The sequence below is a fragment of the Betta splendens genome, chromosome 24 (assembly GCF_900634795.4).
Source record: "Betta splendens chromosome 24, fBetSpl5.4, whole genome shotgun sequence".
Lineage (NCBI taxonomy): Eukaryota > Metazoa > Chordata > Actinopteri > Anabantiformes > Osphronemidae > Betta > Betta splendens.
In genome coordinates, this window is record NC_040901.2 from 2529542 (window position 1) to 2586314 (window position 56773).

Here is a 56773-nt window from a genome sequence, read left to right on the forward strand (position 1 = left end):
CAACCGCTCAACAGCGCCCCTACTGACTCTGCTGGTTAAATCATCCGAGCCGTGATCAAACCTTACGGATCATTGACAACGATCTACCGCACCTATTCACCGTTGCCAGCAGGTAGATGGGCACCTACCGGCCCATACGTATGGGCTGATAACCACTGATAATGACCATTGAATGGCGTGATAACGTCCGAAGCCGCTCCCCTGAGACTATATCCATCACAATACGACATGCTGCAGGATAAACGGCCAGACAGGACAATAACCAAAGAGCAGGGCCTCACATGTCTATGTGTATGTGGTTCAGTCTACTGTCACTAACCTGGACTTTATTGCAGTGCACACATGTCACCACTAGGCTTTGTATAGATTCAGACCCACACGACAGCGTTTCAGCCCCCATCACTTCCTGGCCGTCCGTTAAGTCTGTGGTGTTGTTTGACCTGATAGACTCTGCCAAGCTGCCACTCTCTTTATTACTATTTCTGGATTTGGTGCATCTGAGGATATTGGATTGTGGAGTGTGAACTTTATTGTGGCTCTGTGGATTTGCACATGATGTGTTTAGGGGATGGTGAACGTGATAAGAATTTTCTGTCAGATTGTGGACGACCTCTGACTGTTTAAAGGGATTATAACGTGCTTAGTGGACTTCACTGCTCTGTTCAAGGCTTTCCTCGCACCCTGTTCAGACACTCTACAGCATGTTCTCCTTTATGCTTGAATATATCTGTCCTCGGGCTCCTTTGGTTTGGTGTGTGGCTCTGATCTCTAATCACTGGCCTCCTCTGGGATGTGTAATACTTCCCAACACAGCACCATCCTGCCTCTGACTCACCTGCTTGATTGCACTATATCTGGCTGGAATCTTGTCTTGCTATTACAGGAAGTGCAGAAGCTGCTGAAGCCCAGCAGTGGCCAGCTACGATGATGCCTCAATTCCCAGAAACGAAATGAAAGCAATATTATATTAAATGAAACACAAATTGAAACATTTCAATACGTATGTTGACATACTGTAGTCATTTTCCCACAGCTGACGCTTGATGTCAAACATGAAGTTTACAGGTGCAAAACATCCCAGTTTATCATGTCTGATGTTTGGTAAAAACTCCCTAGATTCTAGATGAAGGACTCCATACAACATAAATGTTAGGGTCTAATCACACACTTACTGTACATACAGAGTATTCAAATCATACATTAAATGTCTGCCCTCAGGTCAAGCTCAGGTTGAACATTCACTCTCCTCCTTTAACTCTTAAAGGACAAGTTGCAGCAGGTTTGTGTCACTCTGCTTTCATCTGCTTTGAAATTAGACTCCTATACTTTGGAGGCTGAAGCTGGATTTATTTCAACCGCCTGTGACGTACAGCTGCTCCTCCAGCTGCAGGTTGATGCTTTCAAATGTCCCTGGCTTTTGGTATTTGTGGACTGACTGACAGACGAGAGCTGCTGTGGAGCAGAGTGTGCTTCATGCTTTACCATGTGGCTGATGTATTTCGGGCTCAGAATGTGGGATGGTGATGCTGCTGTGTGTAGGATGGTGATGGAATTCAACTCAGTTTTATTTATGAGGCGCCAGTTCACAACAAATTATAATTAAACCACTTCACAGGGTTTGAGACCTTACACAACCAGAACCCAACACATTAAACAAGCTTTTTATTGTAAAGACTTTAATAAATATATTATGTGATTCCTAACATTCATTAGTCTCACTATAATGTTTCACATGGTCCAACTCAGAAATGTCATCTACAAACATGTTGCTACTAGCAACAATGGCACAATCTTAGTTCAGCAGTGGAACCAGAAGTTCCCTGAGTTCAGAGTGAGGTCAGCTGCAGGGATGGAAGCAGCTGTGGCTCCTGGATCAGGTCGTTCAGCCCCCTTTGGTTGTAATGTTCACGTGTTTGTGGGCTTTTTTCTCCTCAGTTTCATGTTGCTAAATGTGAGGTGCCTGCCAGCTTTATTCAACTAAAGCTCCCATTCCTGAAATGTTGTCATGGCATCCAGATGTGGAGAGCAGCCAGGTCTTTGAAGGCCGCTGCCCTGCAGAACAGGGAGGCATCAGAGAGACAGGAGGGGCACTTTTAAAGCATCTGGATGCTGTGCTCTCATGGTTCTGTGGCTTGTTATTACTCGAAACCATGAAGAACTGATGGCAACAGCACAAATAAACGTTTCCTCTGACTGTGGCTGATGAGGGATTGGACGTGCACAGGGACCAGCTGTTGCCAGCATCACTCACTAATGCACAGGACGAGGCTGCTGCGGGTTTGGTCTGTCTGGACCATTTCTGTTAGGATTTTAAAGGGTTTTGCCATTTTTTGAGGTAATACACTGAGCCCGGGAAGTCCTCTCCTTCTACTGTACATTGTTTATTGTAACATGAAAGTGGTACAGATTAGCTTTGTTTTACTTCAGTCCCAGACAAATCTCTTGTTTTCTTCTTTTCACTCCATTCAGAGTCTCCTATTTGTCTGGTAGTTGATCCATCATTCAGCAGACACTGATGGAAATGCCTTATACATAATGTATGTAAGTAAATGAAACATCTGCCTGTCATCTCGTCTGCATCGTCTCCAACACCAACACAGGCGGGTCAGAATTTAAAGTTAGACGAGCAGCCGAGGGAACCGGAGCGCCCAGCCGCCTTGTCACCGTTCTCTGCTTCCACTGGGCTCCATCCCCTCAGTCCAGGCCTCTATGAGGGCAAGTACAGTAGAGCCAAAGCGTTTTAGGAGGTTCAACCTGTCACATGGCCACGTTTCTTTACGTCCATGTTCATTTGGACTTTTATTTAAGACAATCTTTTCCTATTCAAATGTGTGTGTCACCAGCAGGACGCTGCCTCCGGTTGCTCAACGATGGCAGACGGCCAGGAGAAGTTGACATGAGGCAGAGGGTGGACCCAGATGGCTGGGCTTAGCAATATGGTCGCGAGGCTGGGACTGAAGTAGCAGGAAGCACCGCAAAGACACTGGCTGCTAAAAACTATGAACACTCAGCAATTCACCTGCTTGATGTGTCTAGATTATAATGATTATAACGAGACAAAGAACATGTTTTCTATAATAATAATGTATGGGCAGATAAATTAAGTTGCTTCATCATTTGCAGCTAATGGTTTAATCTTTAATTGGACGGAGGACATCAGCGTCAGCTGTTTGGGAGCAGTGAAGCATGTTCTATCTGTGCCTCTGATCAAGCAGACGACTACAGTTCACAGCTGCAGACTTTACTAAGTGCACTAACGTCATAAATCCACCACACACATGTAACATGTTACAAATAGCTGTCCTGTGTCTTTGACTGAATTAACTCCTACATCAAGACTGTGATGTGGACGGTGATGTTGATCGTCGTCTACAACGTGATATGTAACGTGAAACGCGGTGTTTGCGTTGCGAGCGGGTCACGTGTCCGCGCATTTCTGGTCCATCTGCCGTCAGCGCAGGGCGCAGTCAGGCTGCAGGTATTTGCAGCCGGATCAGACCGCAGACAACAGAGCGGAGCCGCGGAGGAGTAAATGTTTTACTGTATCCGCGCCGTCAGGAGCGACTGCGCTTCCTCTGCACTGGCGCAGTGTGGCTGGATATTATTATAGACACGCCTGACGGCGGAGACGCTCCGGCTCCGTTAAACTTTATTCTTCGCCTCTCCTCCTCTCAAACTTAAAATAGCCACCGTGTGGAGCTGATCGATGCCAGCAGCGAGCAGAGCGGGTTCGTCGCCAGTAAGTGCTCAGAGCGGGCTGTGCGCCGCGGAGCGGTGCGCGCCTCTGCCGGCTTTTACGCGCAAAGGCGAAAGAGTGATCGGGCGACACCGGGAAGCCAGGACGGGGAATGGGAATTACAAACGGAGCTGGGATTAAGGGACGTAGAATTGTAAACGACAATGCTTTGATGATCGACTGCTACTCGTAGACGGTCAAGCCCATAAAGAAGGTAAGAAGTCGCCCTGATGCGTTGCTTCCTATAATAAACTGTACCATATACAACAACACGAATCAGTGTTTTAGTGCCGTCCAAGTGTTAGTGTTGTTTTATTTCTGACTGCGACGCTTCTCCTTTCTCCGAGTTTGCTCCGCCTTTTTCCACAGTGCCCTATTTAGCTCAGACTGACTCAGGGATCCGTGCAGCGGAGCATCAATCTGCTTCCCCCACCCAGCGCTGATGTCTTAATGTTCCGTTGGACAAGAGGTTCTCCTGTGTAGACAAACAGCTCACAGCCTCAACTCCTCCTCAGCTCCCAGCGCAACTTCTTACTGCCAGGGAAATAAAACACCGCAACGGCCGTGTCATCTTCTCAGCATCCATGGCTGCGGTGATGAATGCAGGGCAGTGAAAGCCGACAGACAGCAGCTTCTCCTTTAACTTCATTATTGAACACTGTCCATGTTCAGTGCAGTTGTTTAGCTTCCGTCTCGCAGACTAGACCTCATGAATGTGTCTTTCTGGCCTTAGAGACACTTTGCAGTTCACAGACTTGACTTTTGCTGCGGTTCTTGATCACGTTGATGGGTGGGAGCTGAATCGCTCAGGGCCTGGTCCGTGGACAGATACCGATGGGCTGCAGCCTCCCTGCAGCGGATTGGCTGTGAATTCAGGTGAAGCAGCACAGGGAAGTGGGAATCTCCAGCCCTAATCCCTCTGTCTACTAAGAGATGACCTTTGCCGCATAAGGATTTAGCCAAACCCTAATTGACTTAACATTAACCCTTGCAATTCTCACAGTGTTTTGTGGCTGAGCTGCACGAGTGAGCAGCACCGCGTGCTGATTGTTTAGGGGTGGGGGGGTGTTAATCCGCCTCGTTGTCCATCACTGTGTGCCGGGTGTCACATAGAAACTGCTAATCCCCCAGTAATCATAGTTTTACTTCACTGGTGCACAAAATGGAACCTGAGCAGGAATCCAGAGCTGTGAAGCCTGTCGTGTCACGAGGGCCTGACTCTCTTTTGTTGTTCGTGAAGCAGCATTGCATGAAGCCAGGAGGAGACACCGCTTTGGTGCTGTTTCATATCATGTTCCCTCTCATCATTGAGTATCTGCTAAATACTGGTCTCACGCTTGACTGTGTCATCTGTAATTCTGTTTGGATGACAAAATTAGTGCCTCTCCTGAGTCTAGGGTTTGTGAGCTTGGTCTTTGGGCTCTCAAATAATACCTTCACTAAGCAGCCGCTGGGCCTCTCAGCAGATCTGCTGGCTATAAATAATGGCACATATGTCACCGTGCTTCTGGCTGACGTACACTAAGCTGCACCCAGCTCCATAGGTACCGAGCTGCTTGGACGCAGACTGTGGCAGAGCTCATGCTCCGTGTCCGCCCTAAAAGCATTTCTCATGTTGTTTCTACCGCTCCATCATCTGTGCTCATCAGGGCTCCAGTTCCCACCTCCTCCCCCACGCGGCTCTTCACAGAACAGGAAGAGCAGCCGTAGAAACAACCTGTTTGTTTAACAGTGTTTTATGTTGTGTGAGAAGTCCAATCACTGTGAGCAGCAGGAGACGGGAGCAGGGGATGGTACGATACAAGTCTGAGTCATCAGCTTATACCAACAGCAGCAGGGGTTTAAACGACCATGTGCCCGCATGAATCAGGCGTTTTATGCCTGACCCCTGAGCAGTTATCTCCCCGTGTAGACTCAGGAGAAAACATGACAAGCTTTGTCATCTAAACAGTAATAGAAGTGGTTCTTGACCTTAGAGCTCAGATGGCCTATGCTCTTAAATGCTCCTCAACGCCTCGTAGCGTGGATGGCTACGCATTTAGCCAGCAAGCTAATTTCAATCCAGTTTACTTTAGCCTCTCAGTACACATGAAGCTCAAAAACACAAGCAATCTAACAAAGCACTTAAGGTTGTTGTTTTTTGCAGCATATTTGTTTTTTGCAGCTTATTTGTGCTCATTTCAGTGTCGACAAATGTCCATGTTGACATGAGGAAAACAGGAACCATCATTTAAGATTTGCTTAATGTCACAAATAATCTTTGATGACCTACAGTGAATATTAACTGATTAGCATGTTTAGAAAAGCCAGTGGTTGATGGCCTGGCCAGACGTCAGCCTCTTCTTCTGCACATTAGCGATCAGGCTCCTAAGCCTCATTTAAGGGAGAAGACCTAAAAAAGGTTTGGACAACAATTTTATAAGCACGGTGCAAATTTAGCCTATGGAGCATGGATGTAGTGGAACCAGGTCAAGCATGTTTAAAGTGTGATGTGTTGTCAAGGAAACAACCTTTAAGAATAAAAAGCTGCTTTCAAAACAAAAACACTTAAACTGAAATCTCCTGGACTTCATGTAGAAACGTCCCGTCCGCCCGCCCACAGACAGCTTGATTGTCTGACCACGTGGTGCGTTAGCGGTGTGTGAGTCACTCAGGGGATCTTTGCACATGACCAGGAGTGCGTTTGGAACCCTACCCACCGATCAAACTAGGAGGGATTTTCCTGGCGTTCCCGTTGTCATGTTTCTGTCTGCTGCCTGCAGTAAAGACCTGCGCCTCAGCCAGCGTTGCTATGGCTGGGGCAGTGGCCCTTCCCTGCAGTTCACTCAGCTTGACCCGCTGTGGTTACACCTGCCAGGCGTAGCCAGGGTGGACTGTCATCTGTCGCTACAGACGGCTGCACTGTCCTCTCATTTGCCATCGATTCCACCGCTCCCTGATCATCCCTAAAGCTGGGATTATGTAGTCCTGCCTGCCAGTTCCTCACCCTCAATTTTCTCCAAGGAAAGCTGTATAAGTGGATATGTATGAGGGGCCAGTGTTCATAGCCCCGAGTGATCTGCCTTCGACAAAATATGAGTGTGTGTGTGTGTGTGTGTGTGTGTGTGTGTGTGTGTGTGTGTGTGTGTGTGTGTGTGTGTGTGTGTGTGTCCTTGGCACAGAGATAGGAACCAGCAGCAGGCCGGGCCTTGTGAACATTCTCCCAGGTCGTGGAAGTGGTCTGTCCATATGCCCTCCACCTGCCTGAACTGATACACGACCATGTGGCTCAGATGAGCATTTCATGCTCCAGTGTTCGCTGAGGATGACTCAGCACTCCTGCAACCTAAACACAAGCACCGAGCCTGGTCAGCGTGTTCCTAAATGTGAGGCTGCGTGCGTTCTCCTTTGAAACAGAGAAGCCTGCAGTCAAATAAATGTGTCAGTGAGCAGTTAATTAGAGGTAGTGTCCATTGAACAACCACTGGAGTGTCAGAGGGGTGATGTTAAGATGATTGTGTGCAGGTGTGACCACAAACATGATGAGGGTCCCAACAGGACATGTCAGGAATTAGACAGGTGAGAGTTTGGGCACCGGCCTCTTTGTGGCCATGATGGTGTTCGTTGTGCGACGACTAGCACTGAAGGTTACAGAGCACAGAGACGTATTTATCACATACACATATTCATGAAAGGATCGCAGGAAATGAGGCTCGGGCATGTTGTTGAGCACAGCTCCCCGGGGAGCGTCTAGCTGCAGAGCTGGGACCGGGTCGGGCCATACGAGAAGGGATCAGAAGCCATGAATAAATGAGAAGGGCTTTGGCTGTGGGCCGGCGCTGCTAACGGACACTTAGCATCCTGGGAGCATCATCTACTAGAGTCCCAGCATAATCGATGTCCCACCTGGACATGGCTGCAACAGAAAACATGCACTCCTGATAAACATTTGTTTTTAACCTGGATTTGCTCTTTAGGTAGTTTTTCCTGCTTTTCACACTGCATCCTATACTGTAGTGCGAAAACAAGAGCCTCTTGTTCACCAACAGCTGTATCTGAACTTATGGAAATGTTAGGATACAGCTTTGTTGAGCGGTCCCTTCCTTCCAAACAGTCAGAGATGATCCTTTTAACCCTCAAAGAGCTTCCTCGTCTCCTCGCGCCTTATGTGAAGCTGCTGTAGCATTAGCTGCTGGCAGATGTCTCTGACTCACAGTAGTAAGCCACTCATCGGGCCGAAAGCGAACGTGAGGAGGATGTGGGAGCATCAGAGCGGGGGTGGGGGAGGTACTCAAGTCAAGGCCCACATGCATTTTTTCTCTAAGCACTAAACTACATAATCCCTCATGATTAAATCACATCAGCCCGACCTGGCCAATGTACCATGAAAACTAACTAATAATAGTTTTCATTTTCTTTTGTACCATCAACATCCACAGTAGGTACAGTATGTACAGGATATGTAAACACTACTACCACCACTACTACTACTACTAGTCATTAACAGCACTCAACAAAAGCTGTGATTGATGCATCAAACTCTGACAGTCCGAATGAATTCAGAAGGACGTGCTGTTGGTTTCCTTTCTGCCTCGGCTTCCATCACTGTAGCTTCCAGCCAGCCCAACGTATCTGTAACATAAGGATCCTCTCCAATCAGATTATCCAACCTGACAACTAACGGCCCTTTGTTTCCTGAAACGAGGTCACTTAACTGCAGCGGAGAGGAAAGCTTTTGAGATGTCACCGTCTAATCAGAGTCTGCTTTCCCCCCGAACCGCCGCCGTGGCCCTAAATAGACGCTGCGCGGCTCTGTGAACGTTCAGCCTAAGCAGCTTAGTCCTCGGCTGCAATCGCTTTCCTTAAATGTCCAATATCTGCTAAATAACCTGCAGCGCTTGTCTCTGCGGGGCACCGAGCGGCCGGGGGGCTGAGGAGATACGAGGAATGTTGCAGAGAACCTGAACCAGCACACTCAAACCGGGCGGCCATAGCATCAACTACAGTATAGTCATCCTAAGTCATTATTATAATAGACATGTACATTTTTTTATTTTTTTATAATATAGTTTCTATACTACAGTAATTGAACTTAATGTGGGGCGGCACAGTGGTGCACTGGTACAGCGAGAAGGTCCGGGTCCGATTTGGGCCAGAACCAAACACAATACCAGCAGTGCAAAGTAATTGCTGGATATTTAAAGAGCAACATCTGTGAAGATCTACAGTTCCTCAATGTAAAGTCGCCCAGACTGTGGATGAGGCATCATGTACAGTATCATCTGTGGGTCTGAGCGGCTTTGGCTTTTACCTCTCAGCTGCAGCTCCAGCCCTCAGCGCCTCTTTGTTCAGCTGCCGAGCTGCCCTTGAGCCAATCGGCCTCCAGCAGCACTTCCTGCTGTCCAGCGTGGAGGACGCCCTTACTCTGTGGATACTGCATTACCATAATGGAGGACAGGTAGCTGTTTGGGCTGTTTGCTTGGGCTCCTCTCAGGCTCTGTTGTTGTCGCTGCTCCCTAATGAGCGGAGTCCCACCGCTGCCCGTGGAGCCGCTCAGCTCCGTCTGCGGGGGTTCCTGCGATTTCACAGCGTTCCTTTGAGGATCGGCGTCCACCGCGCCTTCAGCTTCGCCCCAGTTATTTGTCACTGATTCATGCTCATCACGACCGGAACGTGTCTGGCCTCCTCTGTTGGGCATAATTAATGGCTCCCCCTCCAGAGACTCATGCTCCACCTACTGTAGGCACTCAGAGGAGCAGGTAACTGGTTTTCCTCCTGCTTACAGGCCCATTCCAATCCTTTTATTTTCTTTCTTCTAGAATATTTCATGGCCATTTTTAACTGACAGATTTAGTACCATATACATTATACTTACTAACAAGGCCTCCATGGGTCGATGGAGTCCAGTATTGGTAGGACTCTCGTTTGAAATATGATGTATGATGAGAAGCGATGACTGTGACATGATGTCATTACCAGCATTTATTGGTGGTCTGCGTTAGACCCACGTACAGTTGCTGCTCATCGTGTACTCAAGTGGAAAAGGAGGATCTGCATCACACCCCAGCAGCAGGGACATCTTTCTGTGATTCGAACGCACCGAGCGTTGAGCCACAGCTTGATCAGTCGCTTCACGTTGTGTAATTGATCCGTTCAGCACGTGGCTGCTGATGGGAGACAAGGTTTCCTGGGGCAGGAAACCAGGTTTATCGGGGGCTGATGGTGGGAGGTGGGAGGTCCGGGGGCGCTGCTGCTCAGGGCCCGGCATTCTGCTGCTGCTACAGCACAGCTGATCTGGGCTCATTTACTGTAAATGCTGTAAGAGGACGACTGTTGAGTTTTTACACAGCCAGTGGTACAGTAACACGAGCCTTTAATTAGTCTACTTGAATCCACGGCCAGTATTAAGACATGTTTTATTGCTTCATTCCCTCTGTTTCTAGGTTAATGCAAACTGTTGCCATGGTAATTTCAGCATAAAGCACTTTGCGTAGCAGCTACTCTGACACCAGGCCTCACTCACTCATCACTCTGCTCCTCGCGTTCTGCCTCTCTCTCTTAGTAACAGACTCATTTCTACTATGAAGCCGTTGTTTCAATCGGTGTAATCACTAATTCCAACTGGAGTCGAAGGTTGAAGGTTGGAGGTGATGGAAGTTTACAAAGACAGAAGCACAGATCCCAGGATGAGCAGTGTGTGTCAATAAGGCTCAGCATCTCTGCCTCGGAGCTTCCAGCTGCTGTAAATCTGCTGCCTGTACAGTGGAACAGTAACTGGATGCGTGTGCACTGAAAACTGCTCCCGCTGTGTTCACCCCATCAGTCCTCAGCCGCTGCCATCCCTGACGCTCCTGTGGGAAATGGATCATGGTGGGCTGTTTTTATGTGCTCTCGTGTCGTTTGTCTTGGTTTGTTTTTGGACAGAGCGTCTCCCTCAGCGATCAGTTCTGAAGTGAGCCTCACTTCCACTAACTCTGATTGTAGTCTTGCTAAATCTTGAATCAGATCGGAACTGGAAGACGAACAGACCAAAACGTTATCCTCACAGCGTTGAGCCTGTGGAACCTTCAAACTTTAGACCTTCAGGGGATGTTCTCTCATATCATAGTTAAACATGTAGGTCAGGTTTTCATCCTCCTCTGTTGCTGTTACTGGACATGTTTTCAGCTGTGATGCAGGTCATAGTTCTGCGGGATTAACGCCCCACGGTTCCCTGTGTGTGGGAACCTGTTTAAGATGTTTTTGCTGACATATCACTGAAGATGGTTCCAGGGATTAGTCCCTTTCTACCTCATGCGGTACCTTTGGTTGGCTGCCGGCCGCGTGGATTGGCCCAGATCGTTTTTACTGGTAAGAAGAAGGATCAGAGGGGGCAGCGTTACAGCGTATGATGTGCTGGTGTCTGATGCATCCTAATTCAGTGCTCCCACACGCAGCAGCTCTGAGGCAACCGAGGTCAGTCGAGCCCTAAAGATTGATTCTAAACATCATCTTGTGCATTCTTACGCCACACACACCCATCAGCTTTAACTTGTGTGTCTGTGAGGGAGAAGCCAAAATGCGCATCCATCCAGGTGTTAAAAATGTGACATGAAGTGTTGACAGCGGCGCGTCTCCTTTTATTCGCTCAGCCGCGTCTTGCAGAAAGACACGCGGCTCACAGGGCTCCACGGCTAATAGGACGTGACATGAACGGCTCCTGTTGGTTTTTCATGACGTGCTTCTAATTCGTGTTTTGACCGTCATTTTTATTTGTTATGACAACACTGTGATCCAGATTCCTGTCTGCGGTCTGGGAACATGGTGGGGTTACCACCAGAGGACGAGGATGCTGAAAAGGAAAAGGAAATAAAGCTTTCCTTTCCACTAACATCTGTTAGTTCAGTCAGGGCTTATATCAGCCAATAGACAGTTTGACAGAACCTTGATCATACGAACACAACCTTGGTACTGAACACACAGGCAGCAGTGGTTATAGAAGCTGAACCATGGTCCATTAGATCCTGGCACAGAGCGGAGTCTCTCATTGTTCCTGCTGGAGTCATGTAGCTCCGTGTAAAGTGATGTCTGAGGGACTCTGATTACTGATGCAGGTCAGTGCATTAAATATACAGCAGCCCTCCAGCTTCCTGCAGCGCCACTTCTTCTCTTCTACTTCCTGTCTAGTGTCACATGAACGTTTAGTAATGTGCATGTGTGTTTGCCTGCAGTCAGGTTGACTAGAGGGTCTTTTAGCACTTAGTGTCAATGTGACACCTTACTAATCTGTAGGTGGCGATCAGCTGACTCAGACCATGCGTACACTGAGGTGGGCATCAGCACGACCTCTTCCTGTTCGGTGGTTTTGTCCTGCCTCTTTCTCAGACAGCAGTTGATGATGGATCTGAAAAATAGGATTAGTCTCCATTAATTTCAGATCGCGTCTGCTGTCATAATCATGATTTAGCTCCACATCATTCCTCTGGGTCAAGATTTAATTAATATTTTACACTTTTCCAATTTTCCAAAGTGTGATTATAAGTGATCTGCATTCAGGACATTCTGTTGGGAAGTTCATTTTGTTAGAATAAATAAAGCTTCATTCAAGATAATTAAATGGATACAAACAGATAATCTGTTTCAAATTCACTAATATTCACTGTGTGGGGCCGATCGCCAGCTGCAGGTACTTTTACACCGTAGCAGAGCACAGACACAGTAGCGACGTCTTCGAGTGCTGGACTGTGTCAGAGTGAAGGATGCTGCCTGACACGTTGCTGAGCTCAAGCTTTCAGCGCGAGGTTCACTTTCACTTTCTGATCTCGCTCTGTCTGTTGAAGATCAATCTAAACATCCAGAACGGTTTCACAAACAGATTACCATATTACGTTGTGGTATTTTCCAACCGACTGCAATTAAATTAGTCGCCACTGATTAAATCTCCCTGTGTTACAGTCATCCCAGCACTCGGCTGGAGAAAAACACAGTTTAATGAAGAACTGTGTCATCCATCCTGTGGCTATGTTGATTACAAATGACTCAACTGCTCCTGAAAACACGCTGTGTTTTAATAATGACTAACACACTCAGTGAGGACCAGTTAAGCAGGTCTTCGGATTGATTGTGAATCCTGAGGAGAGAGGAGCTCAGCGCTTCCCATTCTGTGTGGAGTATTTATCTTTTGCCGCGGCTCCCTCCTCCTTCATATACTGCCCTAGTCACAAATTCCTAATTTTTATTTCTTACAAATGAAGCGGAGCTCCCTCAGTTGAACCCAGGCTCCCACAGAAGCGGTGGTGCCGGAGGGGAACGGCGGGGGAATACAAATGACCTCGCTGCCTCCCAGTGACAAACCGCCAGTGTTTCCATTGGACGGTTGTGGCTGCCGTGATGCTATTTTTATCCCATCAAAAGTAATGAGCGCCTCTACGGCAGCAGCGCCGGCGCTCACGGTGCTTTTGACAATTCAACAGTTTTCTTTGAATGGAACAAATTCCTCCAGCCTTCCCTGACGCGCCTCGTGTGGAACTGCATGTTCTATAGAAGTGTGTGTAGCCTTATTAGCAGTTTAGCCCGCCGCTGCCTCATTGTGTCACCTACGCATTAAAACATGCATGTACTCTATTACGTTGCCTGGTCAGTATTTAGTGACAGCTCCCCTGGGAGGAGGGTGGCTTCAGTACAGAGTAGGTGACACACGCCATAAAAACCCAAATCATAACTGACCACAGTCAGCAGTGTGATGTGTGCAGGACTCAGTTTGGTTCCACTATGTCAGACCAGTCTCCATTCAGGCTTGGAGGACAAATCATCCACTCGTCTGGTGAATGGCATCTGTCTCCAGCAGCTACTGAGTCACAGTGAGAAATGTGTGGGCCTGTGCCGCACTGCTCAACATCCGGTACATCCCTCTAGTCTTTGTCAATGGAGGAGAAAAGGCATGCAGAGATACAGATATACGGACTGTTCTCCAGCCAAGTCTGGTAAGTTGAGCATCTGGACCGGTCTCCTGCTGTAGTGGAGGATAGAGGATGGAGGACAGGGTTTCAGTTCTGTCTTGTTGCTTTCTTCATGACTTTTTGTTAAGGAACCTGTTTCTGAAGCATATTGATGCAGTTGTTTGCATATTTGTGAGCTTCTGTCCGTCCTCTGTTACTGAGCTGTCACCCATTTAACTAATTGGTTGTCAGATGCTCCACTGTTCGTTTCTGATTGCTGTTGCTAATTACTTTTCCAGCCTTTTGCTGCTCCTCATCCAACTTTTTGGAGATATGAGTTAATATTTATTTTGTTGCTATTTTGTACTCTCAGTAAATTACGGGTCGATTATAATCATTGCATGAATGTCATCTTTGGCATTTCCCGTGGCTTGTTGAATAAGCAGAACAGTGAGTTTCCTGCCTCTGGGCTTCTATGTGGTTCATAAGGGACACCACTGGCTCCTCAAAGCAGGACCCTGCTAGTTTTCCTGCAGCTTCCTTCTGCTTATAGTCTTAACAACAATGCTGTCATGAGGGGACGGTGCTAATGAAGGTGGTGTGAATGTCCTGCTGACAGACACTGATTTAATTACAGCTCTAACACCCGCCTTTAAGCCCCTTTCCGTCTAAATTTAGAATCTTAAGTTAAGACCCTCGTCCGTTGGCGTCAGGAGAGCAGGTAAAGCTGTGGGAGCTGCAGCATGGAGGCAGTCATCACAGTCTACACACACACAGAAGAGCTGTCAGGGCCAGTGGGGGGTGGTTTCTATCAACACTGAGTTGGCTGAAAAGGAGACAGTTTGATATTTCAGCTAAATGTTAAACCTGTGTTATAGATTATGCTGATGTATGGACAGTGTAGACAGTCAGGATCATGGTGATCAGTGTGTGTGTGTGTGTGTGTGTGTGTGTGTGTGTGTGTGTGTGTGTGTGTGTGTGTGTGTGTGTGTGTGTGTGTGTGTGTGTGTGTGCTATTACAGTATTTCAAACATGTAAAGTTTGAACAGAGGAGACATAAAGTTGGAGTGTTAGACATCATGAGGCAACATCAGCCATCACTAGTCAAAACGGTCGACCTCCCTATTGTTCCTCTGGTCCCTTGTACTGCTCAGTGGACAAAAAAAAAAAAATAATAATTTATCATTACCATTATTTTTGTGTTTGCTGTCTAATTTCAGTTTGGAACTGAAGCTAGGTGAGGGGAGGTTCTGGGCAATCTAACCCTGAAAATGAAGGATGTAGAACATGAACACTTTCACGCTGCAGCTTTAATGGATTCAAACCAACGGGGAGGAAGTTTTAATGTGGATGAGTCTCCATGAACACAGCACATTGTGTGTGAAAGTGGGGCCTGGGTGGTGGGTGTGATGGCTGCGAGTGGAACGGTTCCACTTTATTAGATGACGACTGGGAGAAGGAGCCACTGGCAGCGGGCGAGGGTCCAGTTCAGTGCAACGTGGAAGCGAGGACGACGAACGCTGCAGGTACGAGTGTTTGTGATCCTGTGCGTTCTCCTACAGCGGCAGTTCACTCCTTGGTTATTTCCATATTCACCAGCGTGCGATGACTCATTGTGATGGCTGGCAGGAAGGATTCCAACGCAGCTCGCTGCTCTGTGACTCAGGGAACGTTTTAGCCCAGCGTTCGCTTGCACTGACATTTCACTGTCATTTGCATTTGCTGCTTTATTTCCATTTGCTAATAAACACACTGACCCAGTGCAAAGGGGATCAGAAAATGTCAGGTTTTTTACGCTACAGAAATCAAAACTATGACACATCCACTGGTGCAGAGACAAAGCTGCTACAGTAGTATTTGAATGCATCAAACAATCAACAATAAAAGGTAAATGAACTTTCAGGCTGATGTGAACCCACAGATGAGGGAGGGATGGTGCCTGTACGCTAAATGGCACCAGGTCTTTGGGCTGTTAACTGACTTTCTGTCTGTGTTTATGTTCTGTGAATCATTGGAAGAAATAACAAGTGTGCACATATGTAAAAGAGTAAAGCATCATTTGGGCCTGATTCAGTGACAGCCCAGTGCTCCGGCCTCCGGCGCCTTGTTTCTGTAGTTCTGTCTTCTTCGTTGGCTGTGTGCCATGTCCTGCTTTCTGCTCTGTGCTGTGGTCAGAACACCATTAAAGAAGAGCCAGTGACGCGTCCATCACTCTCTATATGAGAAGACGACACCAGGCAGGGGCGGCACGGTGGTGCGGTGGGTAGCACTGTCGCCTCACAGCAAGAAGGTTCTGGGTTCGATTCCCGGAGGCGGCCCTGGTGCCTTTCTGTGTGGAGTTTTGCACGTTCTCCCCGTTCTGCGTGGGTTCTCTCCGGGTTCTCCGGCTTCCTCCCACAGTCCAAAGACGTGCATTAGGTTGATTGGCTTCTCTCCATTGCCCGTAGGTGTGAGTGTGTGAGTGAATGGTTGTTTGTCTATGTGTTGCCCTGTGATGGACTGGCGACCCATCCAGGGTGTACCCTGCCTCTCGCCCGTAGCCAGCTGGGATAGGCTCCAGCACCACCCGTGACCCCGCACTAGGGAGTAAGCGGTTAAGAAGATGGATGGATGGATGGACACCAGGCAGGTGTCGCATCGCTGCCCAAGGAGTCGACCTGGTGCTTTCCTCCTGAACCGTGTCAGATGCACCCATCAGTCCTCGGTGACACCCCGTCGCCAGCTAGAGGCTCAGCTGTGGCTGCAGGGTCAAAGCATTCTGATGCACGCGTAGCGCTGCAATGAGCCGCCTCCCTGCAGTCATAGCACGTGTGTGTGTGTGTGTGTGTGTGTGTGTGTGTGTGTGTGTGTGTGTGTGTGTGTGTGTGTGTGTGTGTGTGTGTGTGTGTTTTCCTGGGATTTAGCCACTTAATCAGATCAACTTGGCATACAAGTCAAACAGGCCTCTGGCATCTCTGTGCTCAGCCCTCAGCCTACTTACTGCAGGATCCACCTGCTGAACTAAGAGCACCATCGTCATGTGCTACATGTTTGGAGTTTGGTGATGGAGTTCAGCCTCAGTTCACATTCTCCTCAGACAGTCTACTGCCTCCATCCTAGACTGATATTTAGGCATCACTGGGTTGTCTTTGGCTGCTGTTTGTGTTTCTTTGGTGGTTGTGTCCCTGTGTCTGAAGCTGCTTTTATAGATGCTGGCATCTATAGATAGAGGTGGACAGAGGGGTTCATCATCTGGATAATGAATGATAATGGTTGTACTAATAGGTTCTCCAGGACATGTGATGAGGTGGATGATGGTTCTCATGCAGTTTGTGTTTCTCTCATGCTTTTCTTCTGGTTTCGTCGGGGGGCTTGAGGTGCATTTCCTGTCCAGATGTCAGTCACACCTGCCTAAAATCAGATTAGGCAGATCAGATTAGACGATTTGTGCTCAACATGACAATTCCTGTACATGTCGTCATGTTGCCATGACAACATGTTGCCATAATTGTTAAAACCTCTTCCCGTACAGTATATGTTGTCATGGCAACATGACGCAAAGTAAAAAGTTTCTGAATTCAGCAGATGAGGTCTTTGTGACTGTGTGTGCGACAGAGAAGCAGCTTTACTGTGAGCTCACATGGAAACCAAGGCACAAACATGTAAATGAGAGTTGGTTACAGAGCAGCACTGGGTGGGTTGGCTCAGGTTAAAACAAGATTACACAAAATGGGTCGGGTTTTCGACCACCAACAAGAGGAGCTGTAGATTGTGGAAGACCTCAGTGACCCGACGACCTGCTGATGGATGCTATCATACAGTTTATTGCTGTGAGTGGCTAAGTCAAGTACCATAAAAGTCCATTACATACATGAAAGGTGTTGAGCAGCTTCATGCGCCTGTCTGGGAGTTGAACCTACTGTACTGTATCTTCTGTCATATGTTTCTTACATTATATTCATTTTTTTGTTTGATAGTTTGGGTTGAAATACAATATTATATAAGATATTTATTTATTTCCCATCTGGAAACACTAGATGTTAAAGTATGGGTCACAGTAGCCTTCAACCACACCACTTCAGATTCCACTGTGTGAACAGTTTTCCTCTGAGGAAGCCAACAGGACAACATCATCATCTGCAGCCTGTGGTACCTGAACCAGAACAACAGACACCATGTGCCTTCCATGTGCTGTACACACTGACAGCAGCATATTCACTGAGTAATAAAAGCATTTTATTGGCTGCATGGTCAGGCCTGAGGCTGAGCAGCACCTTGGACTTGGACTGGCACCGATGAAACAGCCGCTGCGTCTTCCACATACTCCGAACTGAAAAAATAAACCAGAGCCTTGTACTTGAACCTAAACCGCAGCCTTGCATGCACTGTGTGACAGAGGTTCATCTGCTGGCCCGTCAGGAGCGCTACCATGCATCATGCTCCGGTTAAAACTTAATGTGCTGTGCTGCTCGTCGGCTGAACGGCGATGCAGTGGAGGGCTAAGTGGATCTGCTCCCTCCAGCCCTTCCCCAGGTCGGCCGCAGAAGCCTGTTTGCCCTGGAGCCAGTAATACATCAGCTACTGCTACCAGCCACCGAACCGTTGCTCTTAGTCACAGCTCTGTCTGAGACTTAAGCTCCACTCATATGCAAATTTGCTCCAGTTAGATTATTAGTTGCAAATGGATTCATTAATCACAGAATTATCACGTGTGTACACAGGCATCTGTCTCCTTGACTTTGCTGCAGTAACTGATGTCTTACTCTGTCGCCTGCTGTTGTGCAGATGCTTAATCCAGTTGTTTTTATGCAAATAGCATAAGTGATCTCTTGACACGGGGGGTTAGGGAGCCTGGGAGGAGCATTTGACCAGCTACTGCTTCTGTTCCCAGGTTTGACAGTAGCAACCAGTGCTCCACATGCTTCGTGTTCTCCTTCCTAATTATGAAAACTGATAAATTGCTTTAAATGTTTGTGGAGGTGCTGAGGATGTGGCAGCAGCGTGACCCGAGTTGCAGCCAGCAGGCTGCTACACATCTCAATCTGTTCATTTCCCAGCCACAGGTCTATATACTGCACAGGCCCCCAACGGGGAGCTGCAGCACTGGCACAGTGGCATTTTAGGTGGAAGGAAAGCAATCCTGCCACTAGCTGCTGTCTCGTAGCTCCTTCATTTTTCAATATCTGTTCCCTGGAACAGGACAAGCTGGCTCTTTGCTGCGCCGTGTGTTTATGCATATTTCATATATAACTAAATGAAAAACAATATGTCAGTGGGATGAGGTCAGTTCTGTAGCCCTGCACACAAGGCCAATCTCAGACCAGGCTCTCATCTGTTAGCTCTGGCTGCTGTGTTGAGTCTAACTAAACATGGACCTGTCATTGTCGCCTCTGATCATAGTCAGACAAACGCTATTAATGAAAAAATACAACATGACACATGGCTGTACAGAACTTCTTCACACAGAAGATGATGTTGAATTGACACTACCTGACTGACTGACTCCCTGACTCACTCACTCACTCACTCACTCACTCACTCACTCACTCACTCACTGAATGACTGATTGCCCGATCAACCAACTCCCTGGCAGACTCAGTCACTGACTTCCTCACTAACTGACAAACTTACTCACTGACTCACTAACTGACTCACTCACTGACTGACTCACTCACAGACTCACTCACTGACTTCCTGACTGACTGACTGACTCACTCACTTACTCTTTGACTGACTCACTCACTGACTCCCTGACTGACTCACTCACTTACTCTTTGACTGACTCACCCACTGACTCCCTGACTGACTCACTCACTGACTCCCTGGCAGATTCACTCACTGACTAACTCACTCACTGACTCGCTGACTGACTCACTTGCATGTGTGGGGCTGTACTGTAGCTGGACCCGATAAAAGAGTAGCATTACAGGCCGTGACAACCGTGGTGGAAGTCGGCAGCGGATTGAGGTCACGTCAGTGTATCCAGACCCAACGACACGTAAGACATCCGGCTGCTAAACCTGCTGGACAGTCAGCTTTGTTTACCACAGCTGTGTGTTATTTATGGTGTTTAACCATTTGTGTGTAAAAATACTGTATAAGGATTCTGGTTCTATAGGCATGCGAGCAGAGAACAGAATGTGTGTGTGACAATCATTTTATGTTGTCTCTCCTTTATCTCCTTCCTCTTTTCTCAGCCCCTTCATATATTCATTTATTTATGTTTGGGAGTTTTATTGCTATCTATTTTTAATATACGTTTTCCTGGTCGAAATCCAGACACACATAATGCATCTTGACATCATGCAGCGCCTTCAGCTTACTTTCCTTGGCTTCACACCTGATGTGAGTAACATCTTGGTCCCTCTTACAAAGATTGTACTAATATACTGAGACCATTCAACACCAGTCTGTGTTCAGATCCACCCACAGTCACCACCCACTCTGGGCGCGGGGGCATCTCCTGAGGGCTCCCTACAGACCGTGGGTCCTCAGGCTCTATTCTTTCAGGCCAACCTTTCCGCTGGGGGGAGTGTTTGCCCCTGGTTCTCATGGTGCGGACAGCGTTGACCCACGGTGGTCCACTCTGACCTTTACAAGTGGCATTGTTCATGCACCAACGTCTGCCTCACCGTTTTTGATGAACAATGTTAGTAAAGCTACAGCTTTACTAACCTGGTAGTGGGACACTCAACACCAGAGCTGATAAACAGGCTTAGCTGTAAGTGGTGCTGTTACTTATTATTATCACTATCAATAATGTCTGATTATGGTAATTGCAATGTTGTATGTCACGGCTATTATTGAAGTATTACAGTATGTGATCATGTATGCACACACCTTAACACTATTATTAGTATTAATATAAATGTAAGAGTTAACCACAGTACAGCAGTTATTTAGTTACGAATGTGTCTTCATAAGGTATATCCTTAATTATTTATTTTGTGCCTATTGTTGTGCTTCATTGATTTGTTTGGTTTCAGTAGCTGGTTGCACCCCCTTCCACACACAAACACACACACAAACTAAACCTGTCCACCAACCCAGCAACATCACACATGTGTTTAGGATGGACTAAATAAAACAAAAAGTAAAACATTAATCAAGAGGAGTATTTTTTATATACTCCTCACAGGACGACATTTAGCTTAATACACGCTACTTGACGAACTGCTGGACAGGACACAAAAAAGTCATCACACTTAAGCTGGCAAAAGAACCAATGAACCCTCAGAACAGACAGATTCAAGACTCAGTTCTGTTCGTTAGTCGTGACAGTCCCTGAGTGTGTGCTGGAGGAGGAGGTGTGATGGTGAGGGGCTAGTTAGACCTGTAGACCACTTCACGAGCAGGGCTGCATTTAACAGTAAATAAAAGGTCACTGAGGAAACGTGGACGCAAGGGACCTAACACCTGGAGACCTAACAATCCTGCTCAAAAGGCAAATGCACCAAACTTGTATTGTTACTTTACCCGTGCTGTTGACTAAACCAGAGTGGTTCTAGCAGTACTATTGTGTAGTTCTGTGTGACGGATGTGTACAGGTGATTCTGTGACAACTCAAAGGAGAAAAGAAGACGAGGTTTTGATGTGGAGAGTAAGTGGTCAGCAGCGCTCAGTCAGTACAGTAGTTGGGTCATGAAGCTCCAGTCTCAGGCTGTTTGAGAGCTCGTGTTCATTCATGACCAACATACAGTAAGTGGCCAATAAAGTAGGAGAGAGAGAGAAGTGGAGTAAGGTTCCATCTGGTTTGCGTTATCTGCACATCTGTCCAGTGTTAGCGTGTGAAGCCCTGCTGCTAACACGAGTACCTGAAGGGCTGATGGTTCAAGTGATGTTAACAGAGGAGTTAAACATTGATGGAAAGATGCTACAGTAAGAAATAACAACCTTATAGGTTCATTAAAGCCTCATTCCAAAGCAAGAAGAAACCAGACAAACAAATTATTTGTTGGTGTCTGTCCATAAAAAAAAGCAATCTATTTTGTACCGATGAGTGTTTTGCTTCTGTTCTGGTTGACGTTACTTTAGGTGGTGTTGAAACAGAACCAGGGGAAGGTCTATGAAAAGGTTTCCTCTTCTGAAGGGAGGATTTAAACTGGAGCATACTGGCTCTGGGGTTCAAGAGACCGGGAAACTACAGTAGAAAAGGCTCCTCAAAAATACAAAACGTGAGTGTCTGTGTAGACCATTATTTATGTGGCTCCAATTCATCTCAAGGCAGGTTACAAAGTCGATTTAAGACCTTACAGAGAACCACGTAAACCCAACAGAACCCCAGCGGAGCCAGCTTCATAAATTAACTTTATCAGCCTCCCTGCAGAGGCGGAACCAGATGCTGGATGGGTTTCATCTGCCTCCACCAGTTGGGCTGGGGGCAGAGACACAGTGTACTGTCAGACTCAGGCGGCTCCATCAGGACTGGACTGAGGGTTCACGGACCTTGAACAGGGGAAACTAATGCATGTGTTTGTGTTCAAACGCCTTGGAGGGAAGTAATGTGTTTAGCATAAGAACACAACAGGGGGCATTTCGTGGGTTCCCCCCACTCCCCCAGCTCCACGCGCTGTGGCATCTGCTGATGCGTAGCTTCTGCAGTTACTCCAGCTGCTGGGCAGCACATGAAGGAGCATGTGTTTGGGTCAGCACCTTTAGTTTAGTCTGTGATCAAAGGCACCAAACGCTGCTCCCTGACATCCACAGACTCCTCTGATTATGTAGGCACTGTGTAGCACACAGGTCTATTAATAATTCACCCCGGATTTACAGGCGCTCTACGAGGCCTTTGCTGCATCTGCTGCCCTGTTCATGTCTAAGTGCCTGTTCAAACCAAAACATTTTCTGTATTGACACTACAGACCACTGGTGGAGCCCATTCTACAATCTGATGGCAAGTGGATGTTTATGAAGATGTACAGTTCCATAGAAGCACAAATGTGTTAATAGTGACCAGCATTAGTGGCCTGTTCCCTAAAGGTGGGAGTGTGTGAGTGGGCCACACCAGAACAGTTTACTCCAGCTAGGACTTTAGAATCAGAATCAGCTTTATTGACCAAAGTTGGACAGGACTTACAAGGAATTGGATACGATCTGACTCTGTCTGTTTGTACTCTCTGGTGGAAGGGAACATTAATTATTTACATGTTGCATATTGTCTGCATATTACATATTAAGTACAATATTTACATAAATATTTACTCAAATTATTTACATTTAAAAAACTCAAGACACTTCCTGCATCCAGATTATTTGTATTAATCTGTCAGACAAGAAATTCTAAACATTTGTGTGAGGACGCGTTTTAGGATGTTTAGCCCTGAATTCGTACTGACACTGGGAGCAGGTTCACTATTATAGAAGCCTCATTGGTTGAGACAAAGCACCCAGAGACAGAGCGTTTGGTTTTTCTCAGTATTTTAAGTTAGTAGAGCTGTGACTTCCAGTCTTACATCCTGGTTATACTATACAGTATATAAGCCAACTTCATCCTCGGTTCCTGGCAATGAAGGCTGCATTCTGCTATCTTATACGTACAGTATACACCCTGTATGGCTGGAAGGTGAACAAGGTTAAAGAGGTGATCTGAGTAGTACACTAGTGTGAGGGGAGCATATCGCTCTCCTTGAATTTCACACATTGTCATATCAGCAGAGGAAGCAGATCCGCCGTGTGCAGGGTGACAGCGTTGGCTCTGGCCTAAGGGAGGAACTGAGTATCACAGACAAGCTGTGAGGTCTGCAGCCTGTGGATGTGGGTCTCCTTCAGGCATGTAAACGGCTTAATTGGCAGCTGAACAGCTAAATTCAAGCTCTTCACTAGAGACCAATTAAATGTGAAGTCTCCTGAGTCCAGGACCTCCCGGCCTCGTTGTGTCTAGCTGCCATTGTCACATAAGTTTATTGTATCTATTTGTTTTCCCTACTGGGAACAGCATGACCCTAAAAAGTAGGATCCCCTTATGTAAAAGACAGAAAGTCCCGTTTAACTCAGCTGTGCAGGGAAAAGATAGCGAGGGAGCTGCAGTTCACGTGTCAGAGAAATGAAAATGCACCTTACCTCCAGCTCTTTCTGCAGCAGTAGAAGCTCTGCACTCAGAGACACCGTGTGACCTCCATCACGCCATGGATATGGCATCAGGAAGGATTTACTCCACACTGTACTGTAGCACCATTCGGTAAAGATCCATGTGGTACTGGGCTCTGATGGGCTCTGGAACATATTCTGTATATCTATGCAGTGTTCATCGTTTGATTCTGACCAATAGTCCCTCCGTGTGTGGCGACAGGGGCTCAAGAGGCCACCGGTCATGGGATCAGTGGTTGGATACTGACCCCTGTAGGTCCAGTGCCAACTGAAGTGCCTCTGCCCCCGCTTTGTATCTGTGTAGGTGACTGAGATGCTCTGTCAACCATCAAACAAAACCAAACAGGTCCAGGTTGCATTTTGATGAGTGTAGAACTGATATGAGGATGTAGCCAGGTGATTGCTCAGGATGCTACAGTACAGCTCACCCACAGCTGCGTGCTGGGGTCCGTTGGTTTACTGGGTAGTTATAGTGAAAACATGAACTCTGCGATTCTCTGCGTTGGGGGGGAGGGGGGTCAGACAGTAATCTCCTTTCCGTTTGGATTAGGGTGGAAACAGCTGAGTCTAAATACAGAAATTCTGGATTATGGCAAAGTACTTCAATGAAAGTATTACTACAGGTTGGGTGGAACCATGAAGGAGCCACTGTCGTACGTCACCAGGTACAATAACAGGATCATGTTACACATTAATCTAATTCATTTTCCAGACTCCAGCTAGTAACACGCTGAGTCCAGTGTTGCTGCATCTGGGCACCGCCGTGTGTCTGTCTGGTCTCTGATGCTGATGCTCAGAGAAGCTCTTTCCTGTGGAAGTGGGACCTCCTCCACCGTGTCATGTGCAGCCTGTGGCTTCACCTGGACTCTGCTTCCAGGTTCCCCTTCGCCTTCTCGTCCTTCTTGGTGGACAGTTAAAGAGCAGGAGGAGGAAGTGGGCTGAATAGTAGCGAGTCAGTGATTCGAGAAATTACACACAGCTGATAGTTTGGTATTCAAGCGATAAATCGTTACCTGTCCACTTGTTGCTGTTATGCTGCAATGCAAACCTCAGCAGCACATTTCAGCCTCTGCTGGGCACGAGAGCCACTATTTGCAGCCAAAGAGGCTCTAATGAGACGCTGTCATGAGGAGGTCAACGACTCTGACGCCGCTGTGCTCATTAAACGCTGCCTCTTGTAACATTAGAATGAGATATTTAAACAGTTCTGCTTTGCTTTAACAAACAGGATGATTGTCCTCGTTGGAATTCGTCTACTGCAGCAGGAGCCTCTCAAACTCGACTCCACCACTCATGTTTTTATAATCCAACATTCATTCATTGAGTAAAGCTCAGACTGGACGCCAACTATGAAGCTCAGGGGTCCTTCTGGTACAAATCTGAAGAATCTGGTGCTGCCAGGGTCAAAGGTCACGTAGAGCCCTGCCTTCAATAACTGAGATAGGGACTGAGGAGTATGTTCTGTCATTAGTTCCTCACCTGACTCTGAGCAGTGCAGAATGTGTGATCAGTGTAATAACCGCTATCATAATTGTGAAACAGTCTCGTTTCCGGTCTGTGTGAAATGTCCACACACCAACAATAAACATGAATAAACCAAATATTAACAGTAAGGAGCGCCGCCCCACCTGCTTCCACACGTTTCCACAGCACAGGTCTTAATTGCTCCTCGAGGGGAGTGAAGTCGTCTCCAGCACATATGGCCGTGCACGTTCCCACACATGTGAGAAGCTTTTGTTCCTGCCATGTGTTTGTTTTGTCGCTCATTACTCTGCAGGGCCCCTCACGACGTTCATCCAGCCCCTCTGACATCTGCTTTGTTCTACCAAGTACTTGTCAAATGATTTCTAGAATAAATTACGGCTTCATTCCCACTTTTTGGATGTGGAGCAGCAAAGTTTGTGTGATGGATAGATTTGTAATAAAGATGCTTATACAACAGATTAGAAGACACACAGAACACACAGTGAAGCCAGTTAGTAGGGTTAGGGTGTAATATGTTCTCTTTGGTGCTATGATTAAGCCATTAGAAGATAGGAACAGCAGAAGCTGCTGACTTCCCCCTGGGACTCTCTGAGTGAAGAACATGAGCTAAATTCAGAGCCATTATGCGTTTTATTACATTTGTGCTGTGGCCGATGTTGACATTTGTCTTATTATCAGCTACTACGGCTGTTTTAAACTGGGAATTCGATTCACTTTGCTGGTGTGAACGTTGAGCGCGTTACACGTTACCGGGCTAGGTGTGGGATGAGCATTTATCCAGATCATCCCCATGGAGGACGCTTCATTAGAAGTCTGCACCTACTGCTGTAGGTGTGTCTGTATGGAAGCGATAACATGAAGCCGCTAACCCGTATTGTTTAAATAGCTCTGCATTATCACATCTGATCATCCCTGACCCAAATCCCACAGTCATTTTTCTTCTTTGTCACAGTACCAGTACCAGTCCAGATCACATGACCTCCTTGGCCTCGAGCTGCCATGGTTTACTGTGAGCGTAAGCCCATCGCCACCCACAGGTCACTGGATGGGTTCAGTGTGGACTTTGGTGCCGTGGTGGACAGTGTTAGTGGCAGCGATGGCGCCGTGATCACACACATCTCTCCTGCTTCCCTTTGTGGCTTTCACGTATTTGTGGGGGATTAAAGTGTCTCTCTTTCACTGGGGCACGGTCTCATTGTGCTGCTCTCATTTATTTTTTTCTATAAAACATTCTACTTCTGTCCTCAAATCCTCTAAGCTGCTTTGCATGCAGCGGAGCGCGGCCGCGTCTCCTGCCGGGCTCTGATTGTTTGTTTACTGCCTTTTTAACCTGTCATCACACCTCAGCACCGGGATGTGAACTGGCATGGTTCGGGTGAGCGAGTCGAGCAACTGCTTTAAATTGAACACGTCTGGGTTTTAAGCTCCTGTCGTCACCTTGAAGCCGCCTCGCTGTGCTGCTGAGCCTGACCTTTAACCCCTGTGGACCCCATTAGGAACGCGGGGGTGATATTCCACTGCTGTCACTCGTCCCGTGGAGGATGCACACTCCGCTCGCTTCAGTGGTTTAGCGTCCTTCCACTCCGCTGGCCTTTAGAACAGTCGACACACTATTCCCTCCATTCCAGCAAATGAGATTTGTTGTTCTACATCTGTGAGAGGGCTAAGCAGCAGAGCTCGGTGATTATCAGTCCGTGTGCCGCGCTTAGTAGAGGTGGAAGTCAGACGGCGGGGGTGTGGGGCAGAAATCACTGACAAGGTCAACCTTGGTGACATACAGACAGTGACTTAGCCCAGAGCCCACGGCTGATAATGTGCAGCGCTGGGGCTTCAGCGTTATATAAAAGTTAAGCCCCGACTGGAGCCACACTCCCCCCTGCTGGTTCAGGATTACAAGCCGGGAGCCTGGGTACCTGTGAGTCCTGGTGTCGACCCGGCACAACTGTGGTACCACACATGGCAACACTAACTACACAACTAACACAACTAACACAACTAACTACACTGCTGGAGCAGACTGCTGATGATTCTATAACACCAATATAACACCAGTATAACACCAGTACGCTGTTAACAATACTACATCATCACTTGGTGCTTCTTTCTGACCACTGCTGTTCTATTTGTTTATATTATTACTGCTGCAGGTTCTATTGGACTGTGGGCTTGCAGCGTCCTGATCCCGGTCCCAGTTGGTTCTGGTTAGAACTCACTAAAGGGAGAACACTTTCTTCGACAGGAAGTGAGTGGTTGCTTTTCCCAGCACCACAACCTCTAGCGTCTGGTGCCATCTTTACTGCTTTACCGTCGCTTCCTGTGGTTGTTTCCACTTTACATTTTCTCCCTGAATCTTTTATTCATTTCCTGGCATGTTGATTAAGTTAATGAAAGGAGAGATGGGAATGGAACTCATCATGTTTTATAGATCAAAGACACAATGAGGTCTGAGCTGCTTTGCCCCGTGTTTTTCTCTCAATTAGCTGAGTGGCTGCCACTGTCTGCTGATGTCAGGCCCAGCAGCTGGAGATCAATAGAAGGCAGAGGCACCGCTGGGAGTCGGGTTCACTGGGGTGTGAGCGCCGTCGCTCTCCCACCTTACTGCTCGTTTAACATATTTATTATCATCTGCATCTTCTCATAACCATATCTTATTCTTTTCTTAGTCTCATGTCCCATTTTCCCACAGAGGCCTTGGATTACATAAAAGTTTCTGTGTTGTTACACACTAATTAATGAGCATGTTGTTGGCTAATTACCGTCAGCTGACACTGTGCTTGTTTGCTTGCAAGCATGTTTGTTTCTTACAGTCTGGAACTAGACTGGAGTTTACGAGTAAGAGCAGGATTTTTTTTCAATTTGCAGATCATTTGACTAAGCTGCTGCAGTGAAGATGGTCTGTTTCTGCCATGCAGAAGCTTGGTGTTTCATCCTCTCTGGTGCATTTGAATGTAAAGTGATGAGACTCTGAGCATTAAGAGCAGCAACCACAGTTAAGGCCAGAGTGAAGGTGTCAGTTTGAGACCTTCAGTCACAGTTTACACCACTAAACTAATCTGTGGCTTCAGCTTCACTCTCATCAGCCGAGGTGTAAAAACATTAAGGCTTTCCTGGTTCCGCTGGCGCTGCAGCCTCATGAGTGAGTGCTTGGCAGCATCCCGCCGGTCCGTCTGCCTGTAGCTACAGAGCGCCGGGCTGCGGCAGCACCGTCAGCTGGGGCTCAACTGGGTCACGGGGGGAGAAGGCTGGAGGTGAAGTGGCACGCTTTAATAAAGAAAGAGCCGCGCACGCATTCTGTGAAACCGCTTCATGATTTATCCTCGACACGGCTCAGGCAGTGTGTCGCCTGTGTGGCTTCAGCCTCATGCTGTGGGAAACGTGCAGCCAGCACGCAGAGCTGATTCGCCTCCTGCTCTGTGAAACAACAGCGCAACGACGTAGTGGAAGCTTTACTAAACGTTAAATTACAGTTGGTGAAACTCATAATAAAAGCTTTTCATGTTGGAACAGCTGAGCCAGCTTATTTTAAACAGCCAAACCTACTGGTAGAAACCCAGATACTGTCAGTGTGTGCTCTACTGCGATCAAAATGAGCACAGACCAGTGTAGGACCCGTCACTGTGGCTGAAGTGAAGCCTTTTCCCACCTTTCGCTTTAAAAACCAATCTCTTCATGCAGCCGGACGCGTTGACCCAAAACACTCAAATGTTCCACCTACCTTCCACCATACTGTATCAAAGTAACAAAGCAAAGACACGCCAGGGACCCTAACCATGGAAAGATGTGTTCACTGGTGACACAGAAGCCTGATTTACAGCAAAGTCAATAATGATGAAATCACTTATTAGATGCAATAATACAGCAAATACTGGCTCATACAGTAGCTGCAGCAGTTCATTGTGCAGGGAGCCACAGGGACCCTGATCCAAGGACATCAAACACATTCAACACATACTAAGACTGTGTTTTCTGTGGTTATAGCAAGACAACTGTAGACCTGTGAGACACGTAAACAGAATGATGATAATGTATTAGAATATAAGTGGGACACAGCTCTTCACTCAGCAAAGATTTGTTATTACATGTCATTTCCGGAGCCTCTGGCCTGGAACAGTCGATGCTAAAAGCAGAACAGAGGAGATTCGCTCCCAGGTTGTTGCACGGTGTCATGAACTCAGATGGAGTTGGTTCAGTGTCGCCGGGAGTCGGCCGAGCCAGGACGCACCACTCACGTCTGCTCTGTCTCCCACAGAGGGTCGGACGAGGATGGTTCCAGGGCCTCAGGCAGCACAGGGGCATGAAGGTGGAATCCTGACCTCAGGTGGTTCCTCTGCGTCGTGAACCTCACCTCACCTCATTCACTGTGAGTACCTCACGCAGCTAATGATGAGTGTGTGTGACAGTGGAGACAGCAGCGTTTACAAGAGGTCAGATTTAAAAGGTCACAATATTGAAAAGGCTCACGTGTGAGTGTGTGTTTGAAACAAGCTGAAGGGGCTGATGCCACCTGATCTCACAGCAAGGCCAGCTGTGTGTCTCTGAATTCACGGCTTCACACTACTATTGACCAGGTTCCAGTTCTGTGCCATCTGTTTTACATTATCATGTGTGCAGCCTCTGCCAGGGAACAGTCGATGCTAAAAGCACCGACAGGAGAGTTGCCTGCAGATGGACGCACAAACTGAATTCACATCGTTATGACCCAGATGTGTTACAAATGTGTAGTCTCAGTTTACCAGAATATACAATGTATATATGTACAAATAATAGAAATGAGTGTGGGTCCGAGCTCCCCTGAGACCAGCTTCTCTTGGAGATGAATATTTTAGCAGTGGTCATTCAGAGAAAGCTCTTGTTATTCCTTGAAAATCTTCTATTCAGGGCTTTTGTCAGGAGCATTGACCCCAAAGTGTCAGCGTGGACCCGTCTCCTCAGGCTGACATGTTGGGGATAAGCAGCACAGGACAGAGAGCGAGAACGAAACAGCCCAAGGTAGCAGTTCAGCTAAGCAGGACTGTGCTTGCTGATTTACAGGCCGTGCTGTTCTGAAACGTCCAGCTGCGAACTGTTCGTCTGTAGATGACGAGTTGGTAAAAGCATAAAAACCCAGAAATAGCTGGTTTTAGGAGACTGTGAGCTCCAGCCAGCATGGGGAAGTCTGCGGCTGCTGTCGTGTTGTGTTGTCGTCACGTTGTCCTCTCACTCGTGTGACAGTATTGCTGCACTTCATGCCCAGCACAAACTCAAGAATTAGGTTAGTAAGAATTTAAATCCATGGCGGATTTGTAATAACGGTAGTCGTTAGTGAGCAAAGCTTCCTCTCGTCCACCACCAGAACGTCAGTCGCAGTTTAACGCTCCGTCAACAGCATCTGGACGTTGTCCTGCATCATAACATCCTCCACCAAAGGCTCATCTTCACGCAGAGACAGCTCATGATAAAACATATAAAATGCTTCACTGATCAGTTCTAATATAAAACACGCAATTTGGCATCCAGCAGCTGTAATGACATCACTGTCTGCAGCATAAGTGTCTGTGATGGGTGACGATAGCAGTAAAGTGTTAAACCTGACAAACTCACAGTTACAGCTGCTACCAGCTGTCTTCAGGAGGTACAGTATGTACAAATGGCTGAGGAAACGAGAGAGGACCTAAACGTCCAGACAAACAAAAGAAGTTTAAAAATGGCCAACATACATATTTAATAACCAAACAAACCTAGGCATCACACTATAACATATTAACATCCCACATTCCTTCGTTAATTCATCTTTTAAAGGTTTAGTCACCAACTGGGTTGGTGGTTTATTCTTTCTATCTAGTTTGCATAAACACTCCTTTGTAGCTTCTAGTCCTCTCTGCAGACCCCCACGGGTAAAGCACCATTAATTAGGAAGCATGTCTTGTGTAAAACATGGCTTCAAGATGAACGTTTGCGTTAGCTTCTCACTGGCTCAAACATGATGCAGGAAATGAGCGTGTACATCCAGACGCAAAATAAATGAGAGGAATGTGTATCAGAGCAGGCAGTAATTCAAGGAGGAGGAAAACAACACTCTTTCACCTCCTGCTGAATTTTTCATTGTTATGTGGTGCATTCAAGGACCAATTGTGGGGAGAGGAAATGAGACAGGCGCTCTTTTTCCCAAGACGGAAAATATCCATCTGTGGACGAGACGAGAGGTGAAATGATGAAGCGCTTATTGTTGCGCTGCTAAAAAATGAATCAAAGAACATCAGGATGTTGACTTTGAATATTAATGAGGAGCTGCAGCAGGAACTTCATTAGTGCGGCCCTAAATCACAGGCTAATTAGCCTGATGTAACAAACCTTCATGGAAACCTTCATCTCTTGAATGTGCAGAGTTTTGTCTTCATCAACCAGTGAAGCTGTTGTCGGCCTATTTTTTAATCATTTTAATAATCAACACTGCAATAACAGCAAAATAAAGACATTTGCCAAATCATGAGCCAAGGCTGTGACAGTGTAGAGCGGTAGCAGCAGGACATGTATAATCTTTGTTGTTGAACATCCTGCCAGAGGAGGAGCGCTATCGTTTTTCCCTTCATGTGCCTGAGTAAGGACATTCCCTGGGGATAATTATTACTAGTGTGAAAGTTCGGCCTCCAGCCTTTGGAGGCGCAGTGTGTCTTTGCTGAAGAGGCAAAGTTTAATAACAATATTATTTAATATTCAACATATTTGGTGGCTGTTATTTCAATATTGTAATGAAACCGAACACCAACAGTTCAGCATTTTCTAGGCATTTGTCTACCTCATACATGGAAATGAGGCTTTTCTGGGTCATAGTAAGTCTACGTCAGAGAAACAAGCATGGGAATAAAAACACATATTGTCTCAGTGCTAATTATAAGACAAACAGTAAGAAACACAATCGTCTGTGAAAATCAGTAAGAATAGAAGGCGCTACAGCTGTTGACAGTGAAATGCTATTAAAGCCATTTATCAAACTCGCCATCTTTTACTTCCTTTAAGCGTCTTTTAAAAACCTTTCATCTTGATAACCTGAAGCTAATGAGCTTAGCAGGTGTAATCACAGAAGCAGGTTATTATATGTCTTTGTGCTCCAGAGTGGATTAGTTTCGTTTCACGGCTTCCCACAGTCCCAGACTACATGTAGAGTGTAATAAATATGTATGGACCAACCCATTAGGCCTCTCATTCAAATGAACCACTCTACAAACGTCAAAACGTTTTGCTCTATTTTAATGATGAGATGGAGAAGTGGGGAAACCTCAACATTTTCCAGCTGCACATGTGCAGCAGGTGAACCTCACGTTATGCAGCTGGGCCACATGCTGGCTACGACGACAGAGCACGGTACAGTCAAGTCATTCACTGTAAACGTCACCAGGAAAACCCGGTTTGGTTAAGCTCAAGTAGAACCTCCTGTCCACACGGTGGTTTGTCTTTGGACTGTGGGAGGAAATCAGAGAAAACCTACACAGACATGGGACAATGCAAACTCCACGGAGACAGGGATCAACCCCAGCAGTCACCTCCCAGCACAGCACTGCCCTTAAACAGTGGAGGACACCTACAGTCCGGATGGAGTTTAGGAGCATCATGTCTAATGCTGCACAATCACGGCTCCTCAGACCACGCAGTGTGTTGGAGTTTCACCTGTGGTGAAGTCTCCTCTGTCTGACAGCCCCCCACCGCCACCACGGAACCAACGATCCGGATACAGTAGCACCAGCTCCGGGGCTTCAGCTCAACATTTGACCAAATGGCATAATTGCATGAAAAGAACCTTTCTTATTTATTATTTATTTATAATGTGTTTATGTGAAAATGAAAATATCGGCTGTACTCTGTAGTTGTAGCAGCTGTTTGTCAGCTGGTGAGTGTGTGTCTAAATGTCGTCAGTCTCTTGGGCTAATTTAGACATTAATTAAGATGGAAAAACATCTTAATTAATGTCTTAATTTCTACACCAACAATTCATTTAGAATAAACTGGAAAAAAGCTTTATTGATAAAGTAGGCCAATGTTACAAGGGCCTGCAGGAAAAAAATGTTTACCTCCAATTTAAAAGCTCATGGAAAAATCCAACCTTACTTAATTTAAGAAGAAACTGCTTTATATTTGTAAACTGTGGAAGGGAACAATGCTGTTTATGAAGTCTGTTGATCTGATTTGATCCGAATCTGAACAAAGGATTAGTTCTATAACAGATGTTATCAGTGACCTGATGGCTGAGCAGACTGATGGCCTTTCCCACATCACCTGCTGTGACAGACAGGATGGCTGGACCAGTAACCGATGTCCTAGCATCTTAGTCTGTAGCAGCTTCACCAAGAGATGGTTAATAGAGACCTGACCTATTTTTGGCTGTAAATGAAACAACACTTCCTCCAAAGCTGCAGCCGTGAGGTTTAAGGGTGTGATCATGTTGCTCCTGTATCTTCCTCACTGGGCTCCATTTTGTCCCACACAGCGACTTGTGGGCTCATGCTTGTTTTAACAAAGCTGGGTTTAGTGACAGTCGTCTGCAAACTTCTATGTGCCTTTCTCCTTGTTGGTCCTGTTTGTTGAAGGGCTTTTTCTTTGAATGATCAGAAACATTGTTCCCTCATTGTCTGTTGAAAGGCTTCACAACTGCCTGCTCTATTTTGCAACTACTAGTAGAGAAAAGGTGGCATGATTGTGTAGATGCAGGTGTATCTGACAGGTCAAAGTCTGCAAGCCATTGTGGGATGAAGCTGCCGTCTGTGTCTTCGTGTCTCAGACAGGATCTGCACATGTGGTTGCTGTGTTCTTCTCTGTGTGAATACAACAAGCCTCCAAGGGCAACAGATCATATATGAATATGAGTATTAGCTAAATGTGGACATACACTGTGGCTATCAGTGTCGTTCGCATTGACCTTTGTCCCAGTAGCTGAACTGACCTCAAGGGGCTTTTAATGCACTGAGCTGCTTCACACTTCTCCTCTTACCGAAGACGAACACGAGACTCTAAGATAAACATGTAATTCCACTCAAGTGTTCGGGGGAAACAGTGCTGTCAGACTTTCTGATGTACCTGTCGTCATGTAGGTCAGTGTAACACAAAAGCAAGTAGCTTCTTACTGTTCTTTGCTCCAGTTTGTGTCCCACTGAACAACAGCTGGTGTCATCAGGTCTTCTGACCTCTAACGTCTGACTGTATGCTTGTGTTCATGAGCTGAAGCTCAGCTGACGTCCTGTGTTTCCAGGTCGTCTGTGTGCCCGTGTGAGAGTGATAAAGGCGGAGGCTGTGGTTGCGGTGGGAGTCCATAAGTGAACCTATGGCAGAGAGACAGCTCAGTAAAGGTAAGAGGACTAATGGCCTGTTCGCCTAAGACAGATCTCAGATCAGTTAACTCTCCTCAGTCATTACATCCAGCTCCTCCTCATCTAAAACAGTGGTTGAAGGACAGGACTATGGTTCATTCATATGGCATTCAGAGATGCAGGCTGAAAGTTCCTGGATGGGGGGTAGGTCAAAGGAGGCACCTCTTCATTTCATGTTTAAAATGCTTACTACTATGATTGCTACAGTATGACCTGATGACGAAGCTGAACAATCACGTGTTCACCATCAAAGAGATACTGATAAGATGAGGAGTGTTGATTTCCAAAGTATGACCTTATGTTTGACCTTCTGATTAAAGCTTACGTCTCCCCAGCAGTGAATTGTCTGCGCACTACTGTGATATGTCACCTTCTATTCATGGACTCTCCATCTATGCTGACGATTAGGTCCCAGGGACACGACAGGAGAAAAAAGTCATTAAAAAGGTTCCAGGTTTTCTTGGATGTTTTTCTGTATATACTTTATACTGTACATGACCACAATCAGTCAAAGACAGTAAATATGGTCCTTAGAACTAAATGGAAATTATCTGCTTTTCACTCCAATAAAAAAAAAAAAAAAAACTGGTGGTAACCAAATAAAATAACAGGAAAAAAACAAGGTTGGTGGTTGACCAGAAGGGATTGGGTTGGTGGTTGACCAGAGGGGACTGGGTCGGTGGTTGACCAGAGGGGACTGGGTCAGTGGTTGACCAGAGGGGTCTGGGTTGGTGGTTAACCAGAGGGGAATGGGTTGGTGGTTGACCAGAGGGGTCTGGGTTGCTGCCCCAGGTCTGAGTCATCACGCTGTGTGGGACTGTCTGCTGCGCTGGGGCTGACCCTGGGTGAATAAACATGTACACTGCATTTTGCTGATGAGGTATTCACATCAAAAGTCTGTATGAACATAGTACAGTATGTAAAGACTGGACCGAACCACTGTGTCTATTGCTTACTTCCATCAAGTCTCTTGAGGATCTAAGGAACTATTAGGTTTTAACTTACAGTACATGCAAAGTATGAAATGCATTAGAATGAATCATTAATAATGAACTTCTTCAGTACATTACCTCTAGTCATGAGGTAGAAACACAGACAGATTCTACATTTGCCACGTGAGCAGACTCCAGTTGTGTAACTGTTGAAAAGTTTGAGGGGCACCAAATCACTTGCAATGATGCCTGCTGTCCCAAACCCACATGGCTTGAAGGGCTGAGCAGAGACACGCCTCCAGCTCTGTGGAGGGTGGAGGAAACCCTGCTGGGTTGCTGGGTCGCTCGGAGGCCAGTCGGGTTGTCCTTACTGTAGGCTTTGATGATAGCAGAGGCCCCAGAGGATGCACACGTGACACGGGAACCGAAGGATAGCGGTCTTAGCAGTGACAGGATTAGATGCGTTCTCAGCCAGATCTTTCCGTCCCTAAGGAGCTGGAGCTGCGGCTGCAGCTGAGTGGATCAATCTCGAGAAGTGCTGTGAAATTCGGAGCATTTCAAAGCCCAAACCCTTCTGATTACGTTTGACGGATAATGGGTGGATTTCACGCTCCACACGGCTCATACTCAACCGTGGCTCTCCTCCCAGGTGTTGGTGCATCCTCAGAACAAACGTTTACTTCATGCAGTGAATCTCCCACTTAGAACTGGAGCAAATTGGATGGAAAAATCGATCAGACATCACACTTACACTGGTGACAAGTGGTGAAGTGTGTATGAAAAATCGACCATCAGAAAACCTAACAGCTTCACGTCAGTAAAATCAGCGACTGAAACTAAAGCTCAGACCTTCAGGACTTTCATGTCAACATGTTTGGGCCCTTTGGTCTGTCACACAAAGTTCTCCTTTAACTCCTAGAAGACAATGACGTGATTCCTCTGTAGCCTCCTTTACATTAAGGTGACTTGTCACCCTTCCTCCCTGCTCAACGGTGAGACAAGTGACGAGACGCATATCTGCTGCAGTTTGCTTCGCAGGAGCTGATTTAGTTTGTCAGCTGGTGTCATGGCCGCCTGCCTCGGCCTCGCAACTCACAGTTAGAGCTGCCACCGTAGGCTGCATGAGCCTCAGTCAGGCTCCAGAAGGCTAGGCAGGGGTCAAAGGTCGGGAAGACACTGCTATTAATCATCCTGCTGAAGCTAAGAACCAGAACATCTTTGCTCTGTGTCCTGTTATATGGTGACTCCCTGCATATGTCAGACCTTCCACCAGCTCAAAGGCTGCCATCCACCCCTCCCTCTGTATTTAACGTGAGACAAAGGAGAAAAAGCATCCATTGGTTAATTATACGGACCCACTGGAGTCAGTGACATTTGTCTGTGTTTGCAGTTACAGAAAACGTCCTGCATTTATAAAGTGATCCTCAGTAATATGTTAATAACTGAGGTCAAAGGTCACAGCGGCTACTGGTGTCCTCCTTCATTTTAAATATGGGGCCCAACGCATTAGAACCTGGGAATATGATAGAACAATGTGTCCAGTGGGGTCATTTATGGACAATAGATGCACTGAATGAATTTACCTTGTTTCTAATTTTACAACTGGTGTTTGTGGCGTTACCCGTGCTTTTGGCTGATAACGGACCACGAAGAGCTCATAACACTGAGCAGCCTGGACACGAGCTGATTGATGCTGACACCAACTGAGCTAAAGGGTGAACAGGAGCCAAACAGCTTTAAGCACCTGGACCTGGTGCCTTCCCTTTGAATGCCTGTAGGTTTATCCTAATATACATTGATCTATGCCTGAGTGGCTTGTAGACTTTGGACCCTGCTGGGTGAACACACTAAAAAGTGAAAGGGAGAGAACATGCAGCTAAAAGCCTTGTGTGTCATCAGATGAAAACATTTTTGTCTTCACGTTTCTCTTCCTCTTTCTCCTCCTTAATTATCGTAAAGGGGTGGATACCAATTGTTTCCACCTCTCGCATCACGGTTTGTTTTCAGCGACAGACCAACCAGAGTTATCATCACTGTCCCTGGAATGTTCGCATCTTTTTCTCCTAACCAAAAACGAAACAACACAGGCTGTTATCAGGATTAACAAACCTCAGGGTCCCAGCTCAAGGTCTCTGGGGCTGGACAAGCGCTTTGCAGTGTTTGTTTACCCAGCCTGGATTTAATTCAGCATTCATGGCTCAGCTTAGCTTTTTTCTTCTACAGTGTAAGTTTTACCTCATTCCTGAAGAAATGATGTCCTTGTGCTATTTGTCCTGTTAAATGCACCAGTGTCTGCACAGAACTGCTCCATCCATCCCAGCATGAAGGGATGAAGTCCGGTCTGCAGCTGTTCAAGAGCCGCTCAGCTCTACACGGCCCAGGCCACGCGGGATCAACCTCAGCGAAACGGTGCTGCACAGATCTGAGCTCAGCTGCTCATGAAGTAATGTTTGAACTGTAAGACACTGGTCTCCAGATGCTGTGAGCTTAAAGGCAGTTAGCAGCTCCCGTACACGTCTTCAGTGTGAACCTACTGTAACTTATAACCTTTACCTATTTGTTTGACAACAATCCAACAATCATGAGCATAACATTTCACGACTAGGAGACAAAACCTAGTTATTATGGGTTGAACATCAATTACTAATAAGGCACACGACTACGTGGTGAAACATCTCATTCGTTTCCAGGCAACTTAGCGTAAGTTATGTAATTCCCCCATCACGCCTGTCTAACTGCAGCAGGGCTGATGCTGGTCACGTACGGGGAGAAGGAATGTAATCCCTCCATCTCAATGCCAGCAGCGTGTCCAAGCAACGGCAGGAGAAGGGCTTCTGCTGTGGAGGAGGAAGTCACTCAGAACAAAGGGCAGCTCCCTTCTTCCTCAGCCTGCTACGCAGACACGCGCTGGTAAACAGTGGTGAGGGCACACACCCCTCAGTGATGCTGAAGGAGGATTTCTACAAAACAGGAGGACTCAGACAGGACAGGAGCGAAGCTGCTGTGTGTACGTTAAAATACAGGACATCACAGTATGTGTCACAGATGTCTTAGATGCTTATAAGTGTTTTTTATCTGCACTGTAGCAAATAGAAAGCATGACTTTGTTACTGCACTGAATGAGCCCACCCCAGGGCTTCTCTCTTGTCTTCTTCCTCTCGTGCGTGTCAAGTAATTCCCAACTCTTAACTTTACTGATGCTGCACTAACGTCCTGACGGATGTGATAATGCGGCAGAACCTAAGAATTTAAGCCTCTGCTGAAATACATGCAATGTAGACCAGTCTGGCTAATGAGCTGGGATTTATTTCGCCTTAAAGCTCTGCAGTCACAGGAAGCGGCACAGTGTCCAAGTGAAACCTGGAGCCATTGGTGGCTGTGTGTGTACGGGGAGAGAAATAGGACGACGCCAGAGAAAGAATCAGTGGTCACAAAGCTACTACAGCATCATGTCTCTGGTACAAACCCTGCCTCCTCCTTTGAAGCCTTATAAGACAGTTATACATATGCAGATAATGTGGAAGCAACATTGAGGGTAACAACTTTCTATATCAATGTTTCACTAGTCTTTTAGACCCACATTTTCACTTTAAACAATTCATTTTTAAGCAGCTTCAGACCCTGAAGGCAACATTTACCTCAGTTATTAAAGCTGAGACTAAAATCCTGTAGTGAAACGCTGTCTAAGTGGTTCTAACAAAAGCCTGTATTAATCTACTGTCTAATACTAACGCACTGTGAAACACTGATCATACATGTCAGCAGGTGCTAAGCCTTCTGGGTAACCATCAACAGTCATCACTTCTTCAAGTGTGTAAATGATTAACAGTGATTATAACCATTGCAAAGCAGCAGCTCCCACTTCTCTGTGGCGTGTGGGGCAGTGGGGTACTTACCTCTGACCTTCTGCCTTCAGCTGCTGTAACTAGTGCTCTGCTACTGTAGCGGATCAGCTGTAGTTCCAGCTGCTCCAGCTCACAGTTATAGTGTTCATCATTATGATGGGTGGGTGGCGACACACAGGAGGTCGGGGGAATTAGAAAAACTAGGTATTAGTATTTGTATTGTTATTATCATTGATTACAAATGTGAGAATGTAAAACTAATAAAATAATAGGGGTCATAGAAATATTAATTGCCACTAAGTCAACAGAGGTTTATTTTTACACAAACCCTGTATGACTACAGCTAACATCAGCATGTTAGCGGTGTTAGCGTAAGCATGTTTTATATCAAAGTCTGGAAAAGTGCAGAAGTACTCAAGAAAATAATGGCCAGAGCCAAGTTGTGTTAAAGCGGCTTAATCCTTCAAAGGGTTCGTCAGCCGTCAGCACGGACCTGTGCTTTAATGCTTACGCTGCCGTCCTCGCTTCATTAAATGCCGTATTTTGTCCTGCAGCCAGCGTGCTAGCCCTGCACCGCGTAGCTATCTTGTACAGTGTCGGCTCCAATTAGCGTAGCAGCCCCACAGCAGAGCGTAAAGGCCTTCAGGGTTTGACTTCCCTTCCGTCTCCCACCCTGACTGATCCCAGGTCAGCTGGCACCACCAGAACACACATGCGCTGTAGGCCGAGCAACCGAGCAACTTTCACGTGTTTGCAACAGGAAGCCTTTACTGACAGTCCTGACCTTTGAGTGAGTGGAGGAGTCCAAATAAAGGCGGCTGCAGGATGTTAAGTAGCAACGTTAGGGGGTCTGTCCCACAACGAAATAAAGGAATGACTGAACTGCTAAAAGGCCAGTCAAATAAAGCCCGAAGGGGGGGGCTGAAAGAACAGGACCCCAGGCTTTCAGCGGATGGTGAGCCTGGTTTGAGGAGTAATGTGGAGCCACTTCCAGTCCGCTTTGTTAACATTGTCCTATGTGCTGTTCATGAAAACAGTTCTGTCTAAGTGTTGAGTGGCAGCCAAGATCAAGACTCATCAAACACAAAGGTTCCTGATTGGCTAAAGGAAACACAGGGATGTGGATGTGAGCGTGAACAGTTCCTGCCTCGCTCTGTGCTCCTCAGCTTGGACCCCAAAACGTCTTCACCATTTAAGGTGGAGGTTTGAAATGAGCACATAATCATCTTGTGTCCTCCATGGCTAAAAGCAGCCCCTGGTCCTTCACAGTTCTTCATTACACCGATGACTTGTGTGACAGTGGAGCAGCACAGTGGAGAGAAACAATGCCCATGCTTTACAAGCTCTAGATTAGACTAGAGGTTTAATATGGTTTTAGTCATTAATCCCTTTCTTTCATGTGGAGACTTTAACAAACAGTGTGATCATGCAACATCATGCTGCCCCTGTGTGTCGGTCTGGCGGCTGCTGAGGTGTTGTCACCGCGTAGGTGTCACCCCTTTTGGACTGCATCATTTGGTTAACTGACAGCTGGGAGAGGCTCCAGAACCTGAAGTGATCCTGGATGTGAAATGGTTTCGCTTGGATCGGGCTGTTGTTTCACACGCACTGCAGCACTCATACAGCTAGTCCAACATCCCTCTGGGTCTGGTGCAGAAGCATCAGCATCATTAGTTTGCCAACTGACCTGATGTGACCTCGCCACACGTCAGCAGCTGAGTACGTGTGAGACAGGATGCTGCAAATCAAACACAGTAGACGGTGAGAATATTGTAAACATGTACGTGTCTGCCAGCTGATGTGTGGGAGGAGCTGATGTGTCTGGTCCACGCAGATAAGAGAGAAGGCGTTGGTGGAGGAGCAACAGCAGGTGACCCATAACACAGCTATGGAACATGTGGCAGGGCCAGGATCAGAGGGGGGAACTAGAGATGTGACACGTGTTTGTGCTTTAAAGGGGTTTCCACATGTTCATGGTAAGATCAGCTGCAGACACAAATCTGTGTCTCAGTAACAAACCTGCGTCTCTGTAAACATCACATTTAGAGGATGTGAAGTGTTTTAGGGTTTAAAGGCAAATCGGAGTTCATGTTTTACTCACTTTCAAGTACTTTGTCCCCGTGCAGGCTGCCGTCAGGGACAGGGTCACCGGGTCAGGTCACCGACCCGTCACACAATCACATTTAGAGACTGACAGAAGCAGACGTGCAGAGAAACCCGCTGGTGTCTGTGTGGAGATGTTGCTGCGCTGCTCCCTGCTGCCACTTCAGAACTGAGCTGAGCCGCATGTATAATCTATGGGAGCTGTGGGTGGGGCCCTAGCGCGAATACCAGAGCTGTGTGCGGAGCAGCTGCAGAGTCCAGATCAGTTCGTATTCAGGTAAAGCTGGTTGTGTCCTTGAGCAATGACGAAACTCACTGAAGCTTTAATTTACATATTATTTTGAGTTACTTACAATGAATAATCAGTGGATGAGGACAACTTTCACTGGGCCGCTGGGGTTTGGTTGTTTTAGTAGCTCATCTCTTCCTTTGAGCATAGAACTACTGATTTATTTCCAATGCTTTTGGAGAGTCATCAGGTTAATGCACAGAGCTCTATGAGTCTGAGGGAGCTCCAGCAACGGATGACGGGCAGTGAAGGCGTCGCCAGGCTCACGTCTCAGCGGAACCGCTTCAGCCTGGACCATTTCATGACATTCGCTTCCAGCCTTTTGAGGCTTTGCTGCCTTCTGGCGAATGATCACGGCTGTCCTTCGGAGTAGAAGTCCTCTCGTTAGAGGACAAAGACTACAGACACTCTATTATCTCTGTGCTGGAGGAGTCTGATACACAGCAGCCAAGTGAGCTAAGACTGATCACCTCACAGCTGATGAGGTCATTCAGCCCATTTCTGTTAGGTTGCTATATTTCTTCATCCTTTGGAATTCAAAACTACATTCCAATATTATTGCTCTGAGTTTGCCAGCTTACTTTTCGCCTCCTCAAGTGGTTCTGACTGTACCATCAGAGATCTGCGTGGCCCTGACATTTCTTATCTCCGTTAGTGTTTTCCCTGGAGAGGCCGGAGCGTGAAGGTCAGGGATCTGTGATGTGGAGCGTCTGGTCTAGACTGGGTTAGCAGGAGAACCCAGCAGGTTATCAGTGCAGCACATTAATTATATGAATGCAAAATTCAACAAATGGACCAGCTTCTCATGTTTTTGTTCACCAGGTTGATTCTTCTTTGCGACAACATTCATTGTTGGTGTGAAGCATGTGTGACTGAGCCACAGCTAGAGCTACTAAAACCGATTCATTGTATTTTCTCCGTCATTGCTTTGCGGGGTGTTTGTGGGAGTGTGACATAAAGGTGAAGGTCAGATGCAATTTTACCATTCGCTGTTCGGTCCCAGACTTTGTTCTGTGTAACACTTTACTGAGCATTGCCAGCTGACGGTCCGTTCCCTGGAAGGCGGCTGCTTCACAGTGTCGACAGGCCTGAAAGTCTGTGCATCACTACGCAGGAAGGTTAATTATCCACATAATGGAAGGGCTATTTCAACATGTCACTCCTGAAGTTAAGCTTTTTACCAGCGTATTATAGACGCAAGGATCAGACGTAGCCTGGGGTGAAACCGATGCTGACCCCACTGCCGACGTCAGTACACAATTTCCTCACTGTGGGACAAATAAAGGTTTTCTTATTACCACAGAACAGTGGCTGCTGAGGTCCAGTGGCTGAATGAGCTGGTTCACCTCCAATGAACGATGGGCTCTGTGCATCACATCCTCTGTTTTATATTTACTGCTTGCTCTGTGTTTGAGACCTTACACAACTACAACCCAACAAATCACATGAACCCGAAGGTTTACATCATGGCTGTCCATCACTCACTCAGTGAAAAGCTCTGAGTGTTAGTTAGGCCACGCTTCTCCTCCAACAGATGGTTTGTAGATGGTGATGTAATGGTTTGTTCTGGATCCCAGATCCACTTCACTGTGACCTGCTGTTCATCTGGCCCATCACAAACACCTCCAGGAGCTCTGGCGCAGATGTTCTCATGTACCCGAGCTCGAAAGCAGATGTCGCCCAGCATTAACTGGTTTAAACTGGCTAAAACCCTGTCTGTGGCAGCTGCATTCCCACAGTTCACAGTTTGTCAGGATAACGGCTCATTTGTCTCTAATAAGCTTCCAACAAACTGCAGACTTGGCAGCCACACGCAAAAGATTTCTGACCAAAAGCTACTTAGAGCCGTTCCAAAGGCAGCAGCGGTGTAATGGTCCAGAGGCCTGATCCTGCCTCTGCAGATGAGTCATTCATCACACACAGCTCACATCTGGCTCATAGGTCTATCGCAACAGAGCGCAGTCGTCTCCTGTCTGAACCCTGACCCCAGCTTTATGTGGAGCACAGCGACCAAGGCGCCCTCTTGTTCCACTTGTGGTTTTAATGATGTCATAATGATTTGTGCAATGGTTCAGAACCACATTTCAACCAGAACCAGAACACTAAGAATTAATACAACTTCACCAGATCATGAGGAGGAGAATCTAAAGCAACCACTGGGAAAAGGGGCCTGTACACATGCAATTTTCAAGGACAGATAAAAAAGGGCCTGTTTCTGTCTGCTTCAGTCAATAGGCTCATTTTTAAAGCTGTGAAACTTCTAAAAAGAAAATTGTAAAAAAAAAAAAAAAAAAAAGAAAAGCCTTTGAAAATATATTTTTACAGACTCTTGGGTCAGATTCGGAAATTTTACACACACACACACACACGCGCGCACACACACACACAAACACACAACACACAAACACACACATACTCTCTCACACACACACTCACACATACACACACACACACACACACACACACACACACACACACACACACACACACACACACACACACACATACACACACACATACATGATACCTGTCCATCACAACATTAACCCACATGAACAAGTACAAGAAATATGACGGCTGGTAACTTTCACACAGCGAGCAAAAGAAAAGCCACAGACCAAGATTTTATTGTAATGGAATAAAGCAGCATTGGACCTGAGGGAGTCACTGCCAGTTTAAGTCTCACCAGACACATTACCGTGAGGCTGCTTAATGAGCTTAATGACTCCTAATAGAGATGGAAACGGTTCAGATAAAACAGACGTTTAAAGGGTCCAATTAGCTTGGTTCTGCCGAACTTGTTCATCTGAGGCAGATAAGACCGCTAAACATCAGTTCACAGCTCTTGTCTTGCTCTCACACAGGTTCCTATGTATGACTCCACCATGGACCACATCATCTGCTGCCTGCTGGTCCTGGGAGCCACAGCAATGATGGCCCGCGCATGTCCCAAGTACTGTGCGTGCCAGAACCTGTCTGAGTCCCTGGGGACGCTGTGTCCATCCAAAGGCCTTCTCTTCGTGCCACCCGACATCGACCGCAGCACGGTGGAGCTCCGGCTGGGGGGGAACTTCATCCTCCGCATCACGCAGCAGGACTTTGCCAACATGACCGACTTGGTGGACTTGACTCTGTCCAGAAACACCATCGGCTACATTCAGCCCTTCTCCTTTGGTGACCTGGAAACACTGCGCTCTCTCCACTTGGACAACAACCGCCTAACGGAGCTGGGGCCTGATGATCTGAGAGGGTTGATCAATCTGCAGCACCTCATTGTTAACAACAACCAAATGGGACGCATCCATGACAAGGCCTTTGAAGACCTGGCTCCTGCCTTGGAGGACCTAGATCTGTCCTACAACAACTTGGTGTCTCTGCCCTGGGACTCAGTTCGCCAGATGGTTAATCTGCACCAGCTGAGTCTGGACCACAACCTGCTGGGCTTTATTCCAGAGGGGACCTTCACAGACCTGGAGAGGTTGGCCAGACTGGACTTGACCTCTAATCGATTGCAAAAGCTACCGCCAGACCCGGTGTTTGCCCGCGCCCAGGACTCGATGGTGCCGACCACCCCCTTCGCCCCCCAGCTCTCCCTCAGTTTGGGTGGGAACCCTCTGCACTGCAACTGCGAAATGCTGTGGCTGCGCAGGCTCGAGAGAGATGACGAGCTGGAGACCTGCGCGTCCCCTCCTGCTCTGAAAGGCCGTTACTTCTGGAACGTAAAGGAGGAGGAGTTTATATGTCAGCCGCCTCTCATCACGCAGCATACTCACAGGATGCTGGTTTTGGAGGGCCAGACGGCCAGCCTTAGGTGTGAAGCTACTGGAGACCCTCTTCCCACTATTCACTGGATCTCCCCAGATGATCGTCTCCTTGGCAACACCTCCCGCACTGCATTGTACAGCAATGGAACCCTGAGCATCACCATCACCACCTCCAAGGACTACGGCACCTTCACCTGCATTGCTGCTAACGTTGCAGGGGAGTCCACAGCCTCTGTGGAGGTGTCCATTGTGCAGCTTCCCCACATCAGCAACGGGACTGGTCAACCATCGCAGCCCAAGTCACGTCTTTCAGACATCACAGGTGCCACCAGGGTCAACAAGGGGACCCCCAAGACCCAGCCAGAGAAGACCGTTACGGTGTCAGAGGTGACGTCCGTGTCAGCCTGGGTCAGGTGGACGGTCAACAAGGCAGCGCCGAAGGTGAAGATGTACCAGCTCCAGTACAACTGCTCTGATGATGAGGTTCTGATCTACAGGTAAACGCTGAAACTTTACTCTACAGTGTAAGAAATTCAATGGTAACAGTGGAGCAAGTAATAATGTATGTAATGTATTTATTTATTCATTTAGAAATGCAAAATAAATCTAAGGTGCTGGACATTTACGCTTAAACAGCATCAAGTGATCACATTAGAAATTTAGTTAATTAAATGCATCAGTCTCTAAACCTAAACTAGACAAGATAAAATTATAGGTTCTAGTGGTTGTATTTACCTTTTTAAACACTATTCATATGTCCCCACAATAAACTGCTTGTGTGTGTCTAGTCCACGTCACAAAGTCTGTGGTGGATCTTAAACAGCATCTACACCAGCCTGACCAAAAATCTAGAATGAGTTTAGTAGGATGAGGTCACTCACCTGGATTTCATCAGTCTAACTTTGTGCACCTTCTGGAGTCAATAACAACACACAGAGATTCTGTTTTAACAGCTCTGAGGATCTGAAGATGAGACAACTAGTCACTAAATGACTCATGTCAACACAACGTGTTAAATGCTGCCAGGAGGAAAAGCCCACAATAGGCTGAGAAACCCCCGGAGGAGAAGCAGCTTGTTTAATTTCAGGTCACAGCTGATCTGTGCAAAATGAGGTTTCCAGCTGTTATTATGGCAGCAACCACATAGTTTCAGTGTTTGAAGCACAGTCATTTCTTTATAATTGAAAGAAATAGAGGAAAGGAGAATGAACAGCGCGTGAAGTCAGGGTGCAACAGAAACGCAGGGTCTGCAGCGCTTCAATGGTGCCTCTTTTATAGATGCTGGGTGTTTTTTCCTCAGCTCTTTACATTAGTCTTGGCTCTGTATAGACTGTTTCATTTCATTTTCAACAGCGATGTCACGTTACATTATAAAGTTAAAATGACCAAATGTGGAGTTTGTGATGAATTCATGCCAAAGCAATAAAACAGAAATGAGGCCTAACACCTGCTAACACATGCTCCTGTGAGCATCCATCATCCAGCTCACATTAGCCAGTGAAACTCACAACCTGATGATGTCTGCTAATAATGAGCCTCTGAACATCTACTTTCATCTGCTCATTTATCTATATAGAAATATTTTAAAAATCTGATATTTTCAAAGCATGGGATGTGTGTAAACCTGCTGTTCCATTAGACAGGTAATGTACAGGTTTAATAAGCATAGGCATTGTTTAGAAACCTGATCCATATATTGTGTGAGGTAAACTGCAGTGGTACTAGAGTAATATGAAGCTCTGCAGGTGAACGTCAGCATCAAGAGCCAAGAGTGAAGGAGAGAGCAGCACAAAGCTGTTTTTGGCTGGATGACAAATTGTAAAAGCACAAGCCAGTTTCTGTTTGATCCTTGAAGCATTTAGCCATTAGTCAAAGTGGCAGACGCTTAATTAAACACAGTCTGTATACGAGGCCTACGACTTCTAGCTGCTTATGATTGTCAGAGAAGTTCCTGTGCTTACTATCAGGCTGGTAAAGCAGGAACCTCAGCTCTAAGCTGCTGAAGGCGTAGCAAACAGTAGCTGAACCAACAGTCCTTAATGTCAGCCCTAAGAAGTGACACCATCAAGTGCATCAGATCTGGAGGGATTAAAACCAAGCGGCACGCAGCCACAGGAGTCTCAATGAGCAGCGTCTGTGCCACTGGAAGCTGTGAATCGATTCATGAAAGTTTGAGTCAGACAAGTTAAGCAAAGAAACTTGCAAAAGTTTGGGTTGTACTGGAAGTTTGAATAAAGGAAGACGTGCAGCAGTTCTTCTTTCAACAATGGAGCTGGAGCACAATGTTATCACTGCTCCCGTGTCCATGATTGGCACATTGTTCCTTGAACTAAATGCTTTGTCGGGAGGCTGAATGTGAGGCCTGGGGCCAGGGGCGAACCATCTAACTAACACACCATTGTCTGCTGAAGATGATCCTGGCATATGTGCAAGAAGAAGCTGATGTCATCCGTAAAAGAGCAACTCAGAGCTGCAGCTTCACTGCATGTGACCTGGCGCCTGTCAACACTGCTTCACGACAGTGCCAGAGAAGGCTGTTAAACAACCTTTATCCACAGATGTTAGTCACAGCAGTACAGCTGTTAGACAACACTTCATGTAACAAAGTCAGGCAGCCTTGGAGGTGTTACCATTAACAACATCTGTTCACATGGGAAGTAAGACCAGACCACTGTCATCCTCAGGTTCTACCTGGACTTGTAGCTTGGTTGCTCCTGATCTGATATCAGTTGGATGGATGTGGACACTGTTGAACTGAAATGATCTGTTAAAGTGGGAATGTTCTCTGCTTTGTGGTCCAGGGTCCTGATGACTTTTTAAACTCCTAGTTCGTGCTGCATTGGTTCAATAGAATCCATCAGATTTCTGTTTCAACTGTGCTTTCATACCCTCTGACTGTCCGAGGCCAATCTGTTGTCCGTGGCATCTCCTCTGGAGAAACTGACATCCTGTGGGCTGTGCTGGCTATTACTTTCCTCCTGTAGCCTGAAGGAAGATTGTGTGGCTGTAATAAAGACCACTAGAGGCAGGTGTAGGACGATGATTGTGTTGAGTGAAGGGAGAGGAAATTCCTGATTCTTTTGTGAAGTTTGTTCATATGTTTTCTAGACTTTATTGGTTATTAAACATAAACAGGGACATTGTGATGTTCATTTTTAAACCCGTGTTTATTAGTTACATTCAGACTGCCTGAAACCTGAAATCATCACTTTGTTTTGTCATTAAATGAAGAAAGTGGAATATTAAAAGTGTAACTGACAACCTACAGCTGAGCGAAGACTCTTACTGATTAATGCATTGGCCTCTTGCCATCGTCTGGGACTAAGCAGGCCACTCCACAAATTGCATTTTGTAGCCTGAGGCCGTGAAATAAAACTTTATCTGCTGCTGCTACGGGCGGCAGTTTCTATGGACGCTACTCCTGTGAATTCAAATGAATTGAAATGAAATGAAGTCAGTCCGTGCAGACAACCTAAAATCAATTAGATGCAGACACAGGAGCAAACGCACCACTAGACGGAGGGACTCTGCTTCAGATGGCAGGCAGCCAATTACAATAATGTAATGAGCTGCTGCAGAAGACGTTCTCCCTGGAAGCAGCGTCTTTTGTGTGAGCTCATGGCTAATTGGGATGACGAACACTGACGTTGGGATGTTGCTGGCTCTAGTTCTTTGATCTGCGCTGCATGTCAGAATAAATGTCCTTTTTATGCAGAATGTCACAGAAATGGCCCAACTCACAAATCTGGAGTTCAAAAGTTCCAAAGTCAGATAGTGTGCGCTTTAAGGGAGAATGTTGGACATGTTCTATGATGTTCTACCCTGATGACCTGGAGGTGGGTGTCACTGCATCTGCATCACCAACGGCGCCCGTGTCAGCAGGATGTGACTGGAGACCCAAAGTAATGAACTGGTCACCAATAGACTAAAATACAGCTGCTTGGGCAGGTTGTTGGGTTCCATTATATCCAATCTTCAACATTCAGCTCTGTGTTCATGTTCCACTGATTCTTGTGTTAAAAATAGAAATAATTTGTCCCATTATGAACCAATATGAAGCAGACTCATATAATAAAGAGCTTATAATTATGGGTCTAAGGTGAAACGTGACACCGGAGGGAAGTGAAGGCTCATGAAGCTTAAGCAGCAGCTGTAAGTGTTTCCTCACAGTGCTGTAGCCGTGTTTGCTGTCACAGGCCTCCAGAGCCCAACACTTTACATCTGACACTTCCCCCCAGGGCTGCAGGACCAGTGGATGGTTCCCACTGGGCCAGAGTCCAAAAGAACCAAACGCGCTTCACCTTCTAGTCTTTGTTCGACCCTGCTGGCGTTTCGGCTTATTTATTTATCTCCTTTATCAAACGGAGCTGCTGTTCACTGCAGCAAGACAGATGGCTGTAAAGGATAAAACCAATTACTGCTGGCTTTCAGGCAGCAGCCGCAGAGGAAAACTTTGGGGAATGCAAAGAGTCCAATAGAACTATCAAGGTGAACTGAGCTTGTATTAGCACAGCACTTAGTTTGTCTCCATTTACTGGAATGAAGTGACTCATCGGTCGGTTCCACATGTGTTGGGAGAGGTTTGTTCATTGTTTGCCATCTTTTTCAGGATGATCCCGGCCTCCAGCAAAGCTTTCCTGGTGACCAACCTGGTGTCCGGGACCCGTTACGACCTGTGTGTGCTGGCCGCCTGGGACGACACCGCCACCACGCTGACGGCCACCAATGTCGTGGGCTGCACGCATTTCTTCACGCAGGACGACTACCCTCAGTGTCAGTCTCTGCCCAGCCAGCTGCTGGGGGGCACCATGATTCTGGTGGTCGGGGGCATCATCGTGGCCACTCTGCTCGTGTTTATTGTCATCCTCATGGTTCGCTACAAAGCGGCGGATAATGAAGCTCCCTTGGGGAAGCTGACCAGCGTCAGTGACACGCACTCTCAGACCAACGGTGGGCGACTGGGGCAGAATGGACTTCTCATGCCCCAGTCTCAGCCTCAACCTCCGCTGCAGCCTGAGTCCAAGGTCAAGGCCAAAGTGACTCTGCAGGATGAAGTGGTGGAGTTCAAGTGTGGTTCCCTCCAAAGCAGCCTCACCTCTTCTTCCTCTTCTTCAGGCTCGGGTGAGGTCTCGTACAGCCCCAACAGCACACTAGCCAGCATTTGGAGGTCAGCCCAGTCCAAACCCCGGGCCAACCTAGACCATCTCCTTGGGGCGTTCACCTCATTGGAGCTACGAGGAGCGCATGGCGCCCGAGACCCAGCACCCTCTAGCAGCAGTGCGACAGCAGCAGCCAAGCCCCACACCGACAAGGAGCCGCTGCTGGGCCGGACGCTGGACTCCAGCCTCAGCCGGCTCCTCATGCTGCCTCTGGACTCCAAGCCAAGGCGGAGCCAGTCCTTCGACATGGGAGACGTGACGGGCGGCGGTGCCACGCAGCTGTGCAACAAAACGCGTCGGATCAGCAGCATCTGGACTAAGAGGAGCCTCTCTGTGAACGGTATGCTGCTGCAGTGTGAGGAGGAGGGCGACTCAGGAGGAAGCAAGGGAACCATAGACAGCGCAGACTGGGTGATGGAGAGTACTGTTTAGGGAGGAGGGTCCAGCTAGCTAGGTCAAGGAGCAGGTGTTCTGCATGCAACACGTCCATCTCCATCCCAGACTCACTCAAGAGACTGGTCACCCAGACCTGAGGGATGAGACCGCGGGTGTGCTTTGCCTCCCTCTTTGTATAGAGGCGGATCAGAACAGATGAAGGGGTGCAACAGAGTGACAGGTCACAGGTTCTGTTCGCTTCACTCTGCTGGTCACAAACACGCCTCTGTTTGAGGACCAGAGGCTCCACATCAAGTCGTTTACTGTAAAATGAGCTCTGCTTTATTCCACTATTTCACAGTTTGTCCACTGACTGAGTGGTGCAGTGTGTATATATATATATATGTATATGCTGTATACATACATATACAGTATATATACAATATAAAATGATTTAAGATTTTAAGAAGATTTATTCACAGGCTTGAATACATTACATACAATCGTGAATACATTTACTTTCTATACAGAGTATATATTATATATTTGAGGGGTCCCTCCATGATTCTTTGACATGTGACTGCATAAAGTAGGTTTCCATCGTCTCCTAAACTATGGCTGTACTGTATGTGAGGACTCAGTTAGCTTAAATAATGCCAAATTACTGAGGAGGAAACTGGTGCAATAGGTAAAACGTTAAAGACAATGAAGCCTGTTTAGTTCGTACATGTAGGATTAGTTTGGTTAAGTAGCACAATAAATGTTTAGGTTTAATTTAAAGTTATTTTTATACGAACACATCTTTTGTTACGGATCCAACGTTTGTTATCTGGTTGCTGCATCATGATAGTGATGAAGCCAACGGGACCAGGACGGCTGAGCATGTGTCCCGCGGTCCGGTCCACTTGATCCACTGGCCTCAGGCAGCAGCACCAGCTGAACCTGCACGACGGCTCTAGCCGGAGTCACTCACCACTACAGGGGGCGACTCCACAAAATCAAACTTAGGTGTAAGAAATAAGACACTTTGAGGAAGAGCAATTTTTTGGAAATGTACATGTTATTTTGCCTATCAGCTACTGTACATGTATTTGCCCTTTAGTTTGAGGTCTCGGCTGTGTTTGCTAACAATAACCCAGCCTTTTAAATGACTAACCTTGCATCAGGAGGCGCTTCTGAACTTTTAAACCGCTGTAAAAACCCAGTTTTTTATATTCTGAAACTTAAAGCTGATAGAAATGTCCCATTCCAAACACATTTGGCTCGTTCTGGATCAGTCTCTAATGGTTGACGTCACTCACTCTGTTCTTCTCAGGCTCCGGCCTTGTGTTTATAGGGTCTGACCCACGGGAGCCGTGGGTCCAGTCACTACTTGTGTTGTTTGAATGACCTTCGTGGTGGTTCTGATATGTCTGCGTGTACAGTGTCTCTGTATATTGGACTTTTGTACCATAATCTGGTTGAAATGTGTCACAGTTGTTGTTCAAGTGCAACTGTGCAGTTTTTACCTGGAGCTGTAAAAGACTTTTGTGTGGTCACTTTTGTTGTTTTTGCTACTAAGATAAAAACAAAAAAATGTTTCTCTTTTGTCTTTGTTCTTGGAAAGACAGAAAATCACACAAACGCAAATGCACAAACTGCTCTGTGCAATCAATGATATTTAATAGTACACACAGAAAAGAAAGACCCACAAGGAACCGGTGATGTAGCGGCTTCAAATTAATAATTTAATATTAATGCACAAACATTAATATTTCTTGAAGTTGGGGCACCAGGTTCTTTTTAAAGCTGGAACCAAGGTTTAATTAATCTAATTTAAACACCAGATAGTACTTTAATAAATTAATAATTATTATTATCAATAATTATTATTTTACCTTGATAAAACCAAATCAGTCTAAGGTTATGAGTTTTTGTCAGTGAAACACATGAAACAACTTGCAACAAATGTACAGATAAAAAAATGTCAATTAATGTGTGTTTGAGGAGTGAAATTGGAACTTTAAATTAATAGATAAATAAACATCAATGCCATTAATTAATAATACAATAATAATAATAAAGAGTTTGAATTTGGGCAAGAGAAAAAAAGCACTTGTTATTAACCTCTAGATACCTAAAAGTACAGTAACTAGAAAGTCCGCCAGATCCAGTCACCAGAGCTCTTGTATCAGGTTCGTCGTCCCACTATGAAATGTTGTGGCCTGAGTTTGTTATGGCTTAGTGAGGCAGGCCTGGATCACGTGAGAACATCAGCGGGGAACGAGGAAACGGAGCTGCTTCTCTGCTTCTTTCTAAGAGGAAAAATGACTGGAGCCGAAGTTGTTGAGTTAGACTACGTCAATTTAAAATTAATAAAATGCTTGAATTGCCTTTCTTTTTGGGTTTTTTTGGGTGCAACCAGCTACTGAAAGCAAACAAATTAATGAAGCACAACAATAGGCACAAAATAAATAATTAAGGATGTACCTTAGGCAAACACAATCATAACTAAACAACTGTTGTACTGTGGTTAACTCTTACATTAATAATAATACTAATAATAGTGTTAAGGTATGTGAATACACTCATACACATACATACATACATATTCACTGATCATATACATACACGCATTATTATACATATTCACATAATACTTCAATAGTAGCCGTGACATACTGTGCAACTTTACAACTACCATAATCAAACATCATTGATAGTGATAATAATAAGTAAAAGTAGCACTTACAGCTAAGTTTAGGAAGCCTGTTTATCAGCTCAGGTGTTGAGTGTCCCACTACAAGGTTAGTAAAGCTGTAGCTTAACATTGTTCACCCAAAGGGTGAGGCAGATGTTGGTGTCACTTGTGAAAGCCAGGGTGATGTGAGGAGCTCGGCCACTACGCCCATCCAACAAGCAGAGGAAAGAATCCTAGCAGCCAGGGAGCCCACACACCTTCAGTTCCAGGAGGGCAGGTGTTGCGACCCAAGCCGCCCACACAGAGCCCCCCAGGCAGAGCTGCAGCAGCCACAGAGATAGCACCCGAGGCCAGAGTGGGCCACCGGGGGTCAACGCTGTCCGCCCCATGAGAACCAGGGGCAAACACTCCCCCCAGTGGGAGGGCCGGCCTGAAAGAGTGGAGCCCGAGGACCCACGGTCTGTAGGGAGCCCTCAGGAGATGCCCCTGCGCCCACAGACGGGGGCCATTGTTTTTCCTCGCGTATGCTTACAGGGACGAGGATGCCTTTAAGGAACCGGCACCCGCAGCAGAGGGCCCGGATCCAGCGCCGGGCAGAGCCAAAAGCTGACATCCTGCAACAGACTGCCACATGCGTTGTGTCTCTGCGAAACTAGAAGCACAACTGAATATCTGTACTGCAATGCATCAACCGTCACCGATTTCCTCTTGGATGAAGTTATGGATTCTACTGATCAGTTATGGATTTCATACGTTCAAAGGAGCTGGAAACTAGCTTCAGGACAGACCAGAAAAAAACAGCCAGGACAGAACGGTGGAATGAGGACTGAGTAAGAAATATATTTAACCGTTTATTTTTTTTAGCTCGAGCTGTGAAGTTTGAGCACAGTTACGAGCTGCTGCCTGTGTTTTGCACTGTCAGGAGAGAACGTTGTAGGTCTATCACGAGCTGAGACGAACTGGCACGAGCGCCGTTGGCGTGGGGTGGGTAAATTAGGGCCCACGAACTTTGAGGGGCCCACAGAGACCAGCTTTATTAATAATAACATTATTATCAATAATATGAGGTATCATGAATTTATCTATGAAAGAATTAACTAGGACTAAATTACTGCTTATTTCTGCCTCTCCTGTTAAATTCAACCCCTCATTTACTGCATGGTTCTGTCGATCTGGATCCTATAGACCACGTGTCGAGCTCTGGTACTCGAGGGCTGGTGGTTCTGCTGGTTTTCCAGCTCTCTCTGCTGATTACCTTGATCAGGTGAGTCAGTTGGCTTTTCCAGCTTGTCATTGACTGAACACAGGTAATCAATAGAAGCTGGGACAGGGAGAGTTGGAAAACCAGCAGGGCAGCGGTTCTCGATGGCATCAGTTTGACACCCCTGCTTATAGACTCTGCTAGTTTATGACACAGCTAGATTTAAACTCACAACTTTAACCAACTTCACCAACCAGGCAACATAGGACGCAGTGATCAGTCCCATAACTGCCAGCAGCGCCCCTGCCAACTGGGGAGTGAGTTCCACTTGTGCACTGAATTGACAGCTTCTATTTAACCACTCAAAACTTTTGAGGGCGATGGAGAGTGATGAAAGCAACAGAGATGGACATGGAGATCAAAAGGAAACCCCAGTAGGTTTTTCATTAGTAGGGTTCATTTTTTTAATATCAAGAATTAAACACCAGGAAACCAGTGTCTTATAGGCCTCTGCTGTAGCTGCAACAGCGACATCTGGTGGTGGAAATGAGACTAGTTTTAAAGTAAAATACATTCTTGGCAACGTGACAATACAATAACAAACACTGGACCTTTTCAAGTGCTACAGCTACATACAAACAAGAGAACATCAGAGTCTAGTGTCTAGGTCAGTTGACTCATTCACATAAACCTTCAGTAACAGACCTTGGAAAGCAGTGTGGAGCCAGCAGCCACAGCTGAGACCAGCCTTGAAGAATCAGGACCAGCTGACATGAGGTCGTTAGTAGAAGCAGATGGAGCAGTCTTCCCTGAGAGGTGCAGTCTGGGTAGTGGAGCCCTGAAAAATTCTCCTCGAGGTCCTTTAATAGAAAACTCCAACAAAGGTTCTACATCTGGTGAGTAAAAAAATGCTCAACTGAGAAACTAATAGTGTCAATGAGCAAAGTGTCACACGTGTGAATAACGTTTTCAGTCCTCAGGTAACTAGTAATAGTGGTATAGTTGTAAAGTATCCAGTTTCCAGTAATCCTCCTTATCTTTAATAAGCAGCTTGGCTCTAAGAATATTCTCCTTTAACTTGATACACAAGAGGACCCACACTCCCAAATTCACATCCTGAGATTATCATTGATTACAATCCAGGAAGTGAAAAAAGAAAAGGCTTGATCAGAGTCAAGGCATGAGCAGAGTTAGACATATTCTTCTGAATGACGAGCAAACGCTGATGAACCAGTGAATGGGGGTTTATATCCTGAGGGATCCTAAGGTGACCAAAACAGAAGTGTGGTGGACAGACAAAAGAAACACTAGTTCTGCTCACTGGAGTGGGAGAACACAAAAGCTGACCTGCTTGAACTCAGAGTCAGGCCAGGAAAAATGAAGTACAAGGAAAGACCTAAACGCTACCGGCCACAGGCTAATGAACAGCTCAGACAGTTTAATTACAAAACACCAATAGGTAAGTGAAAATACAAACTGAGGTACTGAACACGCAGGCAATTTCAGAAATCAGAATTAGCATCCACGTGCATCACAAGGATCAAGGACGCAAACAAGCATCAAAGTTCCTCAAAATGATGAGCGAATGCTGATGAACAGTTGTTGTGAATGAACACAAGTCTCACAACACAGTATTTAAACAAAGTCGAGTAGGAGGTTCTCTACACTGTAAACCCGAATGTCCGAAATAATTAAATTGGTCAAGTAGTGTAAACTTGTTTTTTATTAAAAGCTTTTCTAACTTAAACTTTGTGAGTTTCTGTAACATTTTATTTCTTTTTGAGCAAATTAAACTAATAATATTTGATGACCTTGAACTTTTGATCTGATTAAATAAGTAACACTCCGAAGTTTTGGTGGTGATCAAGTTTTAGTGCATCTCCATGGAGACAGGATTTGAAGGTT

At 46.4% G+C, this 56773-nt stretch overlaps 1 protein-coding gene and 1 long non-coding RNA gene across 5 annotated transcripts; one reads left to right on the plus strand and one right to left on the minus strand.

Moving 5' to 3' along the window:
- Positions 1-3435: 3435 nt before the first annotated feature.
- On the plus strand, positions 3436-52567 carry lrfn2b (leucine rich repeat and fibronectin type III domain containing 2b). Of its 4 annotated transcripts, XM_029140989.3 has the most exons (5): positions 3439-3950; positions 29432-29542; positions 34403-34499; positions 44554-45950; positions 50063-52567. In XM_029140989.3, exons 4-5 carry the CDS (start codon positions 44560-44562, stop codon positions 51042-51044), a joined length of 2373 nt encoding a protein of 790 aa, XP_028996822.1. In that variant the 5' UTR covers positions 3439-3950; positions 29432-29542; positions 34403-34499; positions 44554-44559; the 3' UTR covers positions 51045-52567. The 4 variants fall into 4 exon arrangements, with proteins under 4 accessions (XP_055362224.1, XP_028996822.1, XP_028996823.1 ...); XM_055506249.1 differs by lacking the exon at positions 50063-52567 and having other exon boundaries at positions 3436-3950; positions 44554-45954; XM_029140990.3 differs by lacking the exon at positions 34403-34499.
- Positions 40900-41568, minus strand: LOC129603698 (uncharacterized). Its single transcript, XR_008693838.1, has 2 exons — positions 41399-41568; positions 40900-41035 (listed from the first exon to the last, which is right to left on the minus strand). It is a non-coding gene; the product is annotated as an uncharacterized LOC129603698 (long non-coding RNA).
- Positions 52568-56773: the final 4206 nt, after the last annotated feature.

Excerpts from the sequence above, each read along its gene's own strand:
- lrfn2b (XM_029140989.3), top strand. The coding sequence starts at position 44,560 with ATGTATGACTCCACCATGGACCACATCATCTGCTGCCTGCTGGTCCTG. Across the intron at positions 45,951-50,062 it reads GATGAGGTTCTGATCTACAG|GATGATCCCGGCCTCCAGCA; the intron begins GTAAACGCTGAA and ends CATCTTTTTCAG.